The sequence below is a fragment of the Sinocyclocheilus rhinocerous genome, unplaced genomic scaffold, assembly GCF_001515625.1.
Source record: "Sinocyclocheilus rhinocerous isolate Xijiao unplaced genomic scaffold, SAMN03320098_v1.1 scaffold450, whole genome shotgun sequence".
Lineage (NCBI taxonomy): Eukaryota > Metazoa > Chordata > Actinopteri > Cypriniformes > Cyprinidae > Sinocyclocheilus > Sinocyclocheilus rhinocerous.
Window position 1 is genome coordinate 707,228 of NW_015653457.1, and position 55,527 is coordinate 762,754.

Here is a 55,527-nt window from a genome sequence, read left to right on the forward strand (position 1 = left end):
CACAAGAAGGTTCTCGCAAATGCCACCTATACTTCCAGCTGGATGCCTCAGCAAGAGGGGATGTCCTGGTGACCAGGAAGCCCCTCAGGGCGACCTAGATACGGTGTACCAGACAGGGCAGCCTGAAAGCATAAGCCCAGCCCGGACGTCCAGGAAATTTTGCAGTGCCGTGCCGGGGACCTGATGATCAAGAAGGCTCCCGCAGAAGCCTGTGACCTGGCCGCATGATCCAGGAAGCATGAAGCCGAAAACAGGCTATCATACCGGCTGGACACCATATCGACGAGTTAAGTAAACACTGCAAGTCGAGCACCCGGTTTCTGAATCCAACAGAGGGGGAGGCTCAGCCTCAGCTTCTTTGCCCTCCTCAGACATCTCCTGCTCTTCCTGGGTCGAACTCAGCAGAGCACTGGCCCCTGGATCAGACGATGTTAAATGAAATAACATTATCCTTCAGCGGCTAACTCTCGTCCACAGCCGACGAGCGCGAGGGGGAAAGCCCCTCTTTAAACTCATCGGCCAGATCCACCTGTGATCCCCACAAGCTCATTCTCCTCCGCACCTCAGCAGCCCACTTGTCACTCGTTTCCTCCGTGGCACCCTGAGGCTGAGGCCAGTACAGCGCACTAAGGTGCCCTCATGGGACCTGGCAGTGGTTCTGGAGGGCTTGTGCAATGCCCCCTTTGAACCCATAGAAGAAGTTCCAGTCAAGTTTCTCACGCTCAAGACTATATTTCTCCTCGCTATTTGCTCACTCAAAAGGATCGGGGATCTTCAGGCACTTTCTGTGTCGTGCCTGGAATTTTCTCCAGGCATGGTTAGGGCATTTCTTTACCCAAGGGTTGGGCATGTGCCTAAGGTGCCCACTTCTTTGCCGGGGCCCATAGTACTTCAGGCATTCTGTCCTCCTCCGTTCCAGGAAGTAGGCCAAGAAAGGCTTAATCTGCTCTGTCCAGTTCGAGCACTAGATGCTTATGCACACAGAGCTGCCCTATGGCATAAGGTAGATCAGCTGTTTGTTTGTTTTGGTCCACCCAAGAAAGGATCTCCGGTGACCAAGCAGACTATGAGTAGGTGGGTGGTCGAGGCCATCTCACTAGCCTATGAGTCCTCTGGCCTCCCGTCACCTATGGGGGTCAGAGCGCACTCGACCAGGAGTATGGCAGCCTCCAAGGCTTTCAATTTGGGTGTAGCCTTGCTGGACATTTGTGCTGCAGCGGGCTGGTCCTCTCCGCACACTTTTGTCCGCTTCTATAACCTGGACCTGACATCTACCCCAGGGTCCCAAGTCCTCTCTTCGTTATGTGCTCAAGAGATACACACACAGGCAGGGACTTGTTAGTATGGTGCAGTGGGTATTCTCATTCCCAAACCGTTTCTTGACGCAGCTCGAGTTCCTGAAGGGGAACGTCCCTAGGTTACGTATGTAACCATGGTTCCCCGAGGGAACGAGACACTGCGTCTCCTTGCCATACTGCCTGCATCCCTGTAGGCGCTACTTCATCGAAGCTAACTTGCGCTCTACCGGATGAGCTTTTATACTTCCTGGTTGCTCACGTCACCCCGCTCGTGACGTCTCGCTGCTCCATTGGATGGATTTTACACGTGCTTCAGAACGCGGTCACACAGAGGCGTTCCCAAAGCGTTTCTCGACGCAGTGTCTCGTTCCCTTGGGGAACCATGGTTACATACGTAACCTAGGGGCGTTGTTCACTACTTACTGCTGTGTGTATGCACTTGGATGGGTTAAACGCAGAGCACGAATTGGCAACATGTCACGAAAATGGCAGAACACTCGCAACTTCCTTGTTATTCTTGATCTCTTGATCTCTCTTCCTAAATTAAGATCCTGGTACCTGGGCAAACAATGCAAATCCAAGAAAGAGTTGTTGCGCTTATTCAAGAGTACAACAGACTCTTAAAGACTGAAGAACAAACGCAGTTCATTATGTAGGTTGTCAGACATCTGTTTCCAGGTCCCCGCAAGAGTACTGTGGTTGAAGGACTTGTCGGATCATCATAAATATCTAGATCAGATCTCAGTTTTGTTCCAAGTTCACTTTCTTCACCAGTACAGTAATTTCATTTTTAACACTCTGCTTCTACGTCTGCAAAAACTTTGCGGTTGAAGGACATGTCAGATTGTCAACACAATCTAGATCAGATTACAACACAGAACAACTGTGTTTACGTTTTAACTTAATTCACAGTTTACTAATGGTCTTGTATAATTATTAATTACCTGCTGTTATGGTCATTAAGACAGAATTTCAATTTTGTTGAGCACACCCCAAACGTAGTCCAATTTCAGCGAAATTTGGTTTGTTTCCATTTCCTCTGAGACACATTAAACCAGGCTCAGATTTACAGAAGTTTTAAAATCCCAACCGATTATGAAATCTGGTTGCAGCACACATAAGGAGAATCTTCGCAGATTTTCTTCCCTCAAAAATTAAACATGCACACACTACAAGATTTGAATATCGTGGCGCATCACACACTACAAGATATTAAGATTATACTTGCCAGAGGGAGTGCCTCACGTGATCTCATGCAGCAGATCGCCATTGACATTTCAGCAACTGATGTTTACATATGTTAACTAGCGTGTTAGCAGCTTTCTACACTCACCTGATATGTTCAAAATTGAGGCGACTTCACCTCAGCACTTCTCTTTGTCCTTACGGTTATGGTACGTTTTCGACATGTTGTACAGACGTGTTATATCTCCACTATCCAACGAACCCGTAAAGCAGCTTGTTTTGCGGTCACGCATTGGCTGTTTTGAAAGTACTAACGTAATCACAGCTGTGATCATCCAATCCAATCAACCAATCAGAATTGAGAGATAACTTTTCAGGAAATGTCAGTTTTAGGCTTACAATCAGGATTAGGTGCTTCTACATCCTTGTTAATCAGCTATAATTTCCCTCTGATTTTAGGAATAAATTATGGGTAAGGTGAGGTTTAGGGGTAGGGATTGGGTTAAGTCTGTATTTTTGGACAGTAATGTTGATCCAGGATCAAAAAAAGATGTTGATCCAGGAACATGTCTTACTTGGCAAAACCACGGCGACCCTCCTTGAAGACATTTGATAGTAATTTTTTTTTTTTTAAATTGAAAATCTAAAATCAAATTCTTAAAGTAGCTGCTGACCTATTTCCAAAAAGACCATCAGATCAATGCTTTAAAGGTTGATGCACTGTATTATATAATAAATTACAAATTGCAATGTTTATTATAATGATTGAGAAAACATTTTCCTCAGTGGGTGTGTAGCTTATAGTTAACAGAAACACTGGCTATATACCAAATAAACAAGAAATTAAGAATGACACAGAATACTCAAAACAGGCTAGCTTATATACATTTTATTAGATACATTTATAAAGGTTTGTTTCATGCATAAGTTGCACTATTTCATGCAAGAGTAAAAAACTGTAAACCTAGACTATCATAGGTTATTTGCTCATTGTTTGCTCTGCTGTGTGCTTGTAATCAATCAGACAAGACAGCTCTGATAATTTATCATATTACACAAATTATGCATTGTTTAGACAATGTTGCAGTTAATGCTTAACACTAAAACTTCATTACCTTTTCGAAATAATCCATTAAACGAGGAGAGTGCACTTATATTTTCAGTTCCATTCATTTGCGTGTTGTATTAAAGACACGCCCACAACAGGGGACCTGTAATGAATATTCATGTCTACTCTACATCCTGTGAACAGTTTTCACAGGAACTGATTATTACACAACACTGGCACTTGTATATTTTAATCTTCAGCGTAGCTTAACTTTTTCTCACATGTTGCCAGTACTTTGCCACTCAGGGTCAAAGCATCACTGTCTGGGTGTTTAGTAATTGTATTATATAAATCACACTACCCAGGAGGGGGCGCTACGGGAATTGCCTCTTATCTCAACAAATCACTTGAATGCAAACAATGGCTGCGTCCGAAATTGCATACACTCGTGAGTAGATACTTATTTTGAATAAGTATTACTATTACTACCACTAAAAAAAGTACATTCTATATAGTATGAATGTGTGTAGTATGAAAGTAATCTGGATGTCACCATGTTGTCATTATCACGTGACCTACCAGTGTCAGTTGTGTTGCTTTACTGCCATTCACAAATGCTCTCCCTTGGCCTCATTAAATGTCCATCGTATGCACACAAGAGATTGTCTTACTGGGCGATACTAGGGTCTGTATTACTTACTATTGGAGAAAGCGTAACGGTCAACTTGGATCACGTGTGCCTTGATAACCAATCACATTATAGCCTTGACGTCATTGAATTTCAGTCTGAGTTGTGCGACACTCAATCGCGGTTTACGGATACCATAGGAATGAATGTATCCCACATGTCGCAAAAAGTCAGTTCTCTTATAAAACGACATTTTTTTCGATGTAAACTCTAAAATTAGTTCAATCCAGAACTATTGTTTAGTGTAAAACATGGGCTGTCGATTCATTAAATGATAAGCTGTTTCCTCAAAAAAACGGTTTATTCAGTATAGTGAAGCCTTTCTTCCATTGACATCCATTCAAACAAAACGGCCTCTGGTCTCCTTCCCTGCATAACGCCAAAGCGGAAGCGTTAGCATTAGCCATTACGCTTTTATGGCTAAAGGTTGCAGGCTTGCCTTCCAGTGGCTTTGTGCACACTTCAGGATCTCGCCGGAAGTAGTAGGTCATCCGGGTATGCTCTGCCTACTCTTTTATGATTAATGTGAATTCGGAAATACTTCTTTTGTCACATACTGTTTTACACTTACTATATAGTAGGGAACAATGTGATTTTGGATGCAGCCAGAGTCTACCCCAGGGTTTTCAGGGATCGTGCTAGTAAAGTTTTGATGGATGACGATTGCATTGTCATACAGGAGTCGTATTAGGCACACGTTGTTAATATTAATGTGCAAACAAATCGTGTATGTGCGCTTTTGGTGCACGGATTGCTGTAACATCGTATTTTTGCATGAACACATTTCAAAATATTCGTGTAGATGTCAAAATTAAGAAGCGTGTTTTAGAGTATGTGAGGGTCAGTAGTGTAGGGAGTCTGAATGGATCCGTATAGAAGCATATGCAGTCAAGGCAGCTGGTTTAGTGGTCTTTTGCCGTCACCATGTAATATAAATCATAAATGCAAGACATACTCAATGAAATTAAAATTTCTTTCCGAATTAAATTTTCAATGTGAGCATAAATTGAATTTTGCAATTCAATCTGCAGTCTTTTTTTTTTTTTATCAGTCCAGCCTTCCCCAAGCTCTGCTTCAAAAAAATTCAAAATTATATTTGCCTAAAATATGACAATGCGTTCTTAGTCATTGTTGTATTATTTAGTAGCTATATACATTGCTATGATAAAAAAAAAAATTCAACAGATCATTACCAGATTTAGCCACTAGAGGGAGGCAACACAGCAGTAATGTCGATATATCAATAGTAGAAGAATATAAATGAATCTGGTTCCTTTTAAAACAGGAGTTTGTTTTGAGCAGCATTTTATTTTGTTTTCTACATTAAATGCATTAAGTGCAATGTGGATTTTTATGCCTTTGTGGGCACACTTAGGAGCCCTCACATTTTTCAACAGAATCATGAGGGCCAAATAAATTATTATTGTGCATAGCTCTCCTCAATAAGCTGGATGATTTTAATTATACTTGTTTATAGTGCAAACAACACAAGTTGAAACATCAAATAGTAATAGTTTGAGTTAACTGGTTCTGCCCTGTCCTTGAGAATGTGTGTTGTCTGCGGACATCTTTTGTTTTCCAGCTCAATTTGCCTCTTGCACGAATTTACTGCCACAACCCTCACCAGGGTGTCATCAACAGGACATCTTTTTGCTATTTTTGATTCTCCTTTCAAATAAATTTCACTGGACTGGTTGTGGTTGCTTTCACCCTGCTACCTGAAACCCTCATTGCGCAATCTTTCTGGCACTACACAATGTGAGTTTCTGGCTTGATGGTACTATATAGTGGGTGAATAGGCAGGTTGCCAAACCATTATTAAATGATAGACTTTGTTTTCTTAAGCATATGCTAAATCAAAAGGCAACAATATTGGCATACTAATTGCTAGGGATGGGTCATAATCATTGACTAGCATAATTGTGTGACATTTCTTTCCCTGAAGATTAGGAGCGATTCTACAAGTATCACATATTCATTCCTTCTTCTGGGTTTGAGGAAAGCATCAGGGGATACTGGTGAGGGTGTGACAGGAGAGCAGGTCTGGATGAGTAGGCAAGCTATGAATCACCTGAGTTATGGAGGGTGGAGAGGAGAAATTGTTGTTTCACAATGTTTAATAATGCAGGGAAATTTCAAATAGATTTTTGTTAGGTTACTCAGTCATTTATGGGGCGGCAGTCCCTAGTTGATCATAAACAGTAAGACGTGAGCAACAGAAACCATGATGGTCGGTTGTAATCTAGATGGCAGAATGCTCAGTATTAAAGTCCACTTGAACGTAAATTGCTGCCGACTTTACTTCAGTATTGTGACGTATTTCCAAATAAAACATAATATTGAATAGAGGGCAGGGTTTTATTTGAGTGCACCTCCTCTCCATCTCTCGCTCGTTGGTTGAAGGGGCGTGGTTAAGGATTTCTGCCAAAGCTGTCAGTGACATCATCAGGGAAGTAATGCAATTCCAGAGTGTTACAACCCTGGCTCTGGGGAATCAAGGACACAAAACAGGTTTACCAATAAAAATAAGGTTTATTAAGTAACAAAAAGGGAAAAAAGAGGGGATTGATGATAACAGGCCCAGCTACTGTCAAGCTAGCTGCAGGATCAGAGAAAAAGAGAGAGAGTGAATGAGCTGATGTCCAGGATTTAAAATGGCATCAATGAACTAGTTGGTCACAGGTGAGTTGCCAGGCAACTGTAATGAATAGGGCTGCACGATAAATCGAAAATAAACCACACACGATTTGGCGGTTGGCTGCGATTTTTAATGCACAGCTTGTCAGTGAAGAATGGTTGAAACTGCTGCATCTAAAAGCCAGAGGGTGCTCTTGCACAGAAACTCAAAATATGCCCCGCAGAAGAAGTACCATAACACGTGTAGTTATAACTGTTCTTCAAGCCTTCTCAGGTATTTTCATGATAATAATATAATAAAGTATATTTATAATGATGATGTTTAACGAGTGTTACTTTTACAAATGCACATTATAAGTGACTCAAACTCGTAGTGATTTCAGACGGAGCAGAACTTCCTTCTGATCAAAGAGCCATGCTTCACGGACAAGCTGCGCATGAAAACATAATCGCAGCCTTTGCGATATTATAGTTGGACTAGACAGGTTGATTTACGCGAGATTTACTGTTAATCGCTATTTATTGCACATCCCCAGTAATGAATCACAAATTAGAACTGGTACTACAGGGAACTAGGAGAAAACAAACAACAGGACATAACACCCTCACCCTTAAAATGTTGCTATATAGGATAACCTATGGTAACATCAACATGAATATGAAATATAAACAAACACAAGCACTTACGACCTTGACAGGGTTTCTGCCAAGACATCATCCTTCCCATAAATATGGTTGAATGCAAGATCATAACCCTGCAAAAACATGCTCCACCTCATTAAGCGATGGTTAGAGTTTCTCATGCTGTGGAGGAAAACTAGAAGATTATGATCAGTGTAAACAATAAGTGGGACACTGCATGAGACATACACCTCAAAAGGATAAGGGCCAAAGCTTCCTTCTCAATTGTAGAATAGTGCTTCTGATGGATATCAAATTTCTTTGAAAAATAGCACACAGAATATTCAATTCCCAATGAATCATCCTGGAGAAGAACAGCACCAACCTCAAAATCACTAGCATCCACAGCTAACTCGAATGGTCTGTCAAAATCAGGAGCAGCCAGAAATACTCAACAATGCCTTCAGATTGTCAAAGGCCATCTGGCATGGCTTGGTCCAAACAAAAGGAATCTTTATACTAAGCAGGTTAGTTAACGGTACAGGAACAGTGGCAAAATAACCTACCATATCTAGGAAGCGTTTTAACACTCTCCGAGATGATGGTACAGCAAATTTCACATTGGACTCTACTTTTGCCCCTAATGGAGACACAATGGACTCTACTTTTGCCCCTACTGGAGATACATGACCATGACCAACAACTTTGCCCAGGTAAGCTACTGTAGCTTGTCCAAACATACATTTAGAGAGGTTCAAAGTCAAATTTGCATTTTGAAGCAAATGTTCAGATTTTGATTAAAGATTACCAAGACAAACTATTTTTTTTCAGTGGATTAATTTGCACGGATTAATTTTTCACCTCAAGGCTAGCAATGTCCACTAGCAAAGTAAACCATGTAAATTTAGATGTCATGCTTATTTAAATCTGCCCTACATCTTATCATACATAGGCATACATTACTTCCCTTTCAAGGGAACGAGACACTGCGTCCTCTAGGGGTCGCTATGGGGGAACGCCTCGTCGTGACCCATCATTTCTCAATTTATAGGCTCTTTTCTAGTATAAAAAAGCATAAAATAGAATATGTACAGAAGAGGCAATCAAAATTAAACATCAAACTTATTAAAGGTGCACTAAGCAATATTTTAAAAACACTTTTGACCACAGTGTCGGAACGAGTCCCAAAACACACTTGCTGCCAATCAGCAGTACGGGGCGTGTCTAGTAAGAGAACGCTCAGTGAGTGCACAGGACTGTTATTAGCAGATCGACTATAGATAGAGAGAGATGGCAGATAAAAAAAGAGTAAGATTTCACAGGAACAAAACATTAAAAAGATGGGTTACGATCAGGCAAGAGGCAGGACCCGCATAAATATTGGAGCAGCTTTCCAGCGGTGGAGAAAACTCAGGGAATGTGAAGGCCTGGAATCAGACGCCGAGGTTGCTTTGTTTCTTCTTGATAGGGGAGTTATGTTGATTTTGCTTTGTTTCAGACAACTAATCTGTGTTGGCTTTTGCATGAATATGCTGTGGCCGGCAGGCATAGCAGATTCCGCCATTGTCGCTGCCAGGCTTGTGTACGTACGTGTGGGGCGGAGTTATCAATAGGGGTGAGGTCCTGTTGGGGTATGGGCGTGTTTGTTTTGGTGCTTTCAAATATCAACATTGTTTGGCAAAATTCACTTAGTGCATGCACCTTTAATATTCAACAAAATTCACAAAGTTAAAAAACACTAACTTGTGTAAATCTTCATCAGAATAGATAACAGGTTTATACATTTAAAATTGATCTTTCACTCAAGTTTATAAGTTGGAACTAAATGGTTTATTGCTACATTTAAAAATATTTAAATCCTGGCGTTGATAGCCTCTCTCCCACTTAACATTAATATTAACATTATATTGTGAAACAATATAAACACGATAAATATAGGCCGACTCGAGTGTACAGTGTTGTGAAAAAGTATGTGCCCCCTTCCTGGGCAATTTAGGAGGCAATTACTTTTTCACATAGGGCCAGGCAGGTTTGGACAGCTTTTTTCCCTTAATAAATGTAATAATCATTTAAAAACTGCATTTTGTATTTACTCGGGTAATCTTTGTGTAATATAAAAATTTGTTTGATGATCTGAATCTTTTAAGTGTGACAAATATGCTAAAATTTATAAAAAAGGAAGGGGGCAAATAGTTTTCACAGCACTGCATGTACATTATGTACTGTAATTGCTGTATTTTCCCCATTTGATCTGCTTGAGCTTGAATACTTTTGTTCTTTTTTTGTCTTTTTTGTATGATTTATTTATTAAATTTTCACAACACCAAAAAAAAAAGGAAAAACAGGCAAAAGGAATAATAATAATAATAATAATAATAATAAAATCACATACATACCCTCACCCAAACCACAGGTTGAGAGCAGTGTCCAATATTATACAGAAAAACTGTATGTAACAATACAAGTTAATACAATATAATATACAATACAATATAAGTTGAAACAAAGTAAACATTAATTAGCCCAGTGAGTTGAGGGGGGTAACCTGAATAACAAATTCCTGAGGGGGGGGAGGGGAAAAAAAGGGAGGGCGGGGTTACTTGCAGCAAATATTGTGCCTATATTGTGCCTACCTGGTAAGTACAGACTAATAATGTGGTGCAGAGTGGGCAATCAATCAATCAATCGAGACTCCCATCTAGCCGCAGAGACTTAACATGCTCCAAAAAGGGTAACCAAATTCTTGAAAATTTAACCATGGAACCTCGAAGGCTGTGTTTAATTCTTTCCAATTTTACAAAGAATAAGGCATCTTTTATCCACTCAGTATTGGGGGTGAGGGCTTTTTCAAAGCATCAAAATACAATGCCTCGCTAGTAGAGAGAGAAAAGCTACTAACTCAGCAAAATAAAATGGCAACTCACAATTAGGAGGGATAACTCCAAACAGGCCAATTAACGGAGAAGGATGAATGTTAATAGATGTGATAGCTGAGAGTGAATCAAAGACAGACTCCCAGAAATTAGCTGGTTCTACATGACATTTGTCACAACTTGGATCAATGCCAGATGTTGAAGCCGTTGATCAGCTAAATTGGCATTAGTTTCTAGAGAGTCAATGCGCTGTCCATGGTTGGTAATAGTGCATCCCCCCCCATGAACATGGCGGAACATGAACAAATGGGTTAATTTAACCCACAGGAATACCAAATATGCAATCACTGACCAGATTTTTTTTGAGTGTGATGTGATATTATATGTATTGTATCTATTGTATTGTTTGTAATGGAGTATTGTAATTTTGTAACAACATCTTAAACAGGGACTGCAAATGTAAATGATCTCTGTAGCTAACTCTGGCACAACACTTTTGTTGTGCATGATCCCTGTTAAATAAATGAAATAAACTAAACTAAACTAAACTTTCTGTAACAAAAGTCCACTGAAAGCGAGTTTAAACACACAAAACCAATGTTAGCTTCCGCTAGCAGCTACGCATGTACACTAGAGAGTGGCCATTCCAGCTGGATGACTGCCATTATATTTTTCTTATATTTTCTTATATTTTTTGACCAGAATGAAAAGACGTTACACTGATGATAAATAATTTTAAAAAAATATTGTTGATTTGCAGGCAAGACCAAGACCAGGAAGATGTGCGAGTAAATAATCAATTCCACGCCTCAATGTTAAATTGACACCACAAATGCAAATTTGTATTCACGCACGCTTAATAAACAAACTCCAGCTGGTCCAAAATGCAGCAGCTAGAGTTCTTACTAGAACCAGGAAGTATGGCCATATTAGCCCAGTTCTGTCAACACTGCACTGGCTACCTATTAAACATCGTATAGATTTTAAAATCTTGCTAATTACTTATTGTAACGTAGTTTGTAGATCGGGAAGAAGGAGGCGGGAACCGGCGAACATTCAAAGAAACTTTAATAATAAAATAAACACAAAATAGCGCAAAAGCGCTATATAAATAAAGGTGACTTGACTTGACTTGACTAGAACGCTCAGGTTAACTGATATCAGGTATTCAATGAAAGGTTGTCAGGTATCTGAAATTAAATAACCATTGTGTATAAAATGGTATGGAAGAGGTGAGTGCACTTTTTAATGCTTCTTTTTGGTTTTTGTGCATTAAATTAACATAGTCTGAATAATTTAATGCAGAATATTTATTCTGACATGAAACAGCTTTAAAATGCTTCTAGAAATGGATTTAGTATTGGTGCAACTAAACTGAATATTGAACGATCAATGTTCTCATCTACTTTCATAAGTTTGTTGTTGCTTGCTACTAGCTAGGTTAGTCGATTTATACATTCATGGGTAAGATTTAGCCTGTCACTTTATTCCTAAGAAAAAACATCTTTTCTCTTTCATGATTTTTTATTTATTTAGAAAATTACACTAAGAACAAACATAAACTTTTTTTTATCCCCAGAAAATCTTTATTTTTATTAAAGGATTAGTTCAATTCCAGAATATGCGTGACCTTTCCAATGTGACTATGTAATGCCTGAAGTGCAAGACTTGCTAGTGCAAGACGAGCAATTGTGGTTTAAAAGTATATAAATTTTTATTGTTTTAAGAAAATGGCAGATTGTTTCGCTAAATAAAACCCTTATTCTTCGGCTGGGATCGTGTAGAGCCCTTTGAAGCTGCATTGAAACTGCAATTTGACCTTCAGCCCATTGCCCACCATTAAAGTCCACTATATGGAGAAAAATCCTGGAATGTTTTCCTCAAAAACCTTAATTTCTTTGCGACTGAAGAAAGAAAGACATAAACATCTTGGATGAAATTGGGGTGAGTAAATTATCAGGACATTTTTATTATGGAAGTGAACTCATCTTTTAAAAAGATTTTTGAGAATCTAGCTTCAGATTCAGCTGCATGAAAAATTATTTGAGTTCTCTTGGTTTATTAAAAAAATGGTTTTGGACGGAATATTAAAATTACTGCTGTTATTACAGTTGAATGAGTTTGAGTTTTGACATTTTGAATGAACTGATATCATACATTGCATTCTTGCTTAAAGTACATTGCTCTTAGAGAACAAAATGTCACTTACAATGAATTGTCAAATAAAAAAAAAAAGATTTTAGTAGCTGTACAACTCAAAGTTAAACATTCAAGATTCTAATAATGCTATAATAATATAATAATAGGTCACACTAAAGGTTCAGCTCTCGCTATTATTAACTACGACTTTTGCCTCAATAAACTCGTAATTACTGCTTATTAATAGTTAGTAAGGTAGTTGTTAAGTTTAGGTATTGGGTAGGATTAAGGATGTGTAAGATGGTCATGCAGAATATGTGCTTTATAAGTACTAATAAACAGCCAATAAGCTAGTAATATGCATGCTAATAAGCAATAATGAGAATTGGTCCCTATACTAAAGTGTTATCTAATAATATAATAATGCAAGTAGTTTATAATTACGAAGTTATGATGTATAAATGAAGTAAATAATTTTCAAATAAATACATTAAAGGGGACCTATTATGCAAAATTTACTTTTATAAGGTGTTTGAACACAGATGTGTATCCATAGTGTGTGTAAACAACCTGCCTATAATGGTAAAAATCTACCCACTCCTTTTTTATAATCTCCATAAATCATAAAGTCTCTCCAAACCAGTGGTTCCTGATTTCTCCCTTTTATGTAAGAGTAGGGAAGCCCCACCCACGACTGGTGAAGATCTGCCCTATTAGCATAGATCCCACCCTGAGTGAGCCGCACACAGTCTGCCATGTTTATATCATCGCTAGAGCAGCTAGCGATATAATCTCAGCTATGTAAACATTATAACCAGGGCCGGCCCATCGCATAGGCGAAATGCTAGTGGCGCCCAAATGAGTTCAGTTTTTTTTATTATAATATTATTTTAATTAGGTGTGCACTATATATCGAAATATAATCGATATCGCATTATAGCTTAATGTCATAGTCATATCGCGAAGGTTGCGATTTAATATAAAAATACCTGCGCTGCAGTTTTCAGAGTGAAGTGGGTAATGTGTTCAAGTGCAGCCCATGACACGCAGCGCATTTATTTAGTTGCTGACAAACCACCAAAATAAAAGCAGTTTAATATTTGAATTTGAGCAGAGATGCACCGATCGACCATCGGTCATAAATCGGAATAATAATAATACTATTCTTTTTTTTTTTCAGAATCTGTAAACCCAAAGAGGAGAAAATGAAGAGTTCAGATGCAAAAGCCTCTAAGTGCCGTCTGAAATTTTCTTCTAAAATTTGCATTTTTATCAGGCTCCTATATTTATGTTCAGTTATTTCCCTTTTTAATGGCATAGAAAAGGACCTATACATTGCCATTAAAGTAAAATTACTGAACCTAAACATAGGAGCCTGATAAAAATGCACATTTTAAAAGAAAATTTCAGATGGCACTTAGAGGCTTTTGCATCTGAACCCTTTAAATACATTAGCAGGCAGAGCAAGCTCACTGTTCACAATGCGCAAAGTATGAATGTATCTGAGGGAAACTGACTGTCCTAAGAAAAAGTTTAGATGGCATTTTCCTTTCATCTTGCCTCAGTATAATGCACAGTGTTTACAGCGGTAATCAAGGAAACAATGCATCACTGCTGTTCTTTAAGCGCCACCTGCTGACAGAGAGTGAATTTATATTTTCATTCAGCCCATCTGCTGTTTGGTTTGTTTTGTGTAGCCTAATTTCACAAAGCTAAAGTCAGACCATCCTGTTTTTGCTTCAGGTTTTGAAATTATACAGTCTAATTTAGATCAAAATATAGGCTAATAAAGCAACTAACCATATTCTTCATGCACTCATATTTTCATTATTTCTTGTCTTTTGCTAAAATACATTAAAAAGACCGTTTTTATAAATATGAACGTTGCCGTGGATTTTAGCGTACGCACACTGTAAGATCAAATCTGTGCGTACGCACATTTTATAAATGAGGCCCCAGGGGTGTCAAACTCAATTCCTGGAGGGCCACAGCCCTGCAGAGTTTAGCTCCAACCCTAATTAAACACACCTGATCCAGCTAATCAGGTCCTTCAGGCTTATTTGAAAACTGGATTGGTATGTGTTGGAGCAGGGTTGGAACTAAACTCTGCAGGGCTGCGGCCCTCCAGGAACTGAGTTTGACACCCCTGCACTACACGTTATAGGAACAGAGTCAGAGTCAGAGTAGCTTTATTGTCATTCCAGGTGCTACATAGACAAAAACACAGAACACAGGACTACAAAGAAACTAAACTGGACATAATTAATAATGAATAATTAAACATAATCAAGAACAGTTTGAAATTGTGGTTCATTCCTCTAACACTGAAAGATGAAATCATTCCTTTTTTTGTAAATGTAAAAGCAAAGCAGGCCTCAAGCCCCATGTTTGGTAGTGCACAAATAAAACTCATTCTTCATGCGTCATTAATGTGTGGACCATTTGTGCATACATAAAACCAATGTGTATATTTGTTTAGATATTAACAGATATTAAACAGTCCCATCTGGTTATTCCTGTTCATTTTATCTTGCTTGCATTTCATATCGCTTTGTTATAAGGAAATCATCTATAATTAATTTTTAGCTGTCAGTTTATTCAGTACAATAATGTGACTAGCAGCTATCAGGGCTGTTGCTCCGGTTTTTTAACATCAGCATTATCTGCTGCAGTATGGTAGCAAATTAGAGTTTGTAACAAAACACTGATACCTAAACCACTTCCCACCCCCCACCCCCAGTTTATTATGATTATTATGAAAATATTAATCATGTTTTAAAGCATTAGTTCACCCAAAAATTTAAGTTCTGTTATCATTTACTCACCCATGTCGTTTCCAACCTGTATGACTTTCTTTCTTCTATGGAACACAAAATAATTTGTCTAGATGAATATGAGGTTGCGTGAATCCAAAACAATGGAATTATAGAATGGAAATACAATGGTTCAAGTGAATTCTTAATATAACATCAAAGAGTGCTGGCGAAAGAGACCACGTGGCTCGATGATCGTTTTGCAAACATGCTAATCAATTTTGGTAAGAAAAAAAACAAAACAAAAAAAAAAACAATAATTTTGCAGCATAACTGGTTGCCACCATTGCTCGCTTGTGTATGTTTACATGTATAACATTTATATGCACCTCTGTTCCTTCTAAATCATATAATCAAAACTAACGGTAAAACCAAAGTATGTGTTTAAACTATCCACTTTATTTTTCAATGCGGAAGTAAGCTGTTTTCTGTGAGTGTGCCAGACTTCCGCTTCATAGCCGCTGTAGCGAAATAACAAGAAGAATAACAAAGCGCACTGCAGTAAACGTTAAAACAGTTTGCGCTACAAATCGGTGTGTTTATAATTAAGACAATACATTAAAATAATATGATAAGAAACATCAGTCTGCAATATCAAGTAGCAAAATGAGCTGTTTTGTACAGCTACTGTAAAAATGGCTGGAAGTGGATGAGACCAGAAGCCATACACATTAAATTCACAAATGGCTGTGTCTGCTCTTATGGGAAAAATACTACAGTATGTGCACTGCTACAACAACAACAATAAAAAATAAATAAATAAAAACTGTGTATTGGGAACATACATTCAAGTAATCATCTGTTTGCAGTACTGTCTCAGGCAGTGGCCTAAAAAACAACCAGAAATACAAGTTTGACAACATTGTTTCTACTTGTGCACATCACCATGTGAGAAGACGGTAAAGCCTACATGAACAAAAGCGACAGCACAGAGTGAAACTGGCGATGAACAAAGCACCAGACATCAGAATAAACAAACCACTATAAACAAACCAAATACACCAGGATCCCTGGAGATGTGCCAGCATCATTTAAGCACATTTTGGGTTGCACTTTATATTACAGTAGGTGTACTTACCCAAGGAAGTACTGGTAGTAAAAGGTAACTATATGGGATGAGGTTAGGTTTAGGGGTAGCTTCAGGGTTAGTACCTATTTATTACCCAGTTAGCGTTACACTACTTGGCACAAGCTGATTGTTCATGTTGCATATGCAGCCGATGAGCTTGCTGCTTTACATTTAAATGGCTGGTTAGCATTCACTAGAGCATTTTGCAGCACGCTTTCAGAGATCCTCTGAAACCCTTCACCTTCCCCAGCTCCACCTGTATAGATCTGCTACGGGTTATTTTATATGCAATTCTTGAATATGTATTGGCAATAGCAATTTCCTGTACTTGCTTTGCAGCAGCAGCAATAATCTAAAAAAACAGAAATAACCAACAGCAGCAGCAGCGTAGCAGATCTATTCCGCCAAGACCAAATACATTAACAAATGTACATTAACATTAACAAATGCTAAAATCTTCCGAGAGTTGTCAAGTGTGTGTAGCTATTATGTTACTCACTGCAACAAACCAACCCCCACATAATGAGGACAATACCTTAGAGACGATGTTCCCAAACAGTTTGCTTCTCAGCTCCACCCCTACTTAACCAGTTACTAGGAATGAGACAGGCATTTCAGGAGGGAATACGTGAAGCATTAAGGTAATTGGCGAACTCACCAGAATGGCTACTAAAAACATTTGTCACAGGTAAGCAAATTTGTCCTTTTATTATTTTTGCTTTATGTTTACATACAAAGTCTTATTATAAACTTATAGTAGAGTAACTTCTTGGGCTTGGAAATTAAACTGGCTGAAATCCAATAATACTGAACATATCTGCATATATATATATATATATATATATATATATATATACACACATATATATCAGTGTTTTTGTTCAGTGTCTTTCAGTCTGTGATAAAAAGGGAAGCTGGAAGATAAATGAAAGGTGATATAGAGGAAGAGGAAAGTTATTACTAAAGCAGGGAACAAAGTAACATTGTGAGTTGAGACTTCATAACTAAAACTGCATTCCTGGTAGTCAAATTTAATTTAATTTTACATTTAAAAAAATAAAATAATGAATTTTAATTTAAAAAAAAAACATATACATAGAACAGTGTATGTTGTATGTAAGTCGCATGTTTTATCATGGTAAGAATTGCATTGTAATTGTATCTTAAATATATGTCAAGTTGGTTGGTAACTTTACAAGGAAATTAAACACGAACGCAAATCACCTGCAAGCATAGATAAGATCTTGATTCATGTTACCTTGTTAAACACTGATCCTCTGGAACACATTACATAAATACTGCACTTTCCGCGTTCGAAATGCCGTACTGTCAAAATATGTACTGCATTTGATGAATAACTTGATTCTCGACCGTTTTCATTCATATGTAGGCTATGCAATTCAAAATCATGAACGTAATATAATTTTTTATCCATCTATACGACGCCAAACGCGTCGCTTTCGAATATGACGACTACTCTTCCCTAACGTCGAATAATAACGTGATGCCTACTTCAGAATGGCGGCAAAACTAATCCATATGAGAATTTCTCGCCTAAAATTTACAAATTACTCTTATCATCCGGTTTCTTTTATGAATCGTTCAAAAAGACTGACGTGATGCTTCACTCATAATGCTTCAGCGTTTTCTCACTCCGTCCTCCAGCCCGTGATTCGGAAATCCATACCGATTTGAATCACACCGACGAATCTTTCACTGAATAAACTCACTGAATCAGTCAAAGCGCTTAGACTACATCTGACTTACTGAACTGAACTACAAGCTCTCTTTGATTGATGTTCGTGCGAAAATGAAGCAGGTGTAGGCCTACTTAAAAGTTCATGAAAATCAGTAGGCTATCTGACTAGTTAAAAATATGGGATATTTTTGTAATAAATTATATTTATATTATATATTATTTATTATATATATTATTTTAATAATAATAATAAAAACATTACAACTGTGGTTTCACTGAGAGATTCATTTTTTTGATCTGTTTCTCTTTTTTCCTCTGCAGTTTGGCTAAAGGTCCGTGTATGCATCACATTAAAAAAACATTTATTCTGTTGCTCACATCAGCATTTTTATTGTCTGCCGTTGTTTATGTCTCTGATTTCTCTTTCGAGACAACTGCGTTCACTCAAACCTGGTTGATTAAAGTCATGAATTGGACTCATTATAAGGTAATTAACAGCACTTTGGCTGATCATATTCAAAAGGAATTATTATTTTCACTTTTGCCCAATCAACAAATCCAACCAAGAGGTACAACTGTTGCACAAACCACAGACATTCCTATCTATTATCATGTGGCTCACCCACTCAACTATCATTTCATTCTGGATGAACCTGATAAATGTAGTCAGAATCCGTTCCTGGTCTTGATGGTCCCTGTGGCCCCTCATCAGGTAGATGCTCGTAATGCCATCCGGAGCACATGGGGGCATGAAAGCTCAGTCCAGGGAAAAGCAGTGCTGACTCTGTTCTTGGTGGGTTTGACTGGAGGACCTGAAGCTCAACAGCAGCTGGAGGAAGAGAGCCGACAACACAGAGATTTAGTGCAGAGCAACTTTGTGGACTCCTACTTCAATCTGACCATAAAGACCATGGTGATCATGGACTGGTTGGCCACTCGTTGTTCTCAAGCAGCTTATGCTATGAAGGTTGATTCTGACATGTACATAGGCCTGGAGAACCTGATGAGCCTGCTATTGGCACCCAACACACCCAGACAGAACTACATTACAGGCTATTTGATGTGGGACCGGCCTGTCGTCAGAGACAAAAACTCAAAATGGTACGTGGCAGAGGAACTGTACCCTGAACCAAAATACCCCACGTACCTGCTTGGAATGGGATATGTTTTCTCCAATGACCTGCCAGAAAAAATAGTTGAGGCTTCCAAGGTCATAAAGCCCTTTAACATTGAGGACGCATATGTGGGCGCTTGTCTGAAACAGTTAGGCATTGCACCCTCATCTCCCCCAGACCCTTCACAGTTTAGAGCCTATCTGGAACAATATAAGCGAGAGGATTTTCTCAGAGTTATTACAACAATCCTGGGATCCCCACAGCAGCTAATAGACATTTGGAAGGATGTAAAGAGGCCCACATAAAAGCACAAACAAACAAAAAGGAGAAACAGATTTCTGTTTTAAAAGACAGGAAACATGGTTTAAGTCTTAAGACTTCAGTAAATGAACAATTTTAAAAGTTTGACAGCTGAAACTGGGACTATGACATATGCATGTGGACCTGTTGACACTATTTTGATGGGGTGAAGGGATCGTTTGAGGAGCCACTCACGCAGAATGCAGTGTCTCGAAACATGCTTTTAAAGTTAAACTTCTTTTAACAGGAAACGAGGTTTTAAAAATGCAGCACTCACGCTCGAGATGCAAATGTCAAAGAAGTCATCATCGTTTGCTTACATAGAAAAATGTTCTGTCTGAAACAAGCGGAAGGTTGCGCAATATTACAATAACATATATGTACAACCTTTCATATGCTATTTTACAACTTTTAAGTTTAAATGTATAGTTATATGGAATTAACATGAAAGTATATACTGTAAATACACAAACGTAAATTCCATATAATAACAATTTTAACCGAAAGGTTATTTTTTATAAATTAATTTTGGGGCAGGTTGTCAACTGGTGTCATGTATACTTAGCAATTTTATACAATTTATTCATTTACAATATACAAAGGTTTGGTTTATATGCATTAAAAAATATATATATATATATTTTTTCATTTTTATTGTTTCATGGGTTATTTTAACTGATGTACTCTAAGTATTGCTGGGGGAAAAGTTTTCCTAGATCAAAGTTCAATGTTCTGTGAAAACTTACTTTAACTCAGAAGTGCTTCACCACCAGTCTAAAAAGAGTGTTTACTGAAACTGAACAAGTAAAAATTATTTAAACGTATAAATGCATTTTCATATTCTTTAGGGTTCATATTCTTAAACGTGATCTCGGCCATGCATTTATTGCATTTTTTAAACACTTTAGGAAGACAACAGCCATATGGGGAACATTGTTGTGGTAACATTAGCTGATAAAGAAAGCGAGCGTGCACAAAAGCCACTGAGATTTGACAAACTGCTTATGATGTTCTACATTTGTAAGTTGCTTTTGCTAAAACTCTAGATTTCTATAAGGAAATGCACTTTCAATTGTAGCCTCTCATAATGTATATTATGTAAATTAGGATACACCAAGTTAAAAAATTATGAATTAGGTTACATTTACAATTAAGGTACACAGCTGGTAAAATGAACTCTCACATGGTTCCACATTTCTGAGCATTGTAATATTATATATTTCTTCTAATAAGTAACTAATAGTTCTGGGCAGAAAACTTCCTGTTTGAGTGGGCGGTAGGCCAACCTAGAAGTTCATCACCTTACAAAAATAAGCTCTGTGACCAATAAAGGTTTATGATTCTTGCACATTTTATCATAATAAAATCTACAAATTAACACAATCTTTATGAATATTGAAGCCTAAAATAGAATGGCAAAACCACCTAATTTCTGGTTTTAGTGGGCTACTCATGCTTGCAGCACCCTGAAGACTAGGCTGCACAGGCTACCTCAACAATGCGCTGATCCTTTTCTGAAGACATATAGCTCCATCAAGTGGTCACAAATTATAAACATTAACGCAACATGCAATGGGCCTCATTTATGACACACCAGCATAACGATTTTCAGCGTGGTTTACTAATGATTTACATAGGAATTTGTCCTACACACCAAGTTGACATGACATGTATGAAAATGTTGGTATTTTAAAACCTCCGATGCTTAAAGAGGTTTACTTTGACCAAACGTCATGTCTTTAGGTATTCATGTATAAATGCTGCACCCTGCTGGTGACTGTTATGAATTATTTCACAATATTTGTTCACAATTCAAATACTGTAGTTACATATTGGTAATGAATTAAATGAATGGACCACAATAGAGCACTGATTACTTGAAGCTTTTAATAGGTTTAACTGAAAGGTTATTTTTCATACATGACATTGGTGCAAGTTGTATACAGTAGGCTACTTGAATGGAAAAGAGCAAAAACTCCGAAGCTGTTTGCCAAGATCAAGTATTTTAAATTACTAATAAAATGACACCAATTCTATCATACATTTGAATCTTACATGCCAAAAACACACACACACTGCAATGACTTTCTACTATTTATATTTATGTAAGTTTATTTCCTCCTTTAATCTGGTCTCAAATTGGAATGAACCCTTGTTGGATAATATCATCAACTTTCAAAAAGAAATGAGTCTTGGAAAATATTTCCCAAGAAACCAGTGAGAGAGAGAAAAAAATCTGGTCTTGAGAAACATTTTCATTTCTCCCGCTCACTAACTTAGGCACAAAAGTTTAAAATTTGGACCTTTGAACTTTTCCGTGTCACTTTTATATTTTACATCTGACAAAAGCAATTTTGCTTTCGTAAACAACCGGCGCCTCTGTTATGACTCCTTGTAAACGTTTTTTTTTTTTTTTTCGACCACAAACAAGCATCAGAAGCAAAACACAGTGTTGTTTTTGAATCACACCCAAGCCTTCAAAAGATCAAGCTTTAAAAAAATCACACAAAGATCTTCATTAATTTCTTTGATTAAACCAGTATGTCAACACAAACACTTCAAAGAAGGTTCAAAGAAGGTGTGAAGTGCACACTAAAGTTCAAATGCTAAAACATCTAAAACCCTGTTTCATATATATCATGCCTGCTGAGACCTGAGTTATGTTTTAGCTATTCAGGTTTTTTTTTGTTGGATCTGAGAGTATTGTGTGTATTTGTGTGTGCTTGTGTGTTTATAAATAGATATGAATGCTAATATAAAAATAAAATATATATGAAATCTGATCAAAGCAGAACCAGTAGAAACCAAACTGATTTCAGACCTGAAGATAAAATATTTACTCAAGAGGCCTTTACACTCTTCGCTACTGACAGGCAGCAGGAGGGGCTAGAGATAAAGCCTGTGTGTTCCCATGGCAAGTGACGAGGACATGTACATTGGATCTGTGGGAACGAAGGTAACCCTGAGGTCACAGGCTGGGGTGGGAGGGGGTCCGTAATGCTGGCCATGTCATCATCATCATCTGTGTGCTTATGGACGGTGCGTACAATCATTTAGCGGGATCACACAAACATACAGGATGCCGTATCACCCGTGCCTCTCTCACATGCTCTGAAGGAGTGTGAACAAACACAGCTGTTCTCTGACGCCTTGGTGAAGTCCTGCTGCTGCCACACACACACCTGCTGCAAACCTTTTACTGGAAAACTCAAATCAGTGCTGTAAGCAAGAGCGTTCATATTATATAATACACAACATAGTACTCAATAAATTAATATATACATTACAATAGCAAACTACAATATAGCTACAAAATTACCAAAACATTAAAGCATAAACAATTAACTTATTAGCAAGCACATTTGACCAATTCCAAACCCCATCAATTTTAATAATTACTGTTCATAATTATTTATATGCGATCTGATGAGAGATATTCTGTTGGATCTGGTGTTACAACCGAGTACAGGAGCAGGGGGAAACACTCCAGAGATGTAACTAGCTGTGTTTAGATGCGTGGGAAAGTGTGTGCGTGTGATTGTGCAGATAAGGCACTGAGTAGTATGTGAAAAGCATGTGTGAGAAAGAGAGAGTATGTGAATGTGTTAGATCCGTTTGCTGTGTTTTATTTCCTTATAATATATTCTGACTAAGTTTACATGAACTTACCCCCCGAAGTACCCCCCTGAGATTTCTCAACAAACAAATCTGCATGTTCACAAATCTCTGACTTTGGTTAATGGTCACATGACATGCAGGTAAACAAATAAAATATTTCATTTTTTTAGTAAGTCTTTTATTTTGATTGTTGTTATTTTATAATTATTTATTTTAATTTGACTTTTATATTTGAATGAATCATTAGCTTTTCATTAAACTCACAAACCCCCTGCAGTTCCTTTACGAACCCCAGTTTGGGAAACCTAGACATAATGTAATGTTTTATGCACTTTATTTTGTTAATAACAATGAATGGAATATATTTTCCTACTCTTTGTATTTTTATATCAATATGGTACAAGATTATCCCATTTAAATCCAAGTGATAAATGAGTTAGGTCAAAAGTAATCTAAAAGTAATCTAAAAGTAGTCTGATATTAAAATGAACAAATGTTACTTAAAATTGTAATAATATTTTACAATATAACAGATTTTGCTGAATTTTTAATCAAATAAATTCAGTCTTGGTGAACATAAGACAATTAATTCAAAAACATTAACTGCATTGTGAAGAGCTTAGTAAAATAAAATACTTGTAAATAAAAATATTGTGTTTCATTCAATACCAAAAAATATTGTTAAAATAGTATAATACTAATATATGAAAAATACTCAGCGCTCAGAGTTGTTGCCTATATAGTGTTTCAAATCGATCGATTATATGACTCTATGACAACTATGACAGTTAGGATGCTGCCTTAGAAATCGAAGTAGACAATAGTCAGAGAGGCAGCTCAGTTACTGGTATTTATATAGGTTTATCTTGCTTTAGGTTTATTTTTAATTGGTTTTATTTTGCTTTTTTCTGAATAATTTCAATCATATTAAGGGTCTGATGGCCTATCTTTTTTCTTTGGTTTGGTCATATAACTGCTGGTTGCAGTACTGTACCTCTTGGAAATGCAGTCCATTCCCAATCTGTCACAACTAACTAAACTCAAAATAACTGTCTATATAGGATTTGGATATCTTGGATGGTGTGTGTGAGTGCTGCACGCATGCATGTGAGTGGGTTCATGACACGCATGCATAAACTGTGAGGAAAATGTATAATCTCTGTACGTTTTTGCCAAAGGCTAGTTGAAAAGTTCAACACACTTATTCATTCAGTTACATGCAGCAGAACTGCTATAGCACATAACAATACACTCACACTTAGGCTTAAGTGCTGAGTTTCATGTTTGGCCGACATTGTCAAAGTCATCTCATAAATATCCCAGAGGTACAAACAGAGAGCAAAACTGTTGACTCACAGGGCTAAAGCTAAAAATCCCCTCTAAGAATCAAAGCTTCATGTACAAAGTCTAAAACTCACAAACCCAAAGTGTACACATCAGTTATGATATTTTAGTGCTTAGAAAAAGAAAGAAAGAAAGAAAAACATTCAAAGGGAGCATTGAACTTCACCTCTTGAAAACAACTTAAAGAGGTCATATGATGCGATTTCAAGTTTTCCTTTCTCTTTGGAGTGTTACAAGCTGAGTGCATAACGTATGCATCTCACAGCTTATCAGCACTATACCAGTCTAACTTAAAGTGATGCTTCTTACATCACTGTTTGCTAAATACAGCATGATGTTGCATTAAAAAGCATTTCACAAGTTCAAGTCCTGGCTGTGCATTTGGCACTGGCGCACCTAAGTCTACTTAGGGTGAATGTCGGAAGTGTACTGTGACACCATTGATGATTTCCCAAGACACAAGCTATAAATAACTGTTTTCACACTAATACAACTAAGTGACAGATCTTCGAGCTTAACATGACAAGTAAACCTCCAAGTAAGCAAAATGCTACTTTAAAATACCTAAGCGAGAAAAAAAAGTTCCAAGTTAACTATTTAACTTCGAGGGCGAAAGATTTCCACAGATTTTGCCGCGAATTCTCCGCGTTGAACATAAATCTGCTTGGTTTGAAAGTGACTTCTGTTTGAGCTGTGCTTCATATATCTACACTACTGACAATAAAAATTACAAGTTTTGCCCGCGAAATAATGTTAGCGCTTATTGTATTTGTATGTACGCTATATTTCATTCCAAACTTAGCCTACTGCATACAGCACAGTAGTGTACACTGCATACTCTAGTATGGTATATATTATTGGGAACGCTTGTCACCACAGTCCGGTGACGGAGAGTTGTGTCAAGCCTGAAGAGTTTTGCTCCTCCTTCCTTAAACTCTGGAGGTGTTGCGCTCCTGCCATTCAGTAAAAACACCATCGTGTTCCTAAAGTTCAGACGTCTGGCTGGACGCAACCTGTACAGATCAGGGACGCTCCGCATGTGCGCTGTATAGTGATGTGTGTCAAAGCTTCCCTTCAGGAGAAATTATTCCTGCCTTGGGAATGACCCTACAAGAGTTTTGTTTTCATTGTTTTATTACGTGGTCTCTTGTGGATATAACAACGCACGCTTGCTTCTCGTTTCGTATTTTTACAGGTAAGAACTGCAACGAATTATTTCTAATAACTCAAAATATGACAATGTAAAAAACACAATCTTTAATAGATCTGTAATATGGGTTGGACAAAACAATTCAAGAGTGATATACTGGAAATAATATTATGGAGCAAATTTTCACAGTGAACAACTATGACTATATATAACTATAACTTTAGAACGTTTTACCTGGTCTCATGAAGCCACAGCTATCAAAGTGGCTTCACAAAAGCATGTCTGTTTTAAAATTATGCACTTCGTACCAGGTATCCCAAGTCAATACTGTATATCATATTGTGCAAGGACTGCTTGATCAGTGATGAATGCATGTGAACTAAAGTACATTCCTCTGATTATCCCTCGCATAATAAGCATAACATAACGATACATAACGAATGCAATCTTAATAGTGAGCAGGAAGTTATTAGGATGTGAATCTTAAAGCACACCACTTTTATGTATTAGGCTCTATTATATTTTACATACATATGCTATATTAGCCTACATATTTATTACATTGTTTTATATGTGTGATTATGGTGGTCTGTTTTGGGGCTGACATGCCTGGTATGAGTGGTTGTACCCAGGGCCGTCCTTAGGAGGGTGCAACTGGTGCCCCGCGGCAAACAGACTGAGTTCCGTTCATTATCGGTCGGTAATGTACATCTACAATGCACAGTGCTATTAATCTACATCGCTTTTAGACAGCACAAATAGACTCACATAAACAGTGCTGGGACGCCACAGCGTTGCGCAAGACCAACATCAGCAGCACAATTCTGAAAAATACTGTATCATAGCATCTTTTTTGTTATTAATTTAAGTTATATTAAAGGGTTAAACAATCGACAGTACAATAAGATTATTGGATGGACTTTTTTGACTCGCTTGTGCTTGCGTTATTCTCACGTGTACTCAGTGTGTACATACAGTATATCAATGCGAGGCCTGTAGGAATTGGCTCCTAATATTGTCCCAGTCATGTCATTAAACCTCCATCCCCTTCCTGCTCACCCAAGCCACTGGCACCCAAACTGGCGAGTAGCGGTTCTCAGGTGTAAATTAGTTTAGTTGCACGTGGTGTAAAGTAGGTTATGCTCAGTTATTCCGGCTTTCAAAACCCATTATCTTTGTTGCTTCAAAGACATCTCAACAGTTGAGGAGAAAAGTTTTGTGGGGGACACTATTAAGTACTTTGAGCAAGGGTCAAGTGACATGCTGAGATTTTGGCCATTCATTTTAGTGATTCTGAATAGTTCTGGTAATCCTCCTCAACTGTACTCCACTTTTCTTTGGTCATTGGTTGGTAAGGGGTCTGAGGGTGATGATGAAATGGTCATAACCTTTAAATACCCACTTTATTATCACAACATATGAGGTGTAGCATCTGTGACGGTTTTAACATACACTCTTAAAAATAGAGGTTCCAAAATGGGATTTTTGCAACAATAGGTTACCATTTATATATGCTTCTGGAAAACCTGAGATGTGCTTTGAAGAACCTTTATTTTTGGTAGCGTGCAGATGAAGTTTCAACATTTTAACAGATTGCATAAGCACACATTCATACTGCACTCAACTGACCCTTTGAGCAGAAAACCCAAGTTATTATTTGCTTGTATAGTGAGATGTTGTTTATGAATGACGTCAAAGCAGACCAAGAACCTAGCTGCAAGTTAAATCTGATCCGCCATTAGTAATCGGGTCCGCATTCCTTATGTAGTGTGTGATAATAACTTTAGTAAGTACGGTAACACGTTCTTCTCGTTTTTGTTCAGTCAGACTTAGAGATCAGCTGGCAGGCTGCCAGTCAACATTCGGGAGAGGTAAACACAGAGGGGGCACTTAGGCTACGAAGGAGGGATGAGCGTATGAGAAAAGCAAAGACAGAGATATAGAAGGAGAGCAAGCAAAAGGCACAGGCAAACATTCCTGATGCGGTGTCTAAGCAATTTAATTAAAGGGACTAGTGGGACGTTATAGTGGGCATTCGGAGGTGAAGGCTTAACCCCCCTTGGCCAGGCTTGGACTAATCCCAAGGGTCAGCTAATAAGTGCTCGGGTCATGCCACCATGACAACTAAATGGGGAGTATCTCAAAAGGAGCTTCCCAGTCACAGTTAATAACTGCATGATGGACGTTAAGACACAGTGAGCAGGAATAAGTGTGTGCAGATGCTAAGTTAAGAATGGCCTTAATTAGTCTGCAGTAGATTCAAGTGTCTGACATCTGAAGGTTATTCAGTTAGAAACACTTTGATTGTAAAGATTGGGCCTTTTGTGTCTTGAGTGCAACTCTGGCTGTTGTTAAAGGTCAGATGGAAACTCTAGAAACATGTCACTTGTTGTTTGGATTATACTGATCACTCAAAATCACAAAAATCTGTTGCAGTAGTGACTGCCAAAGCATGAGCCCTCCTACTAAGACTGGGATGTGATTTCCTTTGGTTTCTTCCTCCTTGAAGTGTTGGGTAAACAAAGAGTTGCAATACAGGGGCATTAAACATGAAACAATGGAACAACATTCAAACTTGAATGCCTGTATTTAAAAAAATTCAGTGTTTTTCCTGCCCCTTGTATGTTTTTATTAGACATTTTGGTTAATTTTATGATGCTTTCAGCTACTGTTTAACATACTTTACCTTGTTTAATTTTATTCAGCAAATTTATACCTCAAAAATCAGCTCAAAAAGTTGTTGTTCACAGGTTCCATATGGGCTTGTGGCTACCTGAAAAAAAATATTGGAATTAGGATAATTAGGAACAGAAACAGACATAAGCAAAAATAATATATTAAATATATATATATAAATATATATAATAAATTAGGGCTGCAAGATTTTGACAAAAATCATAATTGTCGATTGTTCCCTTGAAATTTAATTTTTTGAAATGATCATAATTTACATTGAATGATGTTTATACCATTGTTTGAAGCAACTACATGCCATATTTTTATATAAAAATAAACAAGCTGAAAACACTCAAACTGAAAAGCTTTTATTGCTTTTCTATAGTATTAAGCCTCAAATGTCAACTATACATTGAATTGGTTTCTTCTTTAACTAATAATAAAAAAAATGTTCAAATATGCATGGTATTATATAAATTAAAACAATGGAAAAACCCTTAAGATAACCTGTAGAAAGAGAAAAAAAAACACTCAGAATAACATAAGAGGACTTCGATTAATTGCCGCTTTGAACGATTATATAATTGTGGCATCCGTAATTGTAATTGCGATTAGAAATTCGATTAATTGTGCAGCCCTATAATAAATGTATAATAAACATTCAGATCAGGATTGTCCATATTGAAGAGAATCTCCATGTTCTCCATAATATGTACGATAAAAGTTTTCTTCAGTAACTTAATAACTTAAGTTGGACCAGGAGTGTTTGGAAATAACTAAACGTAAACTAAAAGTAATAATTCTAGTAACTTAACTACATTTTCAGTAGCTTGACAGGCATTATATGAAAGTGCCCCTATTATACCATTTTTAGTCGCCTACAAAAGATTTACATGCATGCAAGGTAAAAAAAAACACTTTCGTTTTCTAAAAATATGCATTTAATATCACCTAATTTTCTAACGATTCGTTTAAAGCAGTTCTAAGATTCAGTCTCTCTAAACCCCTCCTTTCCATGAGCCTACTCTGCTCTGATTGGTCAGATGGCTCAGTCTGTTGTGATTGGTCTACCGCGTACAGCGCATGTCAGAAACTATACGCCCATTGCTATAGTTCCGTATTTTGAACGCTCGATAGGAAATATAAACATCTATTATTTATCATACTTACAGGTTGTGATTCAATGGAGCCAGTTGGTCCAAATAAACTGTGTACTGAGCCATCTTTCAAGAGCAAGCATTTTGTGAAGCCCGCGTTAAACTCCCAGAGATTAGAGAAGCAGTCGTCAGTAAAATGACGGAAACACACACAAAAAAAGATTGGGGTTGTACTGCTGTGAACTTTAACCACTGATTCTTTGCAGCTTCATCTTTTAGAAGTGAAAAAAAAAAAAATACTTTCACAGCATATTGGACACGCCGTCTTCTCGACATGATGACACTTTTGGCTTGACAACTTTGCAGATCGTTTACATTCACATACAGCTACAGTACACACTGCATGAAAGGCAATATTTCAAATACCATAATAGGGGCACTTTAAAACATTCACATAACACAAATGTTGCTGTTCATTACTATGCTTTTAATTGTTGGTGCTTTTTTATCTAATATAAATCTGTTAAATGTAGAAAAATGTAGTTGTATTTAATATAAACCTGTAATAAATGTAAGCTTCAACACTGCTGACAAGAGATAAGGAAGGCTGGTGAAGAAAAGCTCAAGTACTGTTTTTTCTCATGTTGTGGCTTTTAGGATTTATTTTATGTATGTTCTGCCATGGTGTCCACTTGTAAAAACAGAGTTTAGATTGCAGCCCTGCTGTGTGTGATCATGAGCAGAGAGAAGGCAAGAGCCAATGCCAAGAGAAAAAAAGAAAAATAAACATACATATAAAACATAACAGAGGTCATGTTAGAAATAAGCATGAATAAGACTGGATGCTACGCTAAAATACTTTCTTAATATGAAGAGACAAAAGCCATTCGTTGATTGAATCCCCTGAGAAGTCTAAACACTCGATGGCGCTTTCAAAACATACTCTGTTTTTTGCACATCCCGACCAGCAGCACATAGCAACACTAGCTCAACCAATAGTGTGAGTTTGGGGCGGAGCTATCTGTTTATCCAACCAATAGAATGTAAGAGGAGAAACCTGTTTGAAAACAATCATTATTTTGCTGTTTTTGAGAGGAAATTACACAATTCATCTTTGAGGATACAAACTCTGCACATAAAACATCCCAGGTGCACTATGAACATCTCTTCCACTCTCTTTAAAATCTTTTTTTTTTTTTCTGATTGTGAGCTGTAACATCTTGTTATTCGCTTGAGGACAGAGAGTTATGGCCTTTGGCCGCGTCTGTTGGGTGGTGTTCAGGTTTTCACAAGTCAAGAACAGCAAACATCCGCCTGCCGTCTTTCAAACAGTCACTCAGGAGAATGCTGTTTGATCAAAAGGATCTGCTTCTCCGATTACTTTAATGGATATGTGAATTATATTAAAGCTATAACAGTGAGTTCTAATACAAACATACTAAACATGCTCATGACTGGTAAGGAAGATGCTCAAAAAACATACTAAGTTCAAAAGTTCAAAATTATTTTATTATAATAATTATTTATTTATTTATTGAAGACCCCCTTTTTAATCCATACAAAAAAATAAAATAAAATAAAACTTATTTTGTGTTGTCAACATTGGACCCCATTGGCATTGACTGTCATTGTATCGACAAAAAAGCTAATTTTGTATTCTACAGAAGACAGACAGTGATATTATGAGTAAATTACAACATAATTATTATTTTCAAATGTAAGTGATGTTTGTTGAATGGAAGGCTAATCCCTTTGCATATTAACATGGCAATGTCACAAAACTAACTTGAGAATACTGATAGAGTCATACTGAGGTCACTTATACACTTTAATCGATCAATGCCACAATTGATTGGTCTCCGAACAAATTCATCAGCAGACTGCCAGGATATGATCAGATAAGCCTTTAAACACTCACATTGTATGGACTGTCATTCTTTGCTTTTCAGTGAGCTGCAACAGTACACAAACAGAGCAGAGTGCTGGAGTGTGACAGAGAACTTCACTGTAGTATTTAGTTACTTTAGCCACACTTACACCATGTCTACACATTACAAGCAAGAGCTACATCATTCAGAGGAGGTAAATGTTCTCCCAGGGAGCCCCAGTGTCACCGTGCATGGTACAAACAGGTTGGGACAGGCAGAGAAATTGATTTGGTCTTGTTCCAACATACCTCGTCATCACTGGAGTTGAACCAACTCTGGTATCACATTCGTTATTTGCTTTAATGGGCTGTCGGTTGTAAATAGATCTGCAGTGTAATTCAGAACTGAGGTGTTAAGCTCTAAACAGCACTTAAACAGTGTCAATTTTTGTAGTATTTTGGTATTTGGTTTGTTGCCCCTTTGTTTCAAAGGCAGCTGCATTTGAGTTGAATGAACAGAGTTTTGTGTAAAACCTGATGATCATCTAAAGAGCATCTTGTATTTCAGTAGAAGCGAGAACATCTGACTTTTTCAACAAAGGAGATCACATGCTCAGTATCACAAATGTGATTATTTGATTAATGGCCTAGAAATTGTGCAGAATCATACAATATTTTAGCTTTGGGATTTGGTTTGACAGACTGAAGTCTTTAGAGCGCCTGAGACAGAAAACACTCAAGCTGACACAGCTGGTCAGAAGACAGGACACCCCCTGCGGGGCAAGAGGGGGGCGGTGGGGCGATTTGTTCCAGCACGTCCCAGCCTCTCTTTTGCGCTCCGTTCAGTTAAATTTCTTTTAACTACAGGCACACTAAATTCATATGCAAATTCACATTAAAGGAACAGTTCACCCAAAAAAAATAAAACATTTTTGAAAATGTATCCAAGATGTAGATGAGATGTAGAACAGAACAGATTCTTTCTCACCTTATGGCTCCTCTGCAGTGAATGGGTGCCGTCAAAATCAGAATCCAAATGGCTGATAAAAACATCACAATAATCCACAAATAATCCACACGACTCCAGGCCATTAGTTAATGTCTTGTGAAGGGAAACGCTGCATTTTTGTAAGAAACAAATTCATCAAGACGATTTTAACTTCAAACTGTCATGTCCGGCTAAAAGTGCTTAATCAATGCATATTTCTCTCCTGATTCAGAACAGACAATGTTTTCACTGGATAAAGCAATATTATGGATAGAGGACTCGTATTTACGAAAGCGGAAGCAATGTAAAGTTTAAACTTAAAAACATCTTGATTGATTTGTTTCTTACAAACGCAGCTTTTCACTTCACAAGACGTTAGTTGATGGACTGGAATCGTGTGGATTATTGTGATGTTTTTATCAGCTGTTTGGACTCTCATTCTGACGGCACCCATTCACTGCAGAGGATCCCAACTTCAGGTTCACATTTAATTCATATTCAAATTCAAATAAATTAAATGTTCTTAACTGGCATGACAATTTTCCATACAATTTTTATTTATTCCTATTTCCTAACAAAAATATTTATTTAATGTACTTTTTCACACAATATTTTTTTTTAATTCAGTTCAATTCACTTCTCATTCACATTCATCAGTTTAATATTCAAATTCAAATGAATGTTTTCCATGCAATCGTTTTTATGGTTTACACTGATTTAATTTAGTTTTTCTCTCTGTCTAGCTCAGTTCAATTCAATTCATTTTCAACTTTAGGTTCACATTCAATTCATATTCAAATTTAAATGAATTTGATAGTGAAAACTGAAGACTGTTTTCCATGCAATAGTTTACTTTAGTTTCTCTCTCATTCTCTTTCTCTGGCACAGATGATTTCTACTCCTGTGCAGTGTGAGTACACATCTGCTGAACTCTTTGACTGCAGATCAATTTTATACATCATTTAAGTATCAGGGCTTTGACTGGTGACTGATACTAGCGCCAGAAATCTGTGTACCTGTGTATGAGTCATGGAATTAAGATCTATGGCGTCAGGCCAACAATCTTTTTTACACCCATTATGTGTTACGTAGTACACGAAATAACAATAAAGAATGTGCTAACTTAAATAACTTGCTGCTGAATGTGTTTAGCAGGTGTACAAGTGTTCACCTCAGTCAGATAAATATGTTCTTATGGTGTGTGTGTGTTTGTTTTTATTTGAGAGATGTCAAGTTGAAGCTGTTATGATTCGCTCTATTACACACGGATTTGGTCTGAAGGTAAGCCAGAAAAACAGAGCTTCAAAACTACAAGGAACCTGTCCTTAACCAACTAAACCTGCACAGAGAGAGAGAGACATGTATAGACAAGAACAAACAGTTCTCCCTCACTCTTCTTTTCTCACAACACAATTCAAGTGCAGTTTGCCCTTTGCAAACAAATCAATGATTTGATCTCATATTTTTTATCAGTATTCTGATAAACGACATACATCCAAAAAAAATAAGAATCTCAACATCCTTATAAGAAGATAATTACTCTTCTGAAGCACAACTGATCAAATTACTTTTGATAAAAAATATTTAGTATTAAATGTTAAGGAATAATTGATTTTATATTCACATGCAATTCATATTTTAATATATTGTGTATTTAATGTTAATGAATAACTTCAATGTCTATTTGGAAGTTTTAATGACTAATTGAGAGGATAATTAAAAGGATATCAATATTTGAGGCATATTTTCCAAGCTATTTTGCATGTAGTTACAACGAACATTCTTTTCAGCTTTGAAAGAGATACAAAGCATCGTAAAAGTTGTTCATTAAACTCCATACGAATTAGAGCATTTCATAAGTATAATATTAAGACATGCTTTTGGAGAATATAGCTTTATTCTTATAATAAAATAAAACGCAGTCTTACTACTCCATAGCAAACTTTTTTGTCCTATGGAGTATGAAAATAAAACACGTCTTAATATCTGTATGCTAATTTGTTTCTGAACTAAATTCTTCATGTTTTATCGATGTCTACATATTTTAATCAGAAAACTTAATTTTGTAGTGCATATTCATAAAGAGAGAGGCACATAGCGAATATAAATCGTGTACACACAATGTCATGGCTTCAGATTATGCCACCTGGCAGTATGCTAGTCATAGCAGCAACATATTAAGAGCAATCCAGTGGCAAATGCACTGTTCTTTCAAATGCAGCCCTTCAGAAAGAAATATGCAACACAAAAGGATGCTAAGAACACTAAATTACATCTTTGTTAAACACACTCATCTTAAAATGCTTCTCGTTTCAGACATGCTACAGTTTCCAGGCATAGTTTTTACCACTGTAGGTAGGTAGGCAGGTAGGTAATAGATAGATAGATAGATAGATAGATACATTAGATACAGTATATGACAGGCTGGCGTGTGTCAGCGGCATGTGTAAGTTGGTCTACTTTGGTCTTTTGTCTTGTTAAGTTTCTCAGGTTTCACACAGAAATGCGGTGTCCGATGTGCATGGCTAGCAGGTGTGCACATGCACACAGAGTAGATTGTAACTTGAACTGCCTGCAGGCCCAGGGCAAAGTTGGAGGAAGACCGTGTAACTTTATTGCACCTAGTCTGGTTTAAGCCACTCTCCGCCTTTTTAGTGTCTTTTATTTGAGAGTTTGTTTGTCTGGAGAGCTTGAAGTGTGAGTGTGTGTGTTTGTATTAATGTTTTGGGTGAAACTACTTGTTAAGTGGACTTAATCTTGGCTATTTAATAATAGTCCAAAGAAATCTGAACCTAAAATGTGAGTTATTGACATAGTAACATTAAAAAAGTACACTTCTGTCTTTAAAGGGGTAATTGGGGTTTTAATAAAAGTTGAATGTCTATATGCAGTAGTAACATTTTTTTATTGATCCTACAAAACTAGAGAAAACAAGAACTGTGGTGAAAAAAGGTAGGAAAACTTCAACACCCATAATGCACTGGGCTCAATCAGACTGTCAATTAGCAGAGATATAAAAAAGAAAACAGTTGTCAAAAGTCTGCCGGATGAGGCGTTTTATGGATGTTTGCTGACAAATAAAGTGGGATATCTTAATACAAACTGGTTGAAAATCGGTGAACTTACCCTTTAAAACAGGTTTGTTTGTTTAGTTTTTTTACACAAACTTGGGTTAACTGTAGATTAACCCTCTTTTTTAAAGAAACATTTTAGCTAGCGTTCTTGAGTTGGTTCTTTGAAGATTGCATTTCTGCATATTGATTTTTGGCTTTTTTAAAGTTACAAAATTGCTTCATCATTCCTGGTCTTATTGCACAAAATACTATTCTTGTTTTTTTTTATTTTCTTATTTTCTTTATATATTTTTAAATATAATTAATTATTTATTCTATGAATTGTATGAAAATTTATTATATTAATCTATTTTATTAATTATATAATAGTAATATCAAATAAAAATAATATAAAATAAATATTTTTAAAAATTATATTACTACAGTATGACTGTCTCTGAAATGCTGACGTCATCAAGTCCGTGCATGTTATTGGGTAATGTAAAAGAGCCAAAATGGCTATGGCTATACTTTTCATGATCCAAATAGGTTCCCAATGGATAAAATCCATCCAAAAAAAAGATGGGTTGCAAATGCTGAAAACTGTTGACATACAGTAAGCTGGCGCTTTAACAATAATGTAGACAGCAGAGCTCAGATCATTTGGTCTCTGAAAAATTGGATAAGAAATATTTGAGTTCATATTGAGATCTTAGCACAGAGATATTGTTGGAGAGGTGAAATACGTAATCTGTTTGCTTTGTATTTAGTCTCATTGATGTCTAAGGGAAAAACAGGTAAGATACTGAAGCGATCTTATTTGTGATTTTAGGGCTAGTTGAGGACAGCAAGGACTTGGCTCTGGCTCTGCTTTAAAGGCTTCTGTTGTGGTTGAAGTGAAGCATGAGGAAAATCACAGTTGGCCTGATGAATCTGTTTTGTATTTTAAATCAGCCACATGTTCATGAGCTTGATTCAAGCATGCGTAAACACAAACAGCTGCTTACGGGCATGTACACACTCATACAGAATCCACATTTAAGTACACATGCCTGTTTCTCTTTTGGTTTCCCTCCCTGAAATCCTCCCCCTACCCTTATCGCAAAACTGTTACTTAATGCAAGCATGCTGTCACCCGGCGAGACCGTCCCAATGCATTCTGGGTAACACAATCCAGCTGTGCTTAGGAGCTGCTGACGGAAATGTGTATTTATCTGTGTGTCAATATGTGTGTGTAGCGGAGTAATCTCAGGACAGTAGCATTACAAGTATGTTATTTAAATAAACACACACTCACACCTCTGTCTGTACTAGTTAATGTTAAACTATGAGTGTGTTTGTGTGTCCCACATTTTTACAATAGCTCAACTGCAAGTGTCAAGCTACTATTTAGAAAAAGTTATTACACTACAACTACTCCGAATGAGTAGTTGGTTACACTTCAAACTACTAGCATTAAGCAGTTAGCTAAACTACTACCAAAAATACATTTTGATATACTACAAGGTACTAACAAAATTGTAGCTAATATTAATAGTAGCTTGTGGTGTAGCTAACGCTAACAAAAACAGTTCGCTAAGCTAGAGTTTACTAGCGCTTCTATCAAAAACTGGAGCTAAATACCTTGATTAGTAGCTTGTGGTGCATCTAAATATCTAACAAATATAGGTAGCAACACCGAAAGCTACTAACTAGCAGTTAGCTACACCCCATGCTACTTGTAAAAACTGTAGCTAAATATTTTTATTAGTGGCTTGTGATACTGTTAATTAATGTCTAGTAAAATAGTAATTAGCTCCACTTCAATCTACCAACATTAAGTAGCTAACTACATTAAGAACTAACTACCAACACCTTTATTTCATTATTTCAGTCAAAACATTATTATAAACATTATCATTAACAGCAGTATTTAACAAATAAAAAAAAATTTAAAAACATTTGGGCGGCATTATGCTAATATTTCCACATAGTGAGGTAGATATGTGGGGGCGTGTTAGAACGAGCCGTTTTAGGTAGGCGTGGCTGACTCTTAACTTTTATAAAGAATATCTCTTTGGATTTGAGACTTTAGTCTTTGCAACTTTACAGATCTTCTTTATGCACCAAGAGCTTGTAACACTCCAAAGAGAAAGGAAAACTTGAAATCGCATCATATGACCCCTTTAAACATTTAACCTAGATAAATAAGCGCTGTTAGGCGCATATCCAATCGTTTGTGCGGAGAGTGGAAGCTAAAGCGCGCTTTGCAGGACATGGAGGCGCCAGCGCGATAACTTGCATTTTTTTTTTTATAACAGTGGAAACTTAAAAATACGCCGTCATTTTTGCTCATAAAGGTAAGAGTATATATACATCATTCGGAAATGCAAAGGGTCTACTTGTATTTGTGTGCACTCACAATATCAACAAAACCTTGTGCTTTTGTAAAATAAGGAAAACAAACAGGATGCGCTTTCTGTCGTCTTGGTCTTGAGCAGGAGCGCTTCACCGACATGATAAATATATCTATAGAATGCTTTAAATTACTATTTTGAAAAGAAATAATTCAAATCGAAAACAAAATCTCTTTCATTATGTAATCCGTAAAGATGCATTTCTCTCTACATTTCTCTTAATATTAACGTCATAATATTTTAAGAATAAAGTCAAAATTACGATAATAAAATCATGTTATATTGCGTGAAGTTAATGTGAAAATTTCACCTATAGGCCTACTCCTCCAAAAAAAAAAAAAAGTCTGTGGCATCCATCATTCTTTTTTGACTTTTTTTAAAACTCTGATTGATGATTCATGAGACATTCGTTTGTATTAAATTGTTCTGATTTTTTTCAACATGCATTCAAATATTCATGTTTATTTCGTGCTGCAAATATTAAAGAGGAAAATATCATTGATTCATATGCAGCTTAAACTGAGGCGAATTATCTCACTACAAATGAAAGAGCGTAAAAAGACGTTTATTGTTTGTATTTTATCATAAAATTGACAGAAGGCAGAGACTTTGTAGTAATAAAGCACAAAGCTGCGATTAGGCAGCATTTTTGTGCCACGTTTAAAAATAACTAAATAAATAAGATTAATTATTTTAAGAATAAAGTCAAAATTACGATAATAAAATCATGTTATATTGCGTGAAGTTAATGTGAAAATTCCACCATATAGCCCTACTCCTCAAAAAAAAAAGTCTGTGGCATCCATCATTCTTTTGACTTTTTTTAAACTCTGATTGATTCATGAGACATTCGTTTGTATTAAATTGTTCTGATTTTTTTCAACATGCATTCAAATATTCATGTTTATTTTGTGCTGCAAATATTAAAGAGGAAAATATCATTGATTCATATGCAGCTTAAACTGAGGCGAATTATCTCACTACAAATGAAAGAGCGTAAAAAGACGTTTATTGTTTGTATTTTATCATAAAATTGACAGAAGGTTGAGACTTTGTAGTAATAAAGCACAAAGCTGCGATTATTGAGTGGCTTGCGTGCTACAAATAATGAATGGACTTGAAAACTTTAAACATCATTTCCAAGCATTAGCCTATAGCCTACCCTAAATAAAACAGCTTGTGAATAGTCACGATTCACATAACGTTGTTTACTTCAGAAAAATCAACAATATGGCCTAAGTTAAGTTAACCAAGTTGGAGCCAATAACGTTTGGGGGGACCCGTCCAAATTTTTGGCTTATGGGCCCTACGCCACTGGTGTGATAGGAAAGTTATTTTGTGAATATGTGTGATAGGAAGGTTCTAATGATTTTTTTATTTTTGGGTGAACTGTTCCTTTAAGTCTACATCACCAACAATCCTTTTATGACTAGCATTTTGTAAATTTGCCAATTATTATTAAATCAATGACTAAGATTAAGATCACTCTGATGTATAAAGAAAACAAAAGGTGTCTTGATGGCATTCAGCTCTGCTTCACATGTGACCTCCTGCACCTCATGCCATCCTTGTCAAACCTGTTTTCATGTAATCAGTTCTGACAGAAGATTGGCAAACAAGTACATGAACCCTGAAACAAATAAAGAAAGAGTGAGAGAGAGAAATGTCAAACCCTTAGGAGGCCCCATGCCTTCCTGTGATGAAGATGGATTTTTTAGGGTTATTGCAAAATTCCTGCTGTGCCGGTGGGATTGTGCATATGCCGGAGAAAAAAAGGAAGAATGGTAGGAGGGCGAAAGAAGACAGGAGAGAAAAGAAGGGAAGGTAGCAACCCGCTTTAATGAAATCACTTTAGTTTCTCTTCAAAATTCAAGCAACCTGCAGAGAATCCAAACACTGTGTATAGCAAGAAGGAAGATGGAATGCAGAGCCAAAAAATAGTGAAGAAGCAAAGCTGATATGTGTAAAACCGCAGCTAAAACAGTCACTAAAATATCAAAACTAAATATCTACCTAATAAGCTGGACAAGGAAACCAAAAGATGGATTATATGACTAAGATGAAACAGTTGAATAATTATAATTTAACTAATTAGACCAAATTGAATGTCACATCAGCTAATCACAAGGCAAACCCATACATTCCCACCCCTGCAGGAAAGTCAGGCTTAAGCTGTTCACCTTTGGAACATGGTAGCTGATTTCTAGCTGATTCCAGCTGGCAATTAACTGGTAGACCAACTCGTACCAGCAACAAACTAGCAGGTCAAGCTGCTTTTTGGAAAGTGATGTCTGGTCGACCAGCCAATGACTAGCTTGGACCAGCTAATAAGTAGAAATCATGTTCCAAAACACAGGCTTCTTCTACAGAAACATTATTAGATCAGATTAAAACAAAACAGAGTGAGCAAATATAACCACAAGACTATGAGCAAATATAATCACAAGCTTTCCTAATAACCAGCCATAGCCCTTCTAGGGGAGGAGGGAACAACTGGGCAGAGAAAAATATAGATGGTTGATGTGAGAAAATGGGGCTCACAAAAGGAAACTCGAACAGAAAAAAGGATGAAAAGAGTGAGTGTACCTGCCAATCGAATGCTTGTTCGTCTCCCTCAATAGACTGGCCCTTTAGCAGCCAGGACGCTTGTTGGAACAGTAAACTATTCTTTGTACTCACAAACATACACATTGTTACCTCAGCGGTGGAGAAGATGGCAGAGGCTTGGCCTAGCCCTTTGTTCACCAGGAAATCAAAGAGATTTCTGAACAATCAGCAAAAAGGGACACACAAAATGACACAAGGACTTTCATTGAAAATTAAGGGGCACCACTTAAGCTAGTAATTTTTTTTTTTTCACTTTTAGAAAGCTTTTTTATGTTCAGACAATCTTAAGTTGTGTCAATGATGAATCACACAGGCTTGTGTGTGTGGACACATTCTGGGATGAGGTCTAAACTCTCTGAGATGAACTCATTAAGCAAACAGTGGAAAGAGTGAAACTGAGTGCAAGGCAGGTCAACAGACATTCGGTCAGCTGGGCCATACACCACAGCCATTGTTGGATGATTTCAGAAAATGCTGAAGTAAAATAAAGACAAAAGTTATTTGGACACAACATGATACAAGCTTCAATTATAGTGCAGAGACTCATGCACCTATTTATTCATTGTTACTAAGGAGATGCCAGTGACTAATTAAGAACTGACTCAAAAACACTTTTACAAAAAACACTTGTTTGCCGCAGCATTTCAAACCAAGCTTGTTTTTTTTACCCGCAGTACTTGTGCAATATACTGTAAATATCAAAGTTACATTGGTCATGACAATTCTGGTCATCACAACTAGAGGATTGCCCTGCAGGACGGTTGCTGTTTTCTCTGTGTAAGGATAAAGTTTCAAAGCCTTTACAAAAGCATCAAGTGTGCCTTTTTCTGTTTATATAAATGAGCCATGTAAAGGAATTGTTCAAAACTGGTTTTGCTTCAGGACCCAAATTTAACATTTTACGTGGTCCTGAAAGAGTACCAAAATGGTTTAGCATGAATAAGCATCTGAACATCAAACACTGAAATGTTTATCATTAATATTACCATGATCTGTATAGGCCAGGGGTGTCCAACCCTGCTCATGGAGGGCCAGAGTCCTGCAGAGTTTAGCCCCAATATGCTCCAGCACTGAAAGAGTATAGTAGAGGTCCTGACTGCAGGACTGGACAGGACAGTAGCCCTCCAGGAGCAGGACTGGACACCCATGTTAAAGGCTAAATAATGTGCCAACTCATATATAATAATAATAATTGCTGTTAATAGTGTTCATCGTCTGTTTGATTACGTCTTTAATTTATTTTTCTGTACATTTCTGCCATATGTACATTAACTGACAGTCACCACTGATAAGCTACCGCTAAATATTGTAGAAACTTAATTTGCTGTAAAGTTGCTTTGCAACGATTTGTATCGTGAAAAGCGCTATACAAATAAACTTGAATTGAATTGAATTGAATATACAATAACAAGATCATTGTTGTAGTTTTGACATTGAGTTTCTATCTTTTTCTATTGCAGGATTCAATCACTAAGGCCAGACGGTAATCAACGATGCGGCCATTATCTCCCCTGTCTCATCTCATTTTGTTTCACTTACTGTGTGGATCTCTGAGCAGCAGATGTCCTCAAGAGTGCTCATGCAGCACCAGTGGTTCTATCTTCTGCGTCCAGCAGAACTTGAGCTACATGCCTCGTGACCTCCCCTCCTCCACAAAGTACCTCTACGTGTTTCAGAACAACATCAACACCTTGCAACAGCAGGGCTTTGTAGAGCTTGGCGAGCTTGGAATGCTGGATTTGAGTCAGAATGCCCTCACTGAAATCCCTGATGGGGTGTTCAGCCCACTCTCCTCTCTACACAACCTGGATCTCTCCTCAAACCACATTACCCACATTTCCAAAGACAGCTTTGCTGGACTGATCAACCTGGAAAGGCTGTATCTCTACAGCAACCACATTCAGAGCATTCACCCAGCTGCCTTTGAGGGACTAGAGAACCTACTGGAGCTGAAGCTACAGGGGAATCAGATTAGTGTTTTGCCAGCTCTGCAACTGCCCAGACTGCTCCACTTGGACCTTAGTTATAATAGTATCCCACCTATTGGACCTGAAGATTTACAGACACCACTCCTTGAGTCTCTTAAAATAGCTGGACTGCGGCTGACCAGTCTGGATGGGGAGCTGCTAAGCAGCCTAGTGAACCTACATGTTCTGGATGTTTCCCAGAACCTGCTCGTAGAGATACAACCTACGCTTAAGGCAATGGGGGGGCTACGAAACCTCAATTTAACTGGGAATCCCTTGGGACCCCTAAAACAAGAAGACTTCCACAATCTGGTTAATTTGCTAGAGCTTGACTTGAGCAACCTTAATTTGCAAGGCTTCCCCGAGGGCTTCTTCAACCTTTTCCCCAAACTTGAGAAGCTCACTGCAGCTGAAAACCCCTTTAACTGCCTCTGCCCACTGGCCTGGTTTCCAGTATGGCTAAAGGATGCACATGTAGAACTGTTGAGAATGGAGGAGACTCGTTGCCACTTTCCACCAATAAACTCAGGAGAGGTTTTGGCAAAATTGGAGCATAAAGATTTTGGCTGTCCCACAACGACCATTGAGTTAACAAGCGCAGGGACAAGTAGTACTACAAGCAAGCCCACAAACTCCACCACACCATCAAGCACAACGCACGCCATTCCCCCGGCGCCACCAAGTGAGATGCCCTCAGCAGACACAGACAGCTTCCCTCTTTCCCAGACCACTGCCTTCCCCAGAGAAATCATAGAAGATTCTGAAGAAGAGGACATCATGTGCCCCTCCAATATCTGTCTAAATGGGGGAACATGCATATTTGACTCAAATGGGGTGGTTGTTTGCCTGTGTCTGCCTTCAATGTCAGGACTTTACTGTGAGACACAAAATCCAGGCTTCCTTCCTCCGCCTTCACCTAGAGTTTCTATTGAGACCATTGCTACAGTCCAGCCCAACACAATCAGCTCCCTTCACATAACCAGCACTTCCATTTCATTAGACCTTCACCGTTACATCCACACAAGAACGCACATCCGTGGAATCCGTCTGACTTACCGAAACTTGTCAGGCCCCGACCAGCGGCCAATACACCTGAATGTGCCTCCAACTTACCCCGAATACACGCTTAGAGGGCTACAGCCGAATAGCACCTATTCCGTATGTGCCAGCCCTCTGGGAGAGCCTGTCCATGTCTCGGTTAGTGCCTGCATGGAGGCTCGCACAGCAGGAATCCCACCCTCTTCCCAAGAGCCAAGTGTTGACAGGACCGAACCCTCTTCCTCTCTCATACCCATCATGACAGCTGTGGCAGTGGTGATGGTTGTGGCCATCATAGCTACTGTGGTAGTCATCCGCCGCAGGAGGAGATCCAAGGCTCCAGTAGATATGGACTTACATGAGACATCTCCTCTGGAGTTAGAGGGAATGAAAACCAGTCCAGATAATGGTCTGACACATCCAAAACAACCGGACATCGCCCCTTGCCCATCTTTAGTGCAAAATAGCTTGGAATACGAGGCACCTTTAATACAAGGACAGTGTCCAGCCAACAATAATGTAGCTTGTGTGAAACCTTTGTATGTGTAAAAGCCATATTGCGCTATTCATACCTCCAGCCCACAGAAGGCAATGGGCTCCATGACTCCTGCAGGCGGGTGCGATGCAGACACTAGATAGACTCTGGTGGGTTGGTGAACATTTTAATGCATCCCAGCCAAACGCTTAAACTGACTGCCAGTATTTAAACCAGGTGCATTTGCCATCAACATTTTTTTACAAATGCCTTTACAAGTGCCTTTTATAACCATAAATATCAGACTTTATCAAGAATTTCTCTCTAAGAAGAGGCCAGACATTACTGAACACAGTGTTGATAGGCTGAAAACAGGTTGTTTTAGAGGTAGCTCATTAATTGTGTTGCTGGCTCTGGAAGTGGTATACAGGAGTCAAAAGGTCATGCCTGGACGTCTGGACTTTTTTTTGTCCAGAAACAAATTGCACTGATAAGAGACACTGGGACTGTGCCCTAAGAGTTGCCTATAGAAGCTGAAAGTGATCAGCCTCTTAAAAGATGCTTCAAACAGGTTTTATACAGCATCAAAGCATCCCTCTGTCCCTCTGCCCCATCTGTCCTGCACAGGAGATTATTTGCTGTGAAAAAACATAATGAAGAGACATTTTCTTACTTTGTCTAGTTTACGCTGTTATGTTAAAGCTGTGTTATTATGTTTTTGTATTTTTAAAGAAACAGTTCACCAAAAAAAATTATTCTGTTATTTACTCACCCTCATGTCGTTCCAAACCCCTTTGATTTTCTTCACACGAGTTTGGAATGAGATTAGAGTGTGTAAATGAAAACAGAATTTTCATTTTGTGTGAACTTCTCCTTTAAGTGCCATTTCTGTGTCCCTTTTTGTGTTTAGTTGTTGTGTTTGTTTTGACTTGTAAACATGAGATTGTAGGAAACATTTTTTCTCCTCTCACTTGAGTGCAACAAGTTAAAATGCTTTTACTTCTGAATGAAAACAAACTCACTTTCCATGAGTGAAGTCTTCATCCTGCATCTGACAAAGAAACACTTTGCAAGACTATAAACACCCTCAGCCATTTTTGACCTCAAACAAATTCCACACATTAACAAACACACTAGTACTATATAAGGATATGGATAACAAATGCTTTTAACAAAGCCGTTTTTTTTGTTTGTTTTTTACGTGCCAGCTTTCTAAAAATGTCCTGTACTCATGATTCAGACTGGGCCCCAAACATAGACAAACTAGGAGAAGGCTTCAATGTAATCTAATCCAAAGTGAGGAAAGGTCAATTGTCAAATTCTCCCCACTCTCAGCAGCCCCTTTTTTTAGCCCTGTGCCACATATTTGTGACCGTATGCAGTATGTGCGTTGAAGATGTCAGCGTTTAGCACATCTAAATGTTTGAACTGGAAAGAGGAACAGCTTTACACAGCATGAGGGGCTTCAAATATTTGAAACATTTTCAAAACCGCTTTTAAGTCCCATGCTTACTTTGGGATGCTTGTTGTTTCTCTCTTTTGTTGTGCACAAAGCCAAGTCTTCTTTTTTTGGATGTAAAAATGTGTAATCTTTGGAAGAAAAATGTGACATCTGTTGAGAAAATTAAATTGAAAAACCACTCTTCTGTGACTGCCGAAATGTTATTCTTGTACTCGGTAACTCGAACACCATGACCACAAAGACCTTTTCTGAACTGTTCTTGATTTTAAAGTTTAATCCTGAATTTTGAGAAATTTTCATGAATGATCTAAAAATTTAGCGAAATTAAGCTATAAAATGAGCAAAAACAAGCTATAACATTCCTTATATACTAATATAGTGTATTATGTATAATTAGCATATGTTTAGTTTATATAATTAGTATATGTTTCTTTGTGAAATGCCACTTTAAAATACATGATTTAGATGTTTAATTTCTTAATTCTGTAGTCAAATATTTTTGTATAATAACATTAAATTGTATAATTAACTTGCAACAATGAGATTCCATAACATTTGTTAATTAGCATCAAGTATCGGGCAACAATGAACAATATTTTACAGCATTTAGGTCAATGTTAATTTCTACATATACTAATAGATTTTAATAGATTTCAAGTTCAATTGAACAAACATGAAATATAAAATTAAACTTTTGTTTATTACCTAATGTTGACAAATTGAGCTTTATTGCAAAGAAATTTCAATTCAAAATGATATTTAATGTCTACTTTTCTAGTTTTATGCCTTTACTTTTTTTTGGTAAATATATGTAATAAGTGGGATAATGTACAACCGTGAGGTTTTAAATCGCAAAACAAACCCTTTCGCTTCACTACAGGTCCTAATTATTCTGTCATGGTTTGTTTTGTCATAATGACCAGCAAAGAAAGCAACAAGAAGAAAAACAGAGCTAATGGCCTCCACGTCTTGTTTTGTTCATGCCTACAATGAAGGTGACCCATACTTGGAATTAGTGCTCTGCATTTAACCCATCCAAAGTGCACACACACAGCAGTGAACACACACCCGGAGCAGTGGGCAGCCATTTTTGCTGCGGCGCCCGGGGAGCAGTTGGGGGTTTGGTGCCTTGCTCAAGGGCACCTCAGTTGTGGTATTGAAGGTGGGAGAGAGCGCTGTACATTCACTCCCCCCACCTACAATCCCTGCCGGTACGAGACTCGAACCCGCAACCTTTGGGTTACGAGTCCGACTCTCTAACCATTAGGCCACAACTTCCCCCAAGGTTCGGAGCCAGTGGCTTAGCAGAGTGCGCCACTCAGTTGACTCACTCAGTTGATTGCATGGGCAGGCATTGAAAAGCTCCTTCAAGAAACGCAGTATTTGTATGTTGTTGCAGAATGACAAAGTTTCAATAAGACGGGGCTTAAATGAAGACTTTAGCAAGAGTTTAAACTCCAGAGAAAAAGTTGAATTCAAGACCAAGAGTCTGAGATGAAATGAAGACAAAACAATAATGTTTCTGGAGCAGAACATGCAGTTCATTCGTAGCACATTTGTGTTGGATGTATGTCACAGCACACTTAGAAACTGTCCTAATCGATACTATAAATTCAAAATGAGTCTTAAATCACTTAAAAAAACGAAACGCAGCAGCTTGTCTAATGTGGTTCCCATTATACAGCACTCAGTAGGGAAAACGGCAAAAGAGAGGAATTTTATTTATTTGAAAAGGCTGGTGCTGATACAGAGTCAGGGTTGCAGGGGGTCACAACGTGGAGGAAGGTAGTAAGAGGAGGTGCGTGGAGTGTAAGGAGGCATGGGGAGATGGGGGATGGATGAAATTTGAGTTGAGACTGATGGCTGGGTCTGATAATGGCTCAAATGGGCCCCTCGTTCAGCGGCCCCCTCCTGCACTCATATGCAGGTCAACGCTGGCAGATATACAGCTCTTCACTTCTCAGAGCAAATCTGAGGTTGGAGGGGGAAAGAGAGTGAGGAAGATGAAAACGGAGAATAACAAACAATGAATCAGGTTGTGTGGACCATTAACTGTAAAGACAGATAAGATAAAATGGACTTAAATGTTAAATTGCCGATGACTATCAAAAAAATTTAAACTTAATTAAAAACTACATAGACAAAAATTAAAAATGAATGTAACTTAGACTATATACATATACTGTATATATATATAGCATTTAATTCAATAAACTATAATATATTATGAACGCCAAGCCTAAATATACACACTACAGATGTGCACTACCTCATTTCTCCTCCACTGGCATGGACAAAGACTCTGTAACACACATTACTGCCTCAGGGCTCGTACCCCCGCCTTTGCTGTCCACGTCTGACCTTTAACCCCCTGTAATAAGGTGCGCTGCTGAGGCGCGACAGGGACATTCTCATGGACACGTGCACGCATGCTGGGGAATGCTGTGGTTTTTAGGCACAAGACTACTTGTTGCTGCAACCACAAGACTTTCCATCTCTATAGTAGCTGCTCCAGGCCTCTGGGCTTCTTTATACAAGGTTCAATTTAGCTACAAAATGGCCAGCCACAAAATAAACCCCTTTTTATGGGCGCTAGTCAAGAGCAATATAATGCAGGTAAAGACATGCCTGGGGCCGTGTGTGAGGGGAGGGCGTGTAGCGCCGTTACTGTCGTGGTTGGTATGCCAATAACAAACACTTTTTTTTGACAAGCAGATGCATGCCACATGATGTAAACGGCTACTAAATGCAAAACAGACTGGAGATTTTCTCAGATTTGCAAAAATGATAGTCTTGGAAGCTCTTAGAATGACAGACCATTCAGTAATGTTTTGCAGCAGCTTTTTGTGAAATGTCTCTTCTTAATTAAAAATGTTAAAATACTAAAAATATAAATACAGAATATATAGGTACTTTTTGGAGAGTGTTATTTTACTATTATTTATAGTATTTATTAAAGCATTTTATCATTATTTTTTATATCATCAGTTTCCATTGTAATTTTAGTTGAAGTCATTTTGTTATGTGCTTTTGAAATCTTATTGTTTTTATATTTCTATTTAGCTTTAATTAATTAATTTTTTATTTTAGTAATGTTAGTACTTCAACTTATTTTGGTAACACTTTACAGTTTCCATTTGTTAACATGATTAACTACATTAGTTAACATAAACAATAAAATACTTCTAAAGCATTTATTAATCTTAGTTAAATGTTGATTCCAATATTTACTAATACATTATTCAAATCAAAAGTTGTATCTATTAATATTATTTAATTGCTTTTTTTTCTTTTAGAGATTTTTCAAAAATATATAATGACAGCCTGATTTCTTGAGCTGTGAGGCGGCCTTATGTGTGTGTGCTTTGAGTGTGCATGAGCTCTAGGAGTGCGCGCAAGTGCTGAATGGTTTAAACACTGGCAAGACTTAAAAAGAAATGCAAATTATAAACTTTAGTGACAATGCGACACTGCCTCGATTATGCAAGTGACAATTCCTGTGTCTGTGCAGCTCGCTGTGGTGATTTGAAGCCATTTGTGCATTTTGAGAGGCAAAAAGTGAGAGTGTGTGCAGTGATTCACTCACGCTGTTTGTGAAATTACATCTCACAGAAAGTTTTCAAATTACTTTGTAAGTTATTTAATAAAGAAATATGAATTATACCTCGCCTTCAGCATTATAATTATTTTTCACTTTACTGGTATTTCACTTTTAAAATGCCTCTCAGTCCTGTAAAACCTGATGTGCATGTCATTTGTACAGGTGTAAGTGTCATTTGTAAGTTCGAGGTCAAGGTCAGTCAAATTCCCACATACCCCGTCCTCTCATCCTGTGCAGGTGCTGGGAATCCCAACTTCAAGGTGCATAACACAAATTAAAATAATACAAACACTTGTCATGGCCTTGGAAGTGCCCATATCTCTTTGTATCACAGAACGGGCCAAAGATATGAAATAAAAAAGGAGTTAGTATGCTACCTTAGAAGATAGCTAAGGTAGTAGCTATCTAGGATTATGTGGACATAAGTCATCTGACATTGCTTTCTTCACATTTTGTGACACTTTCATAGTGAAATGTCCAGTGAGTAGCAATAAAAACGTGCTAATCTGGTAATGTTTTATTAAGATGGTTGCTGGACATGTCACAGCAGTAAAGAAATTAAGGGGGCCTTTACAAAACAGTTTACAACAAAAAATGGCAAACATTTCATGCATTTTGGCCGTTTATTTACACAACAATAGTGTTTTGGGGAACTGACACCTCAAACTTTTGAAAACGGGTTTCAAAGTGTCAAAGTTTCAAAACTCAAACTTTTTGAAAACGATACTGTTATTGTCCCTGTGTAAACTACAAAAGCGCGAATCTCTCATTATAAAAAAACTTTATTTAGTTCCAACAAGTTCGTTTTTGCTTAAAACTAACCAAAATTAAAAATAATTTGTTTATAAGAGACTTGGTGTTGTTTCCAAACAAAAGTAAAGATATCGGTATCGGCATCGACTATCGGCCAAAATGAGTTGAAAAATATCAGCATATTGGGTATCGGCAAAAATCCAGTATCGTGTATCCCTAATAAAAACACATTTGCAGAAGCAACCATGCTATTTCTACAAGTCTTTAGCATTTTTATTGTGTCGGAGGTACAATGCTGTATCAGGTGGTCTATCAAGCAAGTTTACTTTCTCAGAAAATCCATATGGAGATGGTTATGGGACGCAAATGTCAAACGTATTAGTTTACAAATGATGCGCTATGGTAAAAGCATTTTGAGGTCGTAACGTAGTATTTTGCAAGAAACGTGCAAAAATAAGTCTTTAATAATTAATAATCTGCCCCTGTAATCCTAAATTGTGTCAAAAGGAATCAGATTTGTTGGTGTTTTACTGCCTATAGTGTTCATTTCAACTGGAAACTGTAATGATTTGTAGTTTAGGTTAATTTTTGGGTTGAAAAAATTGTAGGTAGAGGCACTTATTTCCAGTAAGCCTAGGTTGGCTAACTGTATCATAACAATAATGAATTAAATGCTCTTTTGGGAGCATTTAGAGTGATGTTATCTTCACGAAATGAAGCCTGAACACGTTTCAGAGTTCTCTCTTTGTGAAATATGAATTTAAAAGTTCTAGTCAAACAATCATTGAGATCTCTGTGAGAAACAAGCAGAGAGGAAAGATGTTTGGCATATCCCATAGTCCTCAACCTTTCCTGACGATTTCGTTTTCTCTCTGGGGAAAAGCTCAAGTACACGAGGAGGAAGCTGCCAAACTTGCAAACTCTTCACGAGGGCCTCACACTACACGGCTCATAATGAAAAACATCCGTATGACTTTCACAGCCGCTGCAGAACTCAAGACCAGAATGACTTTACACAAAAGCTCTTTATCTATCAAAGTTCAATGAGTTTCTGCACCGTCAAACTCAGACTCTAGATATTATCAGTGCCGCGCGTCCTTGTATCACTCTTTATCACAAAATCCACCCAAGAGACAGATGAGAATCAATCACTGGGCCTAAAACAGATGTTTGCTGAACCTCACAGACTGGTAAAGTACTTCCGTTGGACGGGTGATGATTGTGAAAAAAGGTTCAGTCAAGTAGACTAAGATTAGCCAAGCTTCAGGATCAAATAACTTGAGTAAACATGAATGTGATCGAGATCCTGTCCATGTTCACGTTTCCACAGCCTCTGTCAGTGAACTGAATAAACTAACCTGAGGCGTTTTAGGTGTAACAAACCCACATATTAAGTTTCCAGGCACCATGCAGTCACAGCGTACAGTCCATTTTCTCTGGACTGTATTAAGATTATATATCTCCAAACTTCATGCAGTTGATTTTATGTAAAATATTTATATAAATGCCAAACGGTCATCGATCGCTTTGAAACAAACTGCTGGTGAAACCATTTTTTCTTAAGTGAGCAGTTCTTGGTCAGAATAAGCTGCAAAGCGAACCAGACTTTTCTGTTAAAAGTGTGGTTGTCCACATGCAATACAACCCAATTACAACATCTACAACAACTCGAGTCATTTGATGCTGACAGCATGCTGTTCATCGGACACTCTGGCAGTGAAGGATGGAAGGAAGAGGATGAGGGCAGCAGCCCTTTTTTTCTTTTTTTCCAGAGTGGGTGGCTGTGAGCAACAGGGTGTTTTGCCAAGATGTAGCCTGACTCAGCTGTCCTCTTGGAGTGAATAAAGGCCTCCTGAAGCGAAGCGATGCATTTGTGTAAGAAAAAGATCCATATTTAAATTTTTTTTTTTAAATAGTACATTTTGTGTAATTTTATTGTGTGATTGTACAGCACATTGGTCAACATTACGTTGTTTTAAATTGTGCTTTATAAATAAACAGAAACAGACTTTGACCTAAAACTGCACTTTGATTCTCCCCCACATGCCAAACATAAACTTTTTCTCCTTTCTACAGCCTGCAGAGCTTCCCATCTGTCTTTCATAGCAAAATCTCAATGCGGCCCTCAATGCGAGAGACGGACGGGCGATAAACAAGGGTGAAGGAGAGAAAAGGAAAGAGAATGTGAGGGTTGGCAGTATGTATGTGTCATACACAGTGCAAGAGATTATTAGTGAGGAACTCCAGACGTCAGCGTTTAATTGCAGTCTGTATGAAATGAGGATCGATTACACCTGAATGAGACACATATACACACACACTCGGAGGTCAGTGAACAGATGCCTCATAACCTTTGACCCTAAACCAAACAAACGTTGTGAATAACAGGCGTTGATGCCTGCAGCCCACCTACACTTCACACACACTGAAGCCTCTTACACATCACATTGACTTCTCGCAATGGCAGAAGGTGAATAATTAGGATGATGAAATTCAAAACGGCTGCTGGGACTGGAGACATGCTTCATCTACGGTGGAGAATGTTCTGGCGAAGTGTGTTTGCAGCGTTGTTGCAAAACACAGTCTTATGCCTCTGTTAAAGTGATACACTCTTAAAAATAATGGTTCCAAAAGGTGTTTTTTGTAGTGATGCAGTGAAAGAACCATTTTTGGTTCCTCAAAGAACCTTTCAGCGAACAGTTCTTAAAAGAACCACTGTTTAATAATCTAAAGAACATTTTTCCACTATAACGGACAGAAAGAGTTCATGGATGTGAAAGATTCTTCATGGAACCATAGAAACTTTTAAGAGTGAAAAATGAAAATCCTGTCATTAGATCACTCAAAAATGAAAATCCTGTGATTATTTATTGACCCTCATGTTGTTCCAAACTTGTTTGACTTTTTTCTTCTGTTGAAGACAAAAGAAGATATTTTGAAAGTGCTTTTTTTGTCCATTCAGCTAAAGTCAACAATATTGGACCCTATTCACTTCCATTGTATGGACAAAAATATTCTTCAAAAAATATATTATTTTGTACTCTGCTCCACAAAGAAAAGAAAGGGAAATAGGTTTGGAACAACATGAGGATAAATAAATAATGACTGATGATTTGGATTTATACGTATGTAAATATATGAAGAGTTCAGATGCAAAAGCCTCTAAGTGCCGTCTGAAATATACATACATAGACACACACACACATTAAATACACATTGTACTGTATGATTGTAACAGTTATAATACATTATAATACTGCTGTATTCATTGTTATACCTTTAGAAAGTATAATGTATTAAAACACATGACAAAAAAACAATTCAAGGTCAATTCAATTCAATATCTGCAAATATAATCTTTTACTATTATTTTTTATACATTTTTACTTTGTTTACAATTATTTATGAAAAGATATAATGCATTGCAATGCAACTTATGAATACCTTTATAATACATTATACATAAAGGTTTTAATTAAACTGTTACTGTGGAAATCAGTATTGTTGTTTTGGACCCCATTGAATTTAAATGTAAGGACAAAAACATTCTTCAAAATATCTTCTTTTGTTTTCCACAGAAGAAATAAAGAAAGAAAGAAAGAAAGAAAGAAAGAAAGAAAGAAATACAGGTTTGAAGAAAGAAAGAAAGAAAGAAAGAAAGAAAGAAAGAAAGAAAGAAAGAAAGAAAGAAAGAAAGAAAGAAAGAAAGAAAGAAATACAGGTTTGGATCAACATGAGGGTTGAGAATGATGAGAACATTTTAATTTTTGAACTTCATTTACATTTTTTTTATTCAGCAGATGTTTTTATACAAATGAGAACTTTAGTTAACAAATGAGCAGAAAACCATCTGTCAAAAAAAAAGACATTTGTTAGCACGCTGATCTGCACTATGATATCACCTTTCCACATGCTGAAAAAAATTATCCCATTTTCCTTCCCTTTTCTGATTAAATGATACTTCTGCAATCTGTTCTGAATTTGAGAGCCGTGGCTCATGGAAAATGTCACGCTCCATCATGCGATGTGATCAGCACTTGGAGAGGAACGTTATTTGTTTAAACTACATGTGAATTGGTCTTTCTATTAGGACAGATTAATCAGGAAACGTCTATTTTTTTCTCTGACAAGGACTGTTTTTAGCTGTTAATAGGCTCCCATGGATTTTTGCAAGAACAGATTTTCATAAATCCTTCCTGCTGGGAAACACAGTATGTTCTTATTCATGTTCCACTCATCTTATAACTCTTCACATAAACACCTTGATGTCTCCATTGGGAAACGTTGTTGAAAGCAAGAGAACTCAAATCAAAAAGTTATAAAAGAAATCGCTTAAACACTTGCACCGGTTGGGCAGTGTTTAAAAACAACAACAACAAACATACAATGAAAAGCAGAGCACAGCGGAATAAATATTTAGTCAGACCGAGATGCTAATATGGTCGAATCAACAATGAGGGTTTAATTTTATCTCAAAAAACAAACTTAAATGTGCAGAAAGGATGGAAAGATTTAGCTTGTTGAGATAAGAAAGTTCCAGCCATTCAAGATAAATAGTCACGATATGAAGACCTAAATCAAGGCTAGATATAAATCATAATGCTAAAAAAAACAAGAGAACTCAAATCAAAAAGTTCTAAAAGAAATCGCTTAAACACTTGCACCGGTTGGGCAGTGTTTAAAAACAACAACAACAACAACAAACATACAATGAAAAGCAGAGCACAGCGGAATAAATATTTAGTCAGACCGAGATGCTAATATGGTCGAATCAACAATGAGGGTTTAATTTTATCTCAAAAAACAAACTTAAATGTGCAGAAAGGATGGAAAGATTTAGCTTGTTGAGATAAGAAAGTTCCGGCCATTCAAGATAAATAGTCACGATATGAAGAGCTAAATCAAGGCTAGATATAAATCATAATGCTAAAAAAAAAGAAAAAAAGTTTCTCCCATTATTCCACAATGACTGTGATTACATGCACTACAATATTCCAATATCAATCAGAATTTGGTTAAATTCTGATTAAGTCATAACCAGATTAAGTAAATATTTCAATCATTAGATATCTGAATATAACAGAATTTTGGGTCATGTAAACATCTTTTTTTAGAATATCTGTAAATTAATACTTACATATGAAACATGTCAGCATATAAAACATCAAATTTACATAAGAAACCAGCAGACAGGAAAGTGTATGTCTTTGTGAAAAAGAAGTGTGTTTAATTGTGTAGTGAATTTTAAATCTTAAAAGTATATATATATATATATATATACTTGTAGAAAATATAATATTGAATGTCAAGTTATAAGATTTTAGTTAAAATATCATTATGTTCTTATAATCTTTAGTCGTGCAAGTAATGCACTTGTTTTCATGTGTTGACTAACTTACTGAAGCACATGTAAAGTACTTGATTATAATTTGAACTGTAGAGTGTTATTCAAAATTACATTTAAAACTAATATATTTTAAATGTACTAAATTGCAATGTCATCATTATAAATGTGTAATTATAAATATTTAAAATACATGAGTCATGACATACAAGTTTCAATAGAAATGGCATTGAAGTATATTTTAGTTTACCATAAATGCTTGCCAGTACATTCAGCAGTACACTTTATATTTCAAAGACAATATATGAGCAATATCACTCGAGTACGAGAGTGATATTGCATTTATACAACAGTTCGACGGAACATGTGTAATTAAACAAGAAACAACGGAGTGCCTAATAAAACCCTCTTTTGTGCGGAACTACTTCCTTCCGCCACGGATTCAAAGCTCAAGTTGACAGTTAAACATACGTCACTTTTAGAATTCGTATCAAGGGCATGTGCTGCTTCAGTTAGGTTATTAGTGAGAAATAATGAGGTTATAACAAAGAAACAATGCGGCAAGACGTGCATCCAAATGAGAGAGAAAGAGACCGCGAAGCTAGA

At 37.2% G+C, this 55,527-nt stretch overlaps 2 protein-coding genes across 3 annotated transcripts; both read left to right on the forward strand.

Moving 5' to 3' along the window:
* Window positions 1-17,005: 17,005 nt before the first annotated feature.
* Window positions 17,006-19,746, forward strand: LOC107715742 (beta-1,3-galactosyltransferase 1-like). Its single transcript, XM_016521931.1, has 2 exons — window positions 17,006-17,059; window positions 18,392-19,746. Exons 1-2 carry the CDS (start codon window positions 17,034-17,036, stop codon window positions 19,488-19,490), a joined length of 1,125 nt encoding a protein of 374 aa, XP_016377417.1. The 5' UTR covers window positions 17,006-17,033; the 3' UTR covers window positions 19,491-19,746.
* Window positions 19,747-25,425: 5,679 nt separating this feature from the next.
* LOC107715741 (vasorin-like) lies at window positions 25,426-45,412 on the forward strand. Of its 2 annotated transcripts, none has more exons than XM_016521929.1 (2): window positions 25,426-25,642; window positions 41,742-45,412. In XM_016521929.1, exon 2 carries the CDS (start codon window positions 41,775-41,777, stop codon window positions 43,833-43,835), a length of 2,061 nt encoding a protein of 686 aa, XP_016377415.1. In that variant the 5' UTR covers window positions 25,426-25,642; window positions 41,742-41,774; the 3' UTR covers window positions 43,836-45,412. The 2 variants fall into 2 exon arrangements, with proteins under 2 accessions (XP_016377415.1, XP_016377416.1); XM_016521930.1 differs by lacking the exon at window positions 25,426-25,642 and adding an exon at window positions 33,114-33,135.
* The last annotated feature ends 10,115 nt before the right edge of the window (window positions 45,413-55,527 follow it).

Excerpts from the sequence above, each read along its gene's own strand:
- LOC107715742 (XM_016521931.1), top strand. The coding sequence starts at position 17,034 with ATGGCTACTAAAAACATTTGTCACAG. Across the intron at positions 17,060-18,391 it reads ACTAAAAACATTTGTCACAG|TTTGGCTAAAGGTCCGTGTA; the intron begins GTAAGCAAATTT and ends TTTCCTCTGCAG.
- LOC107715741 (XM_016521929.1), top strand. The coding sequence starts at position 41,775 with ATGCGGCCATTATCTCCCCTGTCTCATCTCATTTTGTTTCACTTACTG.